Genomic DNA, 66701 nt, shown 5'->3' with positions numbered 1-66701 from the left:
CTCAGGGGGAGTTGGGATATGCAATAATCACATTTCCAATTCACACATGTATATAAAACACACTTGTGTGAAACTGGACAAATATATGCACCCATCTAATTATTATCAGGCACCGCACCACCTGAGGAAGAATGTGTGTCATTCAGAATGCATTTTGTGCTTCTGCTCTTGGAGTTTATTGAATATTTTTACTTCGTTGTGTAAATGAATATTGAAATATTATGTTAATCTTGATTGTTTAATTTGTACAATCTGTTTAAGCAGTTGCTTCAATGATATACTGAAGGTGGCAGCTGTTGTATGGATGATGAATGATAAACGTGCCAGTGAAATATTTAAAACTGGAGCCAAAAAGCTTGCAAAAAAAAGTTGATCTGAAAATCTAACAGAAAAATATCCCAAAATATGCAGTATCTTCTCCCCATTCATCTGCCATCAATCATGACATCGTGGTGACCCCCTCCATGTTATACAGGCCATTGAAAAATTAGAAAACTCTAAACAAACAACAACACGAAGAGTTATCTATCTAAAACAGAGATGTATCGATATCCACTTCTCCAATATTTTTGGCTCTATAACAAAGAACAAACAATAAAAACATATACACGATCAAATATAAATATTAGAATCAACTATTAAAGACTACCATAACTCACTGGATTCTCCAATTACATTGAGTGAACCACAGGACAAAATACAAACCCTCCAACCTAAAAAGGCCTGTGGGGTTCATGGTATCCTAAATTAAATGATAAAATATACAGACCACAAATATCAGTTGGCTATACTTAAACTCTTTAACATCATCCTCAGCTCTGGTATCTTATCCAATATTCGGAACCAAAGACTGATCACCCCAATCCACAAAAGTGGAGCCAAATTTGACCCCAATAACTACCGGGGGTCAACAGCAACCTTGGGAAAATCATCTGCATTATCATTAACAGACTCGTACATTTCCTCAGTGAAAACAATGTACTAAGAATTTTTTTAATTTGCTTTTTACCAAATTACCGTACAACAGACCACGTAGTCACCCTGCACGCCCTAATTGACAAACAAACAAACCAAAACAAAGGCAAAGTCTTCTCATGCTTTGTTGATTTCAAAAGCTTTTGACTCAATTTGGCATGAGGGTCTGCTATATGGAAAGTGGTGTTGTGTGACAAACATACAACATTATAAAATCCATGTACACAAACAACAAATGTGCGGTTAAAATTGGCAAAAAAACACACATTTCTTTCCACAGGGCAGCTTAAGCCCCACCTTCTTCAACATATATATCAACGAATTGGCGAGGGCATTAGAACAGTCTGCAGCACCCGGCCTCACCCTACTAGAATCTGAAGTCAAATGTCTACTGTTTGCAGATGATCTGGTGCTTCTGTCCCCAACCAAGGAGGGCCTACAGCAGCACCTAAATATAAAGCACAGATTCTGTTAGACCTGGGCCCTGACAGTAAATCCCAGTAAGACAAAAATAATGGTGTTCCAAAAAAGGTCCAGTTGCCAGGACCACAAATATAAATTCCATCTAGACACTGTTGCCCTAGAGCACACACAAAAACGATACATACTTCGTCCTAAACATCAGTACCACAGGTAACTTCCACAAAGCTGTGAACAATCTGAGAGACAAAAGGAACATAAAGGAACATAAAAGGAACATAACATTTCACATACCAATTAGGATCTGGCTAAAAAAATACTTGAATCAGGTATCAAACCCATTGCCCTTTATGGTTGTGAGGTCTGGGGTCCGCTCACCAAACAAGAATTCACAAAATGGGACAAACACTGAATTGAGACTCTGCATGCAGAATTCTGCAAAAATATCCTCTGTGTACAACGTAAAACACCAAATAATGCATGCAGAGCAGAATTAGGCCAATACCAGCTAATTATCAAAATCCAGGAAAGAGCTGTTAAATTCTACAACCACCAAAAAGGAAGCAATTCCCAAACCTTCCATAACAAAGCCATCACCTACAGAGACATTAACCTGGAGAACTCCCTAAGCAAGCTGGTCCTTGGGCTTTGTTCACAAACACAAACAGACACTACAGAGCCCCAGGACAGCAACAGTTAGGCCCAACCAAATCATGAGAAAACATTGATAATTACTAGACACATTGGAAAGTTTTACAAGAAGACTGAGAGAACTAGAATGCTATTTGGCCCTAAACAGAGAGTACACAGTAGCAGAATACCTGACCACTGTGACTGACCCAAAATTAAGGAAATCTTTGACTTGCTATTGAGAAAGGCTGCCGAAGGCAGACCTGGGGCTCAAGAGAATACAGGCTATGTGCACATTGCCCATAAAATGAGGTGGAAACTGAGCTGCACTTCCTAACCTCCTGACACATTTATGACCATATTAGAGACTCATATTTCCCTCAGATTACACAGACCCACAAAGAATTTGAAAACAAATCAAATTTTTAAAAACTCCCATATCTATTGGGTGAAATACCACAGTGTGCCATCACAACAGCAAGATTTGTGACCTGTTGCCACAAGAAAAGGGCAACCAGTGAAGAATAAACACCACTGTAAACACAACCTATATTTATATTTATTTATATTCCCTTTTGAAAACTCTAAACAAACAACAACACGAAGAGCTGTTTAAAAACACAGTCAACTTAGAGTATGTAAACTTCTGACCCACTGTAATTATGATACAGTGAATTACAAATGAAATAATCTGTCTGTAAACAATTGTTGGAAAAACGACTTGTGCCATGCACAAAGTCGATGTCCTAACCGACACTAAAGAAATTGTCCTAACCGAAACTAAAAAAATGGTGGAGTGGTTGAAAAACGAGTTTTAATGACTCCAACCTAAGTGTATGTAAACTTCCGACTTCAACTGTATATGCTGTATTGGGTAAAGAAATGACACAAACTCCAGTAGGCTAATCTTTCTGAGTGTGAACTGTATTATTGTAGGCCTAGTGTATTGTTTTATACTGTATTATATGGACTGGAATTACGCTCCTCGTCCAAACCATGATCAAGTGAGAGAACATGCATTTTCTGGTGCAGCACATGCGAATTTGATTTAAATGTTGAAATATAATAGGGCCTATTTCTATAATTAGTAGGCTTGCATATATATATATATATATGCAAGCCTACTAATTATAGAAATAGGCCCTATTATATTTCAACATTTAAATCAAATTCGCATGTATATATATATATATACACATTTTACAATATGTCCCCTAATATTATAGCCTACGTCCTCTTTCTCTCTCTATTGTTGCTTCATTCGTTCCTTGCTTTCAACGGTTCAATTAAATACGTTTCGTTATCCTTATCATCACAATTCTAATGACATGCTTGCATAATATAAGACTAGAATTAGATGCAGACAGCTTATACTTCTCTTCACGAAGATTGAATAGTTATGGGGTCTGAATAAATAAATGCTATAGCCTACGGGCCATATCGCGTTCCCACTGCTTTCAAACTACCCGTGAGTTCTATTGGCTGCTTTATTTAACATTCAGCAAACATGAGCTTGCATCCCTCTTTGAATAGTCTATTGGTATAATACATGCACACAAAAAATGACCAGCAAGCTATTATAGTCTATCTTTTCTTGCATGGGACTCAAAGAACTAAGGAGCTTTTTTTAGGAGAGAGGCCAGCGGAGCACAGGTGGTGTGCCTATTGCGCAAGATACAGAGGCTATAAATTAGAAGCTTATTATGCATAGCCCATCATTCATTAGCTAAATATAAGGCTAAATCGGCATTGAATGTATTTCCTGAAAGTGGTAGGCTTGGACATCTATATGCAGTATATGCCTATATGCATCTTAAACGGGATAATCTATTTTGGATGATTGACCATACAGGCAGCAGAGATTATTATTATTTTATTATTTTTTATTATTGGAGATACATACATACAATAACTATTTTTTTTAAACAGACTGTCACGCCTGCTCCCGCTCTCCCTCTCTGGCACTCAAGGGCTGCCCTTCATCATGCACACCTGTCACCATCATTACGCGCAGGAAAGCTCATTGGACTCACCTGGACTACTTCCCTTTTTTTGATTGCCTCGTGTATAACTGTCTGCTCCCACGTTTGTTCACTGTGTCTGCATTAATGTTGTTATATGTTTACGTCCAGGCGCTGTCCTGTCCCGTCCCATGTCCGTCACCATTAAATGTTCCCTTCATGTACCTGCTACCTGTCTCTACCAGCGTCGACACTTACACAGACAATGATAACATGTGCTAAGGGGTACAACAAATTACAGATTATACAAAGAACTTAAAAGATACACACATATTGACTGTTTTAACAGCTTTCTTATTAAAGTACTGTAGAATGGTCTTCATGTACTGCTCAATTACTGAATTTACCACAATTAGATTTATGTTTTTTTTTTAATTGTTTTTCTTTATCCTTATTATAGTTAAGGAAACCGACCAGCACGTTCTCCCATAATAAGCAAAAGTCATCAACAATATTAACAATGATAAAACTATAATTATCTTGCCATAATTTCTTTACATGTAGATAATGCCAAAATAAATGCAAACCATTTCTGGATGCTCAACACAAAAAGTACTGTTAATGTTAATGTATATTTTGAATTTCTTCAGGTAATGATTTGCAGGGTAATACTTATGGATCATTCTGAAAGAAACCTCTTTAACCAAGCAGGTATTTGTATGGTAATAACCATACATTTTTCCAACAGATATTATCAAATCAAAATCAAATCAAACTTTATTTGCCACATGCGCCGAATACAACAAGTGTAGACTATACCGTGAAATGCTTACTGACGTGTCCTTAACCAACAGTACAGTTCAAGAAGAAGAAATATTTACCAAGTAGGCTAAAATAAAAAGTATTAATAAAAAGTAAAACAATAAGAATAACAATAACGAGGCTATATACAGGGGGCACCGGTACTGAGTCAGTGTGCAGTCTCCGACAATTTTCTGGGCTTTCCTCTGACACAGCCTGTTATATAGGTCCTGGATGGCAGGAAGCATGGCCCCAGTGATGTACTGGGCCGTTCCCACTACCCTCTGTAGCGCCTTACGGTCAGATAGCGAGCAGTTACCGTACCAGGTGGTGATGCAACCGGTCAGGATGCTCTCGATGGTGTAGCTGTAGAACCTTTTAAAAATCTGGGGACCCATGCCAAATCTTTTCAGTCTCCTGAGGGGGAAAAGGTTTGGCATGCCCTCTTCACGACTGTCTTGGTATATTTGGACAATCATAGTTCGTTGGTGATGTGGACACCAAAGATCTTGAATCTCTCGACCCGCTCCACTACAGTCCCGTCGATGTTAATGGGGGCCTGTTTGGCCCACCTTTTCCTGTAGTCCACGATCAGCTCCTTTGCCTTGCTCACATTGAGGGAGAGGTTGTTGTCCTGGCACCACACTGGCAGTTCTCTGACCTCCTCCCAATAGGCCGTCTCATCATTGTCGGTGATCAGGCCTACCACTGTTGTGTCGCCAGCAAACTTAATGATGGTGTCGGAGTCGTGTTTGGCCACGCAGTCGTGGGTGAACAGGGAATATAGGAAGGGACCAAGTACACACCCCGGAGGGGCCCCAGTGTTAAGGATCAGCGTGGCAGACGTGTTGTTGCCGACTCTTACCACCTGGGGTTGGCCCGTCAGGAAATCCAGGATTCAGTTGCGGAGGGAGGCCCAGAGTCCTTAGCTTACTGATGAGCTTCGTGGGCACTATGGTGTTGAACACTGAGCTGTAGTCAATTAACAGCATTCTCACATAGGTGTTCCTTTTGAATTGGCGAGAAAGGGCAGTGTGGAGTGCAATTGAGATTGCGTCATCTGTGGATCTGTTGGGGCGGTATGCGAATTGGAGGGGGTCTAGGGTGTCTAGGAGGATGCTGTTGATGTGATCCATGACCAGCCTTTCAAAGCACTTCATGGCTACCGACATGAGTGCCACAGGGCGGTAATCATTTAGGCAGGTTACCTTCGCTTCCTTGGGCACAGGGACAATGGTGATCTGCTTGAGACATGTAGGTATTGCAGACTCGGTCAGGGAGAGGTTGAAAATGTCAGTGAAGACACTTGACAGTTGGTCCACACATGCTTTGAGTACCCATCCTGGTAATCCGTCTGGCCCAGCGGCTTTGTGAATGTTGACCTGTTTAAAGGTTTTGTTCACATCGGCTACCGAGAGCGTTATCACACAGTCCCCCAGAGCAGCTGGTGCTCACATGCATGCTTCAGTGTTGCTTGCCTCGAAACGATCATAAAAGGCATTAAGCTTGTCTGGTAGGCTCATGTCACTGGGCAGCTCATGGCTGGGTTTCCCTTTGCAGTCTGTAACGAGATACAAAATTCCTCATAATTGAGTAGCAATCCTTCTGCATTAAAAAGTTGACTGACCAGTAGGATATGATTATTGAACCAGTTCTTAAAAAAGAAAGACTTGATTCTATACAAAATATCTTTACTGTTCCAAATGAAATACCTATGCGGGGAAAAATGATGTTCAAATATTAATGACCACGCTAAGAATACTTGTCTATGAAAAGCAGATCATTTTGTAGGAATCTTATCAATGTTATAGCTACAAAATAACATAAATTTGAAGCCACCAAAACGGAAGAAGATATAATGAGGGATGAAATTCCGACTTTAAGTTGGATTCTTTAAGAAATGTTTAGCCCAATTTATCTCAAAAGTCTTATTCAATGTAGAAAATGTTAAAAAAAATTGAGACCACTATTTCCATGTGTTCATAACGACATATTTCCTAATATTATGTGTACGATTCCTCCAGATGATGTTGAAAAGCATCTGGTCAACGAGAATCCAGATTTAGGCATCACATATAATTGAACAGTTACATTTCACGTCATGCTGTTCATATGAATAATTAATGATAATTTACCGGTTTCTCGCAGTTATTTATATTGGGAAAAGGGAGTGGTTTTAGGTGATAAATCTTGGTAACTGGGTTCCTGCCCTTCAACCCTAATCGGGATTGCACACCATTGAAACCATCCATCTTGATAAAGTGGAAGAGAGTGAAAAAAATGAAAAAATAACCCAAACAATCTCATACTCCAAGTTTTTTTATTAAAACAAAAGTAAAATGTCAATAGACTCGCGAATAGGCATTTGTGCACAATGGTCTTTTTGAATAGACTATAATGACAAACTTCAACATGTGAGGAACAAATAATGCAGAATAAGGAATCATTTGGAACAGTGCTTGGATCGCCTTTATATACTGTATATCCCACATCAGATTGCCCTACCTTGTTTGCCTTGCTACAGTGTTTTTCCGTACTGAGAAAAAGATACTGAACCAACACTGCTATCTGCTGCACAGGAGTAGTAGGACATGCAAAACTACACAAGTTATCCCCTAAAAACGAATATTATTATAATCAAGGTCATATTTGTACTCCAAAATTAATATTAAGAAAAACTACAGCTTAACCTTATTGATAAGATTCTTAATATTTGATTGGATTTGTTATGGAAACCATATAGCCACAGCGGAAGCTATGGTTATTATTAGCAACTATTTAAATATGTATTTTTTATAAATGCATGACAACTTTCAACATGAATAAAAGTCAGAGAGCTCCATCGATAGAGTACATGTAGATTGAATATGATTGGAGATAAATATCAATAGTTATTTGCTCAATAAAAAGACTATTGACTCATGGAGGGACCGATGTTACCCTGTTGTAACTGAACCGGTTCAGTCTAGGCATCTTCTATGTTAATGCAAATGTTTGTGTTTTTAACCTTGGTTTCCTTTCAAGATGGAATATGATACCTTACTGTAGTATTGGTTCATCCCATGTTTACACAACATATCCAGACTGCTGTTATACTGTTCTACACCGTGTGTACATGAGGCGTGATGGTGTGTTGAGGAAATACATCAAAGCTTCCTATCATCTACAAATTGTAACAACATGGAGGGAAGGGATGATTGGGATCAAGAAATAGACTGGACACATCATTGGATTTCACATTTCTGGAAACAAATGTGTCAATTATCATTGGAGAAAAGGTGAGTAAATCAATTTACCAGTGTGATATTTACACATTTAGAAGTAACCCACTCAATCACCATTACAGAAAAAATATTGTAAACCATAATACACAGTTTATTGAGCTGTTTAATACTAGTAAAAAGCATCGGTAACATAATTTACTCAAACATTTTATTGTAAATGAAAGTGTGATACTGCAGGACAATATTGAAGGCTACGCCCTAACTGAGATGACCTTTCTTTGCTTAGCAATGAACTATGTGAAATGCATGTATTGGTCTAAGCAGAAGAATAGCTATTTATCTTCCACATGAGACCACTTCTTGATCAAACACTTTATACAGAATGTTTATGGGCCGATCCAGCCACTTTCAGGCTTTCAGGGCCAAGTGACTTCCTTCCCCTCATTTGTTATAATCCCTCCCTGTTGCTGGAGAACTGCATGGGTGAATGATAAAGCAATACAGTCTTCAAGTAGGCTACAGTAATAAGGTTACAGACTACGCTGGTACTGAAACAGTGAGTACTACTTTAGTTTTTACTTGTACGTTTCCCTATATTGTAAGTAAAACCTGATTCTCTCAGAATATAGGTATCTATTAATAAAAAATGTTTTTTGCTGTTGTATGGTTGTTGGTTGTGTTCATGTGAACAAAGACTCAAGCTCTTGTGATACAAGCTCTTGTGGTACTCTGTTTTTTAATTACCTTTGTTCTGACACTCAAATTCTGTGTCTTCGAACTAGCAGCTACAGTATAAAACACCTTGTATTGGGTTTTAGGGATAATGTCCATTGGGTGTGAATTTCTTTGTATTGACTGTTCCTTACCTTTGACACATTCCAATTGGAAAGCACCTGTATGAATGTATTTACGTCATGTAAAGCAAAGAAAAGTAATCCGCCGTGCTGTGGTCATTTAGAAAGGGATGTTATCAGAGAGTGCAGCACACCCTGTTTTAAGTTGCCTGTGTGGAGCTGTCAGCACTCAACCATGCAGTTGTTTAACAATGGTGGTGGCTAAGTATTCACTCTCCTCTGTCATTGCAACCAAGTTTTTGGGAGCGGAGGCACAATATTTTGTGTGTAAGAAAGAATGGGTGTTGGCTACAACTTGAGTTTAAACCAGTGGTGTAAAGTACTTAAGTAAAAATACTTTCAAGTACTACTTAAGTTGTTCTTTAGGTATCTGTACTTTACTATACAAAAGTTTTACTTTTCCTCCACTACATTCCTGAAGTAAATAATGTACATTTTACTCCATACATTTTCTCTGACATCCAAAAGTACTCGTTACATGTTTAATGCTTAGCAGGACAGAAAATGGTCCAATTCACACACTTATCAAGAGAACATCCCTGGTCATCCCGGCTGCCTCTGATCTGGCGGACTCACTAAATACAATTGCTTAATTTGTAAATTATGTCTGAGTGTTGGAGTGAGCCCCTGGCTATCCGTAAATTTAAAAAAAACAAGAAAATCATTTAATCTGGTTTGCTGAATATAAAGAATGTGAAATGATTTATACTTTTAATATACTTAAGTATATTTAAAACCAAATACTTTTAGACTTTTACTCAAGTAGTATTTTGCTCGGTGACTCAATTTTACTTGAGTAATTTTCTATTAAGGTATCTTTATTTTTACTCAAGTATGACAATTTGTTACGTTTTCCACCACTGGTTTAAGTTTTGATCTCCAAACAGTTATCTGTTAACCTAACAAAAATGGTTTGAGGCAAAGAAAATGATTAGTGCTTTATCTTACCAGAGGAGACTGATGAGGATCAACAGTACAGTAACTGTGTTAAAGTAGAAGTTGGGGTCAATAAACACAGTAGCAACCTGAGCTATGAACTAACCACATTGCTTTTCCTCATTGTCTGTGTTTTCTGTTTGTGCTCGATTCTAGGCCACCGCGACACCATGTTTCCTACACTCCCATTAGCTAAGGGCACCGTAACCCCTAACACTACAGCCAGCCACACCACCGCCGCTCCCGGGTTTATAGACCAGCTACTGAACAAGATTCCCTGTGAGTAACCCCTAAATCCCCCCGCCTCTCACTCTACCCCCCCTCCTCTGCCCCCCACCCCTCCTGAGTGGGCACCCCTATGCTGCCCCCCTTCTGTCCCACTTTCAACAGACATGGCAGGGGAGAGCTGCCTGCCTGGACACCTGTCTTCATGTGTCATATCTAATTCCACTCCCAACACACATTTCTTAGCTCTCCATTTTCACTTATTATACAAGTTTATATCTCCTGAATCTTGCTGACTGTGCTCTTGCTGCATGCTTCAGATGTGTGTCATAGTGAGACAAGTTGACTACACTGACTCTCTCAAGACTCGGCAGCTAGGGGCTGCTACTCTCACATAAATACAAGGCGTATGTCTTTTCGAATAGCTCTCCATTTCTACTTGTTACAAGTTCATCTCTCCTTAATCCTGCTGGCTGTGCTCTTGCCTCATGCTTCAGATGTGTGTCACAATGAGACAAACTGCTGTCTTTTTTTTTGTCTCACTCAGTGCCAAGATGGGCCATTTACACCATCTTTGCTGTCATTGTCTTGGTGTTTTTGGTGTGTATTATATGCATCTGTGCGAAATGCTGCTGCAAGAGCAAGAAAAAGATCAAAAAGAAGCCGGACAATCAAATCAATCTACAAGGGGTGATTGGTTCCTCGACTACATCGCTAGTAAGTACTGGGAGTAGTAGTCGTCAAAGCTAGATCTTGGTGGGATAGCGCAGAGCGTCTGCTCCAGCGTCTGCTCCATTCCATTTATTTTTGTTTAGACTGGTCGCCGTTGTGAAGAAGGAGTGAGGTAGAGGTGCAGCTTTAGCTCCTCATGTCTGTTAGGATGGGCCGCTGATTGAGGGATTGGTTGGCTGGCCGATGAATGTGATTGGCTGGTTCAAGGTATGACAGTGTTCTTGATGGGCAGGTCCAACATGGCTCGGATGATGCAGGCTACGGCTCAGCTAAAAACCGGGGGAGACTACTCTATTCTCTGGAATACAAGGCACAAGAGGTTAGAATTAACTTGATTAGTCTTTTGAACTTGTAACTTGATCAAACTACTGTAGCCACCACAAGCCATAGATCCAGAGTTCCCCTTTGATCACAGATTAAACAAGATATTAATTATCACACATATAAAGAGAAATGTCTTCTTTTTCAAAATATCACTGAAGTAGAATTCAGTGTGTATTTATTTTTCTACCATACAGTGATATCTTGTTTTTCTGGCACCCTTATCTTCCCCTACTATCTTTGACTATCCTGCCATCTCTCATACCCTGCAGCTGACAGTGGGGCTCAAAGAGGCTGCAGCTCTGACAGCCATGGACCGGAGTGGCACCTCTGACCCCTATGTTAAAGTCTACATCACTCCCAACAAGTCAAAGACATTCGAGACTAAGGTCTACAGGAAAACCCTCAACCCTGTGTTCAATGAACACTTCACATTTAAGGTATTTGAAGGGTATTATACACATGTTATTATAGCAGTATTACCAGACAGTATACCAATTTGAGAGGTTTTTAAACTGTTTTACATACCATACACAGTGTGAGTCTGTGTTTCTGCACCACTCTTGACCCGTGCCTGACTGTCTTGTGTCCAGATTGACAAGGCTGAGCTCAATGAGTCCACCATAGTCATGAAAGTGTTCGACTTCGATAGATTCTCCAAACACGACATCATCGGGGAGCTGAGGCTGCAGCTCGGAATCATCGACTGGAACCATGTGATTGAAGAGTGGGAAGACCTGAGAGAACCCTCCAAGTTTGAGGTCAGGAGATTTACTTGATTTCTGGAACCAAATAGTGCAGGTCAAAAGTTTTTTTTCAAACAGCATTTGAATATCACAAAGTTGTTAAATCTAGCCATAGGCCTACTTTGCCTTGACATCTATAGGCCCACATACTGAATTTCCACGTGTGATTACAGGATGAAATTCTGGGGGAGATCTGCTTCTCGTTGCGCTACGTCCCCACCACTAACAAGTTGACTGTTGTCATCCTGGAAGCCAAGAACTTAAAGAGTATGGACAAAGGGGGCTCATCAGGTAGGTGGAAGCCTGGCTCTCTGAGAGGAAGACTGAGTGGTTGTTTAGCTGAAGAGGCTAGTTATGATTAGCCTGGAATCCAGACCTGTTTTGTGCTGACATTCCACTCCTTGTTCTCAGTCAGTGTCATGCAACAAACATGTAACACGGAGAAACAAAGAGTGGAATGTTACCACAAAACAGGTCTGGATTCCAGCCTAAGTTATTAATTAAACAAATAATATTCTGTTATTATTGAGGCCAGTTTCGATTATCACAAATAATACTGCATTATTTGTGAGGCAGTGGATGCTCAAAATACTCTCTACTGTACTCATGTACACTGTAGATCCCTATGTAAAAGTGCAGCTTGCTCTGGACAAGAAGAAGTGGAAGAGAAAGAAGACGTCTGTTAAAAAGTCCACACTGAATCCCTACTTCAACGAATCCTTTACGTTTGATGTGTCGTTTGAACAAATTCAAGTAAGTATGATCTTATCTCAGAATATGGCTAAGATGAGGCCAGTTACAAGCTCAACAGCCTGCATGCTATGGAGCCCCAGAAAAGAGGCCATCTCTTTACATTATAATGTTATTTTGTTGGCAAAATCATTTAAACAAAAAGATTATGGGACATTCTCTGTAGAAGCACAGTTTTCAGTGACTGTTCTCTGCTGTCGCTCCCTCTAGAGGGTTCACCTGATGATTTCCGTGTGGGACCATGACAAGTTGAGCAGGAACGACGCCATAGGGAAGATTTTCCTGGGTTGTGATGCTGCAGGGAACCAGCTGAGGCACTGGGCAGACATGCTGTCCAATCCCCGTAGGCCTGTGGCTCAGTGGCACAACCTGCTTTCCAACGAACAAGTGGACTCCACCCTCGACCTCAAACACAGAGTTAGGATCCCCTTCATCAATAAGAACTTTTGAGAAATCTTAGACTCGCTTGCCAGACTCATGGCACTCAAGTGGCTATGGGAAGAGGTTGGAGAAAATCCTCCTCCATGGCCCGGCATAACCAGATTCCTCCTTCTACTTCACTCAGCTAATAGCAGCTTGGAGGCCCTAGCACTTTTAAACAAAATACAGAGCCTTCAGAAAGTATTCACACCCCTTGATTTTTTCAACATTTTGTTGTGTTACAGCCTGAATTTAAAATGGATTATATTGAGATTTGTACGTCACTGTCCTACACACAATACCCTATAATTTCAAAGTGGAATTATGTTTTTAGAAATATTTACAAAAAATATTTTTATGAAAAGCTGAAATGTTTTGAGTCAATAAGTATTGGACCCCTTTGTTATGGCGAGCCTAAATAAGTTCAGGAGTAAAAATGTGCTTAACAAGTCACATAATAAGTTGCATGGACTCTGTGTGCAATTATTGTGTTTAACATGATTTTTGAATGGCTACCTCATCTCTGTACCCCGCACATACAATTATCTGTAAGTTCCCTGAGTCCATTAGTGAATTTCAAACACAGATTTAATCACAAAGACCGGGGAGGTTTTCCAATGCTTCTCAAAGAAGGGCACCTATTTGTACATGAGTAAAAAAATAAAAAGCAGACATTGAATATCCCTTTGAGCATGGTGAAATTACACTTTGGATGCTATATTAATACACCCAGTCACTTCAAAGATACAGGTGTCCTTCCTAACTAAGGAAGAAAACCGCTCAAGGATTTCACCATGAGGCCAATGGTGATTTTAAAACAGTTCCAGAGTTTAATGACTGTGATAGGAGAAAACTGAGGATGGATCAACAACATTGTAGTTACTCCACAATACTAACCTTATTGACAGAGTGAAAAGAAGCAAACCTGTACAAAATAAGGCAATAAGGCACTAAAGTAAAACTGCAAAAAATGTGGCAAAGAAATTAACTGAATGTCATGAATACAAAGCATTACGTTTTAGGGCAAATCCAACATAACACATCACTGAGTACCACCCTTCATATTTTCAAGCATGGTGGTGGCTGCATCATGTTGTGGGTATGCTTGTCATCGGCAAGGACTAGGGAGTTTTTTGGGGGATAAAAATAAGTGGAATAGAGCTAAGCACAGGCAAAAGCCTAGACGAAAACCTGGTTCAGTCTGCTTTCCAACAGACACTGGGAGACAAATTCACCTTTCAGCAGGGCAATAACCTAAAGCACAGTTGCTTACCAAGCCAACAATGAATGTTCCTGAGTGGTCTTGTTACAGTTTAGACTTAAATCAGGCTTGAAAATCTAAGTAATGGCCGTCTAGCAATGATCAACAACAAACTTGACAAAGCTTGAAACATTTTAAAAAGAATAATGTGCAAATATCGTACAATCCAGGTGTGAAAAGCTCTTAGATATTTTCCCAGAAAGACTCACATTTGTAATCTCAGCCAAATGTGATTATAACATGTATTGACTCAGGGGTGTGAATACTTATGTAAATGAAATATTTCTTCATTTCATTTTCAATAAATTTGCTAAAAACATGTTTTCACTTTGTTATTTTGAGGTTTTTGTGTAGATGGTTGCGAAAAAAAATCTATGTAATCCATTTTGAATTTAGGCTATAACACAACAAACTGTCGAATAAGTGAAGGGGTATGAATACTTTCTGAAGGCACTGTAAATGCTGCCATTTTTATAGACATTTCATGATAAACACATGATAATATAGGAATAATAGAATTATAGAAGCTCAACTATTTTCTATGTAGTCCATTGTTTATTGGTTTTATCCTCAGTTTGAATAGCCTTACAGGCAAACTTGAACGCTGCACATATGACTGGCATGTTCATAAAAAAGTAATTACAATTTGTCTCAGTTGTAGAACAATTGTCATAGTGTCTACCTCAAGTTATTCAACAAACACTGCCCCTATATGGAAATATTCTAAAACTCTTACTTGATGGTAATATGCAATACATCCATGTATGGCTTGTAATTTCCCCAAAGCATCTGATTGAATGTGTCTGATTGAATCTCAGATGATGTGCCCTACCTTGAGTCAATTAACCTGAGTTCAGCAGGCTCGTCTCTCCCAGTTGGCACAGGGTTGGTACAGTGGGAAATCAGGGAGCCACAGCAGTGTCAGCCTATAATACCTTTAGATTAACATAGATCCCTATGGGAGGGATAAAACAACAGAAGCAGAGCTTGGAGTCTGAGCCAGCGTTGTCAGCACCTACTGTGCACATGCTCATTATACAGCTACCTAATTAGGAGCTATGTTTTGGACAGAGCACTGGAAGCACTGTGGCCACGACAAGACGGGATGTTGCTTACTGCTCTCACAGGTGGTTAGGTGTAACATATTGAATGGTATGAAATAAGTAAAGGGTTTTTTTCATGGCTTGAGTGCATGTTGTCAAACTTACCCTTAATACAATAGTATTACAACACATTTAGCAATATTGCAACAAATATGGATGTTTGAGTATAACTTACAAAGGTTTAGACTTTAAATCATGATACTTTGATTGAACTGGGTTCTAACCATGCTAGGTCAGTTATCATAGAGGGAAATTCAAAGAAAGGGCTATGCTTATAAGAGGAAATTAGAAGGATTCAAGGAAAATGTCTTCAATCTCCAATTAAATTGGGTTTTTATGGTTGTATTGGAAATTAAATAGACCTTCCCTCATTTCCAATTATAATTTTTAAATGGAAATCAAATAGATTTTCTCAGAATCCTCTCCATTATTCCGGTGAATTGTTACTTCCTGGAAAGAGATGAATGGATGACCAGTGTGTGTGAGAGCAGAACTGCACGTGTTTCCAGAACATAAGGATCTGAGTGATGATCCAACAGCAGAGCCAAACCAAAGGTCATCGCTCACGCTGCTGTGTTTTTCGCCCACTCTGTCCTGTGACACAGGCTCTCCCGCTGGGTGACCTGGCCTGTGGTGAGCCTCCCAACGCTGGGCACAGTAACATCAAAGAGCCCCTGGGAACCATGGAATATGCCTGTTCTGATCCTGACTACAGGCCTGATCAATAAACCATGGATAGCATACTCCCTGGTAGAGTTATTAATCCCACTCCCTGGTAGAGTTAGTAAGCCCACTCCCTGGTAGAGTTAGTAAGCCCACTCCCTGGTAGAGTTAGTAAGCCCACTCCCTGGTAGAGTTATTAAGCCCACTCCCTGGTAGAGTTAGTAAGCCCACTCCCTGGTAGAGTTATTAAGCCCACTCCCTGGTAGAGTTAGTAAGCCCACTCCCTGGTAGAGTTAGTAAGCCCACTCCCTGGTAGAGTTAGTAAGCCCACTCCCTGGTAGAGTTAGTAAGCCCACTCCCTGGTAGAGTTAGTAAGCCCACTCCCTGGTAGAGTTAGTAAGCCCACTCCCTGGTAGAGTTATTAAGCCCACTCCCTGGTAGAGTTAGTAAGCCCACTCCCTGGTAGAGTTAGTAAGCCCACTCCCTGGTAGAGTTATTAAGCCCACTCCCTGGTAGAGTTATTAAGCCCACTCCCTGGTAGAGTTAGTAAGCCCACTCCCTGGTAGAGTTAGTAAGCCCACTCCCTGGTAGAGTTAGTAAGCCCACTCCCTGGTAGAGTTAGTAAGCCCACTCCCTGGTAGAGTTAGTAAGCCCACTCCCTGGTAGAGTTAGTAAGCCCACTCCCTGGTAGAGTTAGTAAGCCCACTCCCTGGTAGAGTTAGTAAGCCCACTCCCTGGTAGAGTTAGTAAGCCCACTCCCTGGTAGAGTTAGTAAGCCCACTCCCTGGTAGAGTTAGTAAGCACACTCCATGGTACCAGACACATCACATGACACCAAGAGTCATTTAGCATGAGGCAAACGGGCAGAAAACAAGCAGATGATCTGTCAATGGGACTCCATCTAATTTATAATGTGGTTGTTCGTTCTCTCTAAGCATATTGTTTGAAGTGCTTCTGGAGTCATTGTTTGCGTAAAGACCCAAGCGTCACAAGCAGGTGCTGAATAATAGGTACAGAGGAGAGAGAAAGGCCTCGGCGAGGCAGGTGTCTTGGCAACAGGCAGGCAGGGCTTTCCCTTGCCGTCTCGCAGGGTTCTTATCGACACATATCTTGCACCTGAAAATTAAGAGCTGAGAAGCTTGAGGGGTTCTTTGAAATGTAAATGGGGCCCACCCACCTACACATCTACCCCCCCCCCCCCCACCCACCTACACACCTACCCACCCACTCTCTGGACGTTGTGTGCCTGTATATCAATGCATTTGTACTACAACAACACTTCATTCACACCGACACCACAAATGCCCTGGACATTTCACAATGGCACCTCAGTCATGACGTTTGTCAGTAAATGTGCAGTATGACACACTGCTGGACTGACTCCTCTGTCATCATGACTATGAGATATTCACCTTAAATTAGAAACCTTTTGATGTTACCTATTGCATGATGCATATTAAATAGAAAGAGGTGTGTGCAGCTTACAATGCTGATATAGAAATTGCTATTGTAACGTTTTCAAGGACACAGTTACAACATCTGGCCTACTATCTCCCTATGCACCACCCTATCTAGTGAGTTCCCTATGTCCTCCATAGTCAGATGGGCTATGTCATTGAGATTCAACTATTCTATCACTATAGGCCTATGTCATAGAGATACAACTATTCTATCACTATGGGCCTATGACACAGAGAGAAAACTATTCTATCTCTATGGGTCTATGTCATAGAGAAAAAAGTATTCTATCACTATGGGTCTATGTCACAGAGATAAAACTATTCTATCTCTATGGGTCTATGTCATAGAGAAAAAAGTATTATATCTCTATGGGTCTATGTCATGGAGATAACACTATTCCATCTCTATGGGTCTATGTCACAGAGAAAAAAGTATTATCTCACTATGGGTCTATGTCACAGAGATAAAAGTATTCTATCTCTATGGACTATGTGCTCAGCTGCTCTGTATGCAGCAGGGTGACATCATGTGACTAGCGTTTCCAGGATACCTGGAGTGCGGCTAAGCTGCCCAATTAAAGCTCGCCTTGAAAACCATTGCCTCATACAGTTTAAGTGATTGCTCTCAATGAGGGTTTGCTTCATGCAGATTGCAACCAGGGTATGACAAGAAGGATTATTTGTCAATTGAGAGGCGACGAGAGAAAATCCAATAAAATCATAGGCTATCACTACACAAGGTGAGTGTTTAAACCTTTTTGAATGTGAATTAGGCATAGGCATCTTTGTATCCCAGATTGTTAGCCTACAAATGATTAAGGAACAATGTGGGATAATATGATGTTCTATGGTAATTTAATATAATGATATAACCATTTAATTATTGAAGAATATAATAATTATATGAGCCTACTCTATTTTTACACAACATTTAAGGTTGTTTTCTACTTTTTCTTTTCGTTATCTGAATTCTTTTTTAAAAAATGTCATGGACTGTCAGTCCCTTGAATCGATTGCCCAGACGATTTTGAGAGTTGCATTTCTCCAGCCCATTTATACCAAACCAATGGGACTGGATCACTATCAGACCAAGATGTCAAGATTTATATTTTAATATTCCATCAAATCAATTGATGACATTTGATACGTCTAATGCAGGAAATATTTGTTCAATTTTGTTTTTTGTATATTCAATACAATTTTTCCTTGACAGAGTTGTCAACACAGGGGCCACAACCGACCCCATTTACTGGGGGTGTATTTATTACGGAAACCGTTTACCGTTTAACAACCAAACGGAAGCAAACAGAGAAAATTGAACGAAATGGGGCGGGACCTATTTGATTTTGTCCAATAGGAACTCTCGTTGGCCTTTTCCTCTTGGAATGGACGGTTTTTGCAAAAAAAATAACAGACGAAACGTTTTGCAACAGAATCGGCATAATGATTACACCTCAGTAGAATTCCTAATCTCGTTATTGAGGTGATTTGTCTACGTGAGCTTCCGTACTGTTCATTCAGCTGAGAGCTGCAAAGAGCGAGTGGATGGGGGGTTTGTGCTATCTGGAATTTCTATCCATTTCATTATTGTTGTATGGACATCTATGCAATAGTGTACTGTTTGTCTACATTATTTAGAATGCGCATTTATTGTGTGTGTGTCTTTTGCTGATTGGCAAACATTCATTAAACAGCGACACTGCACCAACCTGTTCTAGCTAGCTAAATTTGCTAACAGTAGCTAGCTAACTAACGTTAGCAAGCTGTGTGCATACGGCATACCATAGCAGGCAGCAATATTATAATGCAATACATTAATTTAGCAGAAATATGCTATGCTAAAAATGATTTGATTAGGCTCGTTTAGTCAATGCACGGCTTGGCACACGTCCCCAGGAATCCTACCGCTAGCTGATTAACTGGCTGGTAAAAACAGCAGCGAGCCGACGGCCACCACCACAACATGAGTCAGACTAACGTTAGATGTCGGACTCTTTGAATGCTCTCTCTGCTGCTACTCCTCATCATTCATTTCAGTTCTCCGGCGGCAGAGGGAGATTCTCTACTATGACAATTGATATATTTAGTTACCTAGGCTGTGTTGATTGATGGTTACAGATTGTCAGCAGCCATTATCAATACAGATATCGGATAGTTTTGGAAAATGTTGAAACCCATGTTGATCATCAGAATCCTCAATTAATCTGTCTGTCTTGTTCATCAGGAGGCAGAAAATGGAAACCGTGGAAAAATGGAACAAATGCCTAATATCACCTAAATTGTTGGATAGAAAAGTATTTCCCAAACAAAATGGCAAGACAGGTACTTGTTCTTCATGGGTTGCACTTTTAGTAATGTACACAAAAAACAATGTTGCTTAACAAGTCATCATGTATGAATGAATGGTAAATGAAAATACAGAACTGAAAATATAAATGTTCTTTCATTCACAGGCATGATTGTGAAGCATCTTCACAACACATTCAGACTTCAACATAGTTTACAGATACAGTCCATCAGTCGCTCAGAATGTGCCACTGGTAAGAAAATATTTGTCCTGAAACATAGTGCCCTTTTTTATCCTGGTAATATTTCAATGTTGACTATTTTTTTGAGCACTGCATCCTAAATGTTGGGGTTGGGTTTTTGCTAATCTGTTTTAGCACTATGCATTAGCTACAACATATACAGAGGGTTCATTCTTATCATAACTAATTACATTGTAACACAGGTAAATATTCACACTGCCTTTGTCAGTCAGGGATATCTCAGTGTTAATGTTTAGCCCCTCCGCAAGCAACAATTGGTCTAATATGAAAGGCTCCATTTTCTAGTACAAGGTTTCCCAAACTCGGTCCTGGCACCCTCCCCGGGTAAACAGTTTGGTTTTTGCCCGAGCGCTACACAGCTGCTTCAAATAATTAAAGCTTGATGATGAGTTGGTTATTTGAATCAGCTGTGCAGTGCTAGGGCAAAAGCCAAACTGTTTACCTGGAGAGGGGACCAGGACCGAGTTTGGGAATCCCTGTACTAGTAGAACAGAAATGGCAACATTCACAGAGTGGTTGAGCTATTTATAAAACCACAGATGTGGTACTGACTATCCTTTTGCTTGTATGAGGCACTATGCTGTTGAGGCCTTTCTTGTAGTTCTAATTAAAATTGTAAATGAGAACTTGTTCTCAACTTGCCTACCTGGTTAAATAAAGGTGGAAAAAAAATACAAGTTCAAGAAACATTATAACCGCAAAGTTACAGAACTTGGCAAGGCGTAATCTCTGGATGTTTTCCTACCTGTATATGTAATTCAGGCTCCTGTCCAAATTTGATGATGAGTAGGAATGAGCACCACGAGCCTCGGCCTGTCCCTGTTGCCCTCACCCCCCAGCTTGTCCCAAGGGCCCACCGGCCCCTCTGCCTCTCCGTCTCCTCAGATAGCAATGGCCGCTTCAAAGCTCTGGAGACCCAAGAGTGGAAGAACAATCTCAAAGCCCAGGTATGTCTGTCTACTAGGCCTATACTGGTGGGTTTCCCCATCAGTGACTACTGTTAGCCATGTGGGTGACTGTAGTACTTGCATTGTAACCAGGGGATGGAACCAAAATTCTTTGCCCAGAACCACAATTTCTTTCTTTCTGTTCCACTGTTTCGACTAGCAAAATAAAGTTCTGAACCAGTTCGAACACCAAAAAATAAACTGTTTATCGTTCCTTTTTGTTCCCTTTTAAACCGCTGAAATCAAATTACTTCACCAATGAATAGAGCTGCTTGCTATGGAGCTGGCAAGCTATGTACGTTCATGCATTGGACAGACAAGTGTAGCGAAGGGTATGACATGTGACTGACATTGGAATGTCTTTGAACTTCAGAGTTGGCTTAACTAACGTTGGACCAGAGCTAGCCCTTGATTATGAGTTTTTTGAGAGCTAGACCAGAGCTAGCTAAAAAGCTAGCTATAGTGCAATCGGGAAGTATTCAGACCCCTTGACTTTTTCCGTATTTTGTTATGTTACAGCCTTATTCTAAAAATGTGTGAATTGTTTTTCCCCTTATCAATCTATACACAATACCCCATAATGACAAAGCAAAATAGTTTTTTATACATTTTTGCAATTTAATATAAACAATGAAAATATTATCACATTTACGTAAGTATTCAGACCCTTTAGTCAGTACTTTGTTGAAGCACCTTTAGCAGCGATTACAGTCTTGAGTCTTCTTGGGTATGATGCTGCAAGCTTCGCACGCCTGTATTTGGTGAGTTACTTCCATTCTTCTCTGCAGATCCTCACCTCTTGAAACTCCCCATCCCGGATCCGGGATTGTGACTAAGCCTCAGGCTCATTAGCATAACGCAACGTTAACGATTTCTGAAAATCGCAAATAAAATTAAAATAATGCGTTTGCTCTCAAGCTTAGCCTTTTCTTAACAACACTGTCATCTCAGATTTTCAAAATATGCTTTTGAACCATAGAAATTGACTAATTTGTGTAAGAGTATGCAAAGCTAGCATAGCATTTTGTGTAGCATGTAGCACGCAACATTTTCACAAAAACCAGATAACCAAATAAATAAAATCATTTACCTTTGAAGAGCTTCTGATGTTTTCAATGAGGAGACTCCCAGCCACATACCAAATGCGCAGTGTTTCCTGAAAGCGTCTGTGTGTAGGAGAAATCATTCCGTTTTCTACATTGCGCCTGGCTACCGAAACGAACCGAAAATGCAGTCACCTACAACGTGAAACTTTTTCCGGATTAACTACATAATATCGACCGAAACATGGCAAACGTTGTTTGGAATCAATCCTCAAGGTGTTTTTTCACATATCTCTTCATTGACATGCAGTTCATGGAAGCTTGCTTCTCTCTCTGTGCCCCATGGAAAAATACTGGCAGGTGACTTTTGCGCACCAATTTCGGCGCAGGACACCGGGCGGACACGTGGTAAATGTGGTCTCTTATGGTCAATCTTCCAACGATCTGCCTACAAATACGTCACAATGCTGCAGACACCTTGGGGAAACGACAGAAAGGGCAGACTCATTCCTCTTGAGTTCACAGCCATATAAGGAGATCATGAAAGACAGAGCCTCAAAAATCCTTGTCATTTCCTGGATGCCAAGTCATCTTGGTTTTGCCTGAAGCTCACGTTAAAGGGCACGCACAGAGAAGATATTTGTATTTCTGGACACGTCAGAGTGTTTTCTTTCGAACAGTAGCAATTATATGCATAGTCGAGCATCTTTTTGTGACAAAATATCTTGTTTAAAACGGGAACGTTTTTCTTCCAAAAATGAAATAGCGCCACCATAAGTGTAAGAGGTTAAGCTATGTCAGGTTAGATGGAGAGCGTCGCTGCACAGCTATTTTCAGTTCTCTGTTGGATCGGGTTAATTCCGGGCTCTGGCTGGGCCACTCAAAGACATTTAGAGACTTGTCCCGAAGCCACTCCAGCATTGTCTTGGCTGTGTGCTTAGGGTAGTTGTCCTGTTGGAAGGTGAACCTTCACCTCAGTCTGAGGTCCTGAGCACTCTGGGGCAGGTTTTCATCAAGGATCTACCTGTGCTTTGCTCTGTTCATCTTTCCCTCGATCATGACTAGTCTCCCAGTTCCTGCCACTGAAAAACAACCCCACAGCATGATGCTGCCACCACCATGCTTCACTGCAGGGAGTGTGAAAGGTTTCCTCCAGACGTGACGCTTGGCATTCAGGCCAAAGAGTTCCATCTTGGACCAGAGCATCTTGAGTCATTTCTTTGCCTTTTGACAAACTGCAAGAGGACTGTCCTGCCTTTTGCTGAGGAGTGTCTTCTGTCTGGCGACTCTACGATAAAGGCCTGATTGGTGGAATGCTGCAGAGGTGGGAGAACCTTTTCAGAAGGACATCCATCTCCACAGAGTAACTCTAGAGCTCTGTCAGTGACAATTGGGTTGTTGGTCACCTCCCTGACAAAGGCCCTTCTCCCCCGATTGCTCAGTTTGGCGGCCAGCTCTAAGAAGAGTCTTGGTGGTTCCAAACTTCTTCCATTTCAGAATGATGGAGGACACTGTGTTCTTGGGGACTTTCAATGCTGCAGACATGTTTTGGTACACTTCCCCAGATCTGTGCCTCGACACAATCCTGTCTCTGATCTCTACGGACAATTCCTTCGACCTCATGGCTTGGTTTTTGCTCTGACAATTGATGGACCTTATATAGACAGGTGTGTGCCTATCCAAATGATATCCAATCAATTGAATTTACCTCAGGTGGACTCCAAGTTGTAGAAACATCTCAAGGATGATCAGTAGAAACAGGATGGACCTGAGCTCAATTTTTAGTCTCATGGCAAAGGGTCTGAATACTTATGTAAATAAGTTATTTCTGTTTTATATTTGTAATACATTTACAAAAATTTCCACAAACCTGTTTTCGCTTTGAATTTATGGTGTATTGTGTGTAGATTGAGGAGGAAAAACTATTATTTAATCAATTTTAGAGCAAGGCTGTAATGTAACAAGATGTGGAAAAAGTCAATGGGTCTGAATACTTCCCGAATGCACTGTACCAGAAATAAAATAACACGTCTTACATTTTCGTAGATAATAAATCCAATGTGAAACATGAAATCTATAGTGTCCTTAACTAGCATTAAAAAAGTAATGCATTGTTCTCTACACTAAACAAAAATATAAATCCAACATGAAAAGTGTTGGTCCCATGTTTCATGGGCTGAAATAAGATACCAGAACATTTCCATACACACAGTGCTTATTTCTCTCAAATTTTGTCCACATATGTTTACATCCATGTTAGTGAGCATTTCTCCGTTGCCAAGGTAATCCATCCACCTGGCAGGTGTGGCATATCAAGAAGCTGACTAAACAGCATGATCATTACGCAGGTGCACCTTGTGCTGGGGACAATAAAAGACCACTCTAAAATGTGCTGTTTTGTCAGACAACACAATGCCACAGATGTCTCATGTTTTGAGGGAGTGTGTAATTGGGATGCTGACTGCAGGAATGTCCACCAGAGCTGTTGCCAGAGAATACAGTTTTAATTTCTCTACCATAATGTTGTTTTAGAGAATTTGTCAGTACGTCCAACTGGCCTCACAACCCACGTGTAACCATGCCAGCCATGGACCTCCACATCAGGCTTCTTCACCTGCAGGATCGTCTGAAACCAGCCATCCAGACAGCTGATGAAACTGTGACCTGACTGCAGTTGGGTGTCGTAACCGACTTCAGTGGGCAAATGCTCACCTTCGATGGCCACTGGCATACTAAAGAAGTGTGCTCTTCACAGATAAATTCTGGTTTCAACTGTACTGGGAAGATGGCAGACAGCGTCTATATAGCATTGTGTTGGCGAGCGGTTGGTGATGACATAGTGAACAGAGTGCCCCATGGTGGCAGAGTGCCTGTATTCCAGCCATGTGAAATCCATAGATCAGGGCCTAATGCATTTATTTAAATTGACTGATTTCCTTGTGTACTGTAACTCAGTAAAATCTTTGAAATGGTTGCGTTTGATGTTTTTGTTCAGTGTAAAATCTCTCCCTACCTTCTGAATGATGCCTGTAACATCAGTAGCTACAGTAGACTATGCTTCGGGGGAAGGGTCAGATACCCTACACATGGGGCGGCAGGGTAGCCTAGTGGTTAGAGCGTTGGACTAGTGCCCGGAAGGTTGCAAGTTCAAACCCCCGAGCTGACAAGGTACAAATCTGTCGTTCTGCCCCTGAACAGGCAGTTAACCCACAGTTCCTAGGCCGTCATTGAAAATAAGAATTTGTTCTTTACTGACTTGCCTGGTTAAATAAAGGTAAAATAAAAAAATTAAAAAAACACACACTGGCAAAGATCTCCAGCTGGCAGGCAGACACTGGAATTAGTTTCTGAGTTGACAGTGAGGGCTTTGCATAGGCGCTTTTTTTTTTTTTTGTGGGACTGGAAAAAAATGTCCGGAATGTTAAATAACGTTAACCGGTTCCCATGCTTTAAAAAAATAATGGCTCTGTTCCAGAACAATGTAGATCACATTTGTTGTCAGTTCTGGTTCTGTTCCTCTAAAATAAATTACCTTTTCGTTTCCAACCCCTCATTGTTACTAGTATTTTAATGTATTGCTGACATCCCAAAATGAATTTCTTTGAAAAAATTTCTCTCCTATCTTTAGGTATGGTGCCCTACTTCAGTATGCTTTGTGTGTGTTTTATGTTGTTTGTGTCTCACTTCAGATGGAGCAGGCCCACAGTGCAGGAGCAGCCAGCAGCACAGGCTCCCTGGAGAGGGCCTCATTGTTTTGTGCCTCTGGTTCCACCACGGCCTCCAGCTCTGGCCTATCCAGCCCTGTGGAGAACCTCACCAAGAGCAAGTCCTCCAGCCGCTTCTCCCTATTTTCCCCTCCCTGGAACAGTAGCTCAGAGTCCGACTCCAACCCTCCCTCCCGCTCCGGCTCCAAGAAGCTGCGTAACTACAGCATGAGAGCTGCCACAGGTCCGGCCGGGGTGGGGTCAGTGGGCAGGGCGGGTCCACCAGATACCCCAGACACGCCCAAACAGAACGTCCCGGAACACTTCCAGTACTCTGAGCCCGTCATCTCCAAAGTGACGGACTACATCTTCGTGGGCAACCTGAACGCAGCGTACAATGGGCGCACGCTGTGTCGCAACAACATTGACAGCATCATCGACATGAGCAGCATGCCAGGGGACTCCGGCCCAAGTCTCAGCCTTATCCCCTGCACCTGCTCCCGAGGAGCCCGCCACAGCTGGTCCCGCCTCAAGGTGGACATCTGTGATGTCCCAGACGCACTGGGCGAGGGAAGCCCCGCCCTGAAGCAGCACTGCTTCGAGGACATCAACGAGTGCATCGAGGCTTCCACGGAAAAAAGGAAACGAGTGCTGGTCCACTGCCGTGACGGATACTCCCTGGCTCCGACCTGTATCATCCAGTACCTCATGGTGAAGCAGAATATGCGGCTGATCTCGGCTTATGAACTGCTGAGGGCCAAGTACCCCGTTAACATCAGGGAGTGTCACCAGAATGTGCTGGTGAGCCTGGAGAGAGCTCTGCGGCCTGGAGGCAATGTGGACCCAGAGTGCTTCAAGCAGGCTATCTCAAGGAAAGTGGCCTGGACCTGACCTGGCTCCTCCCCCTCCACTCCCCTTTCCCTGTAGTTTGGCCCTCTTTATTTTTCTAATCTAACCGTGGCATTCAATGGATATTTTTCTATGGACAATTTTTGAAAGGCAGCTTTACTTTCTGTCATAGTCAACTGGATATGGAGATGTTGCCACTAACAGTGAGCTTCAAAAGTATTGGGACAGTGACACATTTCTTTATGTTTTGGCTCTGTACTTCAGCACTTTGGATTTGAAATGAAACGATGACTGAGGTTAAAGTGCAGACGGTGAGCTTAAATTTTAGGGTATTTTCACCCATATCTGGTGAACCATTGTAGAAGTGTTTAGAAACCATATTATATTCTTATTTACAATAAAAGTGACACCAAAATGACACTACACATTATTTACCATTAATTTCTATTGAGCACAAAATAATCTGAAACACACCAAAGCAAATGCCTCTAACAAGTTTGTAGAGTCTCACAAGCTTGATGTAATCTTTGCGTGCTAGGAATATGGGACCAAATACTACACTTTTGACCAGTTTAATACAAATATAAGTGAATTTGTCCCAATACTTTAGTACAGCACTTTTTGCACATACCTTCTTAACGGTTCACCTGATATGGATGAAAATACCCTAAAATTAAAGCTGACAATCTGCACTTTAACCTCAGTCATCGTTTCATTTCAAATCCAAAGTGCTGAAGTACAGAGCCAAAACGACAACAAATGTCAGTCCCAACACTTTTGAAGCTCAATGTACTTGCGACACATCAAAATGCTTGTGAAAATGTAAATGCAAGTTGATGTATTTGTCCTCTTCTGAGCCCGTGAATTTGACTTTGATGTTTCTCCATAAGCGATTAGATGTTTTACTCTTTACGTCTGCTAGACATGGAAAATGTTTCATTCTAGATGGTGACTTCAGGCTGAATAAGCCCTGTGCTACCTTGGTTTTATTGTGGTTGTGTTTTTATTTCAGGGGAATTTGAATGGGAGTTCTCAGGAGAACTAATGATGATGTCATTCCAATATAGCTGCAAACACTGCTGATCTAATCTGAAAGCTCTGTGTGAATAATGGAGGATGTCACTGCTCTCTTGGATCTACATTGGTCAACCACAGGAGCAGATCATTACTGTACTTTATCAGCGACATGCAGGGGACTTTGCACATGGATGCCGATTTGTTGTTGTTGTAAATCCTTCCCTCACACCTCAATTGGTCTGTGACCCTCCTGCCACAGACAGACATAACAATGTGGTAGCCTCCTCAAGACATTTTCTATTATGGTTCAGAAGACCAGGTGGAAGACAATGATTTATCATAGATCATCCTCTATGAGGAAAACTAACTTACATGACGTTCCCTATCACTTTAACTCACCGTTGTAAACATTTGCTGTGCTACTTCTTGGAAACTGTGGCTTTGTAATTTCAGCTGTTGTGTATGCAATGAAAATGGATGGTCAGTATCTATCTCTCTGGAATGTCAGTATTAGTATATTATAAATCAGACTGAATGGTGATTCAGTGTTGTACTGCGGGAAATTCTATTGCACTACCTAAAAAGGTTCTCCAGAAATGCACAGTTTGATGGGGTATTAGTAAGCTGACATGAATTTAAACACCAGTTAACTTTTTATTGTCATTGTTCTGTGGTATGGAAATGTATTTTTAAAATTATTGTTTTGAAGACTTTGTGCTCTCGTGTTCGATTCAGTTAATTTGGTCCCAATATTCTTCCCTTAAAAGGGACAGTTTGTTCAAAAGTAATATTTCAATTATTTTACTTATCTTGGAAGTAGTCATAGACCAGTAGTGACTACGTCTAGGATTAGGGTTTCATTATTTTGCTTCAGCCACAACAGGCTAAATGTTAGCATTCTCTACCTCAACACAAGGGTTGAATGTTGCCCACCTTTAGAACTGTCTGAATTGCAAAATCAACTCAAATTAACATAACATTGGAAAGCAAAACTTTATCTCCAGGGAGTTGTGTAGAGGCTCATATGATTTATAAAATAGTTAAATTTCTGTTAAAAAAAGAAAAAAAAGATGGCTTGTTACAGTAATTTATCATATTCCTAAAATGCCACTGATCCAATGTTATTGTAGTATGATTATGATCATTAACCACTTTTATCTGACAGATTTAATATTAGAAATGCTTATTTTTGTCAGCAGTGGTTGTAGTACATGTTTGTTGTTCTGTGACCAGTATGGGTGGAATGGAAGCTTCAGTACATGAGTATGGTGCCTTTGCTTGAATTTGTCTTGTGCGACTGTACAGTGACACTTGCACACTTTGTATGCAGTTGTTGGGCGTTGATAAACATTTTTCTACTTTAAAATGTTGCCTTTTGATGCTGTCAATGTTTTTAATTGGAATACATGACGTAAGGATCTTATGAAAGAATACAGTTATGTGAATTGGTTATTGCTGTAACATGTTTTGGTGGTCAGTGAGTGCACAGTCTTATGTACTATGCGAAATGTGGCTGTGACCATTCATCCATGATGTGATCAGGGTTACAGAATGACCCTAACTTTCCCAAAATTTCCAGGTGTTCCAGAAATCCTTTTTGGGGGATTCAGGATTTCCTGTGTATTCCCACCTGATTCCTGGAATCTACCAACTGGGATTTCTGGAAAACCTGGGAATTTATAAACCCTAGATGTGATGATTCAACATTTTGTGCACTTCTGCACGCCATACAATTTAGGCCATAGACAGATGTTTTAACAATTTCATGGTGAATATACTATATTTAAAAATAAACGGTTATAGAAGGTTTAGTTGACCCTTGTGATGGTGTCTTTGGGTCGTCTCTCAACTGGTTTGGTTTTAAAACTTGTTCTCAGGTGAACTGTATAATGGCCCAGAATGTTTTGACTGAACTGTATATGAAACCAGAATATGTGAAGCTACGCATTTCCTGTCGAGTTTTCGGTAGGTGTACATATTAAAAAAGACGTTACATCATTGCCATATGTATATTGTTTGACCGGATTATTCTGTATAGAAACGTAAACAAAGTTGAGTCTTTGTGTTCTCAGGGTTCTATTCATTAGTGTATACCATAGCAAATGTTGCAAAACTTTTTGCAACAAAAATAAGTTTCTTATCAGCTCAGGTTCAGGTAGTCCATCCCCATTTCTGTCCGTTTTCTTCCGTTTGATGTCTAGTGAATTTACACAAGGCTAATCTTAGATTCCCCACATCAATATCATTCGTGATATGAACAAGTGCACTCGGGGAGGGCGGAAAGGGTAGAAAATCATAGGAAAATGGGGGCTTCAAGGTTTGATTTCGAGCATCAGAAAACTATTATTCTGAAGAAATTACATCTTGAAGAAATTACATCTTGACAACATCAGAAATTCCTGCAGAGGGTGAGGGGGGGCTTGCTGACCCTGACCCCATCACAGTATTATTAGCCTTATTCCACACACAGCGCTAACACACTGCTGCTGTGGCCTGTCTGTCACCAGCCTCCATGACTTCTATGACCTGCACGACTTCAGCTTTCCCTTCCTTTATTCCATCGCCCCTCTTCTGGCTCTCACTGGTCCTTAAGTACTACATATCCCCACAGTTTGCCTCTCCCCTCCCATCTCCCCCATTCCCAGGCTGCTGTATTCACTTACCCACCTGTCCAACCCATTAGTGATGTGACGTCTGCAAAGAGCCTTTTTCATGCGATCGGGCATTTGATATCATTCCAGCCCTTTGCCCATTGTAACACAGTGTTAGATTTAATGTAGTCTGGCTGTCTGGAAGAAACAGCTCTTCAGCTAACGTCATACAATGAATCATACCATACTGTAAATGGCACTAAATTAAGCATTCATATTCAGTGGCAGATATTACATATAATATTATTACTAAAACAAACATTCTTCTGTTTAGTATAAACACTTTTTCTCAGTGCTATGGTGACCGCCACTTCAACCTGATATGTTCTGGAAGAAATGCCAAAGCATGATGCTGGTATATATTGATTCTCCTCTAACACGTCACCATTAACTGCTCACTGATTCTCTAAAGTAGCTTGCGCTGTGCTGTTGTTACTTCTGGTTAATTATACAAGTCCATTGGTCATTTCATGTACAGCTTCCTGAATAGTCTTCAGTGTGCAGCCAAAACAAATTCCCTGGACCGTTCCCTCCATTCCCTCCTTCTTTTCTTCAGCCTGCTCAAACTGGTGGTGGTGGTATCACACTGCCACTTCTCTGTAGAACTCTTTCTGAATGGTCATCTCCCTATCAAACGCACTAACAACCCTAGCCGTCTCTCAGTTCTTCACACTTTCTGAATGGTCATCTCCCTATCAAACGCACTAACAACCCTAGCCCTGTCTCTCAGTTCTTCACACTTTCTGAATGGTCATCTCCCTATCAAACGCACTAACAACCCTAGCCCTGTCTCTCAGTTCTTCACACTTTCTGAATGGTCATCTCCCTATCAAACGCACTAACAACCCTAGCCCTGTCTCTCAGTTCTTCACACTTTCTGAATGGTCATCTCCCTATCAAACGCACTAACAACCCTAGCCCTGTCTCTCAGTTCTTCACACTTTCTGAATGGTCATCTCCCTATCAAACGCACTAACAACCCTAGCCCTGTCTCTCAGTTCTTCACACTTTCTGAATGGTCATCTCCCTATCAAACGCACTAACAACCCTAGCCCTGTCTCTCAGTTCTTCACACTTTCTGAATGGTCATCTCCCTATCAAACGCACTAACAACCCTAGCCCTGTCTCTCAGTTCTTCACACTTTCTGAATGGTCATCTCCCTATCAAACGCACTAACAACCCTAGCCCTGTCTCTCAGTTCTTCACACTTTCTGAATGGTCAACTCCCTATCAAACGCACTAACAACCCTAGCCCTGTCTCTCAGTTCTTCACACTTTCTGAATGGTCATCTCCCTATCAAACGCACTAACAACCCTAGCCCTGTCTCTCAGTTCTTCACACTTTCTGAATGGTCATCTCCCTATCAAACGCACTAACAACCCTAGCCCTGTCTCTCAGTTCTTCACACTTTCTGAATGGTCATCTCCCTATCAAACGCACTAACAACCCTAGCCCTGTCTCTCAGTTCTTCACACTTTCTGAATGGTCATCTCCCTATCAAACGCACTAACAACCCTAGCCCTGTCTCTCAGTTCTTCACACATTCTGAAGCTAAAGTGGCAATCCGACTCACAGCAGTAAACTAAGCTACCCACAACTCATCAGAAAGGAAGCATCAGACCACCACTTTCTTCTGTACTAAATAAGGCTGTTGTCTAAAGGAATTATCACATAACAATCACAATATCATCAGAGTAAGGTTATTTATAACGGAGTAGGTGGGAGTCAGATATAGTATTTCAGGTGCTTGCCTATTGGTCTGTGGATGAATCTACTTCCATAAACAGAAAGATGGGATTTCCTTGGCCATTGGGAATTGCAATATATACCATCTTGTGAATCCATCTGCTGCTGTAGCCACTAGCCGGTCTCACCCATCCCTCCAAAATCTGTCACGCTCCTCTTCCTGCTCAGCTCCTAGGTGAGAACTGCTCTTCTTTCAGCCGGCTCTAGCTTGACTGCTCTGTGCTACTGGTGAATTGTTTGGATTTATTCAGTGGTCCATCTAGTTTCAAATGACTTTGTGCTGGTTTATATACGGGTTCTATTTTAAGGATTTGGGACTTATTGCTTCTTTGTTTGGATGTGTTGGTTTCTGTGGTGGGTGTTGCCTATTAAAGCATTTTGCCTGGTTTTATGCAGTTTCAATGAGATATTGTCAATCTGTTGATGATTAGTGTAGGTTTTTATGGAAGTACAATGCAAACATTTGTGAAGGAGACATTATCCAGCACTTTCTACATTATACAAGGACAATGTAGGTTGTTCTAGACCTAGATGCTGTTCATGTGGGCTGTTTGACATTACTAGACACCTTTAACTGATGGATGTGAAATGCGATACCCCCAGTGTTTATCTTGGTGTCAATGCAAACACTTTTTCACTATATAACACAGATGAGGATTTGGCTGGTTGGTTGTGGAGATGGGAAGGCATAAAGAAGCTAACGCAGGTTGCCGAATTGGATAATAAAGTAGATCATAGAGGATTATACCAGGCTATCACTGAGGTAATATCAGTTGTTCGTCCTGCAAGGGTAATGTGATGAAGTGATTGTCAGGTTTTCTAAATGTGTCTTTCTTTGTAATCCTACATTTTATATCAATGTTTAATGAAGTGTGGCATTACACATCACATTTTAGATCAGAATTTAACACCCACAGTGTTAAATGTAACACGTATAAATGATATATGACCCACCAAAATAGTGTAAAACTAACACTTGGTTCCCTAACACCATTTATTAGAGTTGATGCTGTTATACTTTCTCCGTGTTAGGGAATTACACATGTAGTGTTACAGTATTTAGGGGAGGGGTTGTTTTAACTCTGTAGGATGTGATGCCATGTTTGCATATTTTTCAGCATGCCTTTCAAATCAAATGTATTTATAAAGCCCTTCTTACTTTGATATCTCAAAGTGCTGTACAGAAACCCAGCCTAAAACCCCAAACAGCAGGCAATGCTGGTGTAGAAGCAAGGGGGCTAGGAAAATCTCCCTAGAAAGGCCAGAACCTAGAACCTAGAGAGGAACCAAGCTATGAGGGGTGGCCAGTCCTCTTCTGGCTGTGCCGGGTGGAGATTATAACATGACATGGCCAAGATGTTAAAATGTTCATAGATGACCAGCAGGGTCAAATAATAATAATCACAGTAGTTGTCGAGGGTGCAACAGGTCAGCACCTCAGGAGTAAATGTCAGCTGGCTTTTCATAGCCGATCATTCAGAGTATCTCTACCGCTCCTGCTGTCTCTAGAGAGTGGAAAACAGCAGGTCTTGGACAGGTAGCACGTCCGGTGAACAGGTTAGGGTTCCATAGCCACAGACAGAACAGTTGAAACTGGAGCAGTAGCACGGCCAGGTGGACTGGGGACAGCAAGGAGTCATCAGGCCAGGTAGTCCTGAGGCATGGTCCTAGGGATCAGGTCCTCCGAGAGAGAAAGAAAGAATTATAGAGAGCATACTTAAATTCACACAGGACACCGGGAAAAGACAGGAGAAGTACTCCAGATATAGCAGACTGACCCTAGCCCCCGACACATAAACTACTGTTTTCAATTTAATGTAAGCGATACCTACCCATGACTGTATTTGTAAGTGACAGATTCATGGTAGTTGCATTCAATAACATTTAGCACTGAAATGACCTCATAAGTGAATGTGTTTACGTTTAAAGTAAACCCTTTATGACCATATATTATACATCTCATAAGGCCTTTAGTTATGGCCTAGTTATCCTCGACATTGTGGTATGAAAATCCTTGCACATCAGACCTGCAAGTCACAATACACTGCTTTGTGAAGTGATTAGTAATTCCTATCGGAATCCAGCCAGATGGAGGAAATCCAACAATTTGAATATTTTATCACTCACAACCTGCATTCAGATTGCTATGGTGAAGGACTTGACAAACAACACTACCTAAACCATGTAAACTGGAATAACCATCTCAGTAATGGGTGCAATAAATCCAACCCTTTACAGATTGGATTAGTTTAGAAAATGTAAGTCATTTATCTTTGATATAGTTTAAGATAAATCAATCAATGTGCATGCAGACACAGATATTAAAACAAACTATTGCTAACAATCAATCTGGAACAAAGCTTGTTAGGAATTATGATAATGAATACCCCTCCCACTTGCTTTTCAATCAGAGATTGAAGCAAACATAGTCATGGGTGGTACCTCTAAAAGTCACTCGAAAGGCACCCTGGGAAACACATATGCAAATAAGACTTTACACCCTGCCTACAGTGTTAAAACAACACCCCAAAACCAGTTACTGTAACACCATAAGTGCTAATTCCCTAACGCTGAGAAAGCATCAACTGTAATAAAGTGATAATTTAAGTTGGAATTTGCAATACCCATAGTGTTAGGGACCCTAAACTCTTGAGGTGTTAGTTTATCAACACTTTGAAAAGTGTTAGTTTAACACCATTTTGGTAGGCCACGTATAATGACTAAGAAGATGTTCAATTTAACACTGTGTTAAACACACACAATTTAACACAGTGTCCATGGTACTATCTGCCAAAGATAAAGATTCAAAGCCACATCTCACATCTGAAAGCACTGGGATTATCAATTTACAATACATTTTGTACAAGAGATATAGGTTCAAAAGATTTATCCAGAGGCTTTTATTTTGGTGTTTGACAGGTCTTCTAACCATAAAAGGGAAATCTGTGATTGGTACATCCATTTTTTTTACTTTTAAATTAAAGATATATAGCTATTTTTGAATTTGAAAGTGATTACATTTCTCCAGCCCCATCCCACCGCTGTTTACCAAAACAGTGTTAGGGTGGCCACTTTATTAATGTTTGAATCCCCGATTGCCCCTTTAAACAGTCAAAGCTCTATTGAAGTGCTGGATCAAGTGGACTTTTCCAGGCAGATGAGCCCTTATTTCAGATGTGATGGTGTAACTTCTCTGCCATCTCAGGGATATTCTAGAGGGTAGGCTGGGCATCAACAGAGGTGGTATCAGGTTGTTGATAATCTCCCAGCCTTCCATTATGGAGCTACTCAAGGACAACAGCTGGCCTTCATATTCTTAGACTCATTTAGACCCTGCTGCTTTTCCAGGGCCAAATGGCCCTCACTTGTGTTGGGAGGCTATAGTGTTTCCCCTCGGCCCTCACGTGTGTTGGTAGGCTATAGTGTTCCCCCTCAGTGGAACAATTATGCATGACTGCCCTGTATGATGAACTTACATGGTGATTAAACTCAGCATGACTTCTAATTGATCCTCTTTGAGAGATTCCTGGAGAGATTAATTGGTACATCTGTTTAGATTAGGTGAACAAAATAATCTAATTATCTCCACCTAAATTTCATCAATGTTCGTCTGAAAAATAAATAGAAAATACATCAACAATTTGATAGTTTGATAATCAACATACTCAACATTAGAACATGTCAAAAGTTCTGACATTTGACCATTGTAGTTACAGTATATATCACATAAATTTACATAGTTGTGAATTGTATTCTTATTCTTTGCCACTGTAAAACAAAGCCATGCAGTTCATAACAGAAAGTACACATAAAAATAAATATGTTTACCACTTGCATTTTGTAAATCTGACAAATTTTTGCAGCCTTAAGAACATATTTAACTGACATGACAGGCGATTGCCAAACAGCAGTAAATGTATTTCTTTTAATTAGTTTGAAATGTATATGAAATAATGACCTCTTTTTTTCACAGTGTGAAATCAAACAAACGCCAAGATGTCGGAGTGAGTAACTTATACATTGATCACATCTCATATTTTTGGATGTCGGTGTGTAATACATGAAAATGAACATGATTTTTTCTCTCACCTTTTCATAATTTTATCTCTTCAGGAAAAAGATGTCTTCGAGTCGGAGGCATTACCTGAAGGTAAACACTTTCAAATATCTGATCTTAATTTGTCAACAACTATCAATACAAGGAGAACAGAGGGGAACACAAGTATACAATATCTCAAGGTTCATGTTTTACACAAAATGTCCTAATTCTGTTATAGCTGGGCTTTTCACACGTGTAACCTGCATGCCTCATTGTCTCCAGAGCTTGATGCTCTCCATTGCTAAAGGCTTACTGGAAGACGAGGCAAAGGAGAACGAGCAAGAGAGAATAAGATGGATGGAGGAGAACTGCCCTCCCCTGTCCCTGCCAGGGGGTACTCAACAGTTACAGGTAAACCAAACAAACAATCAATCAAAGCATTACTATATAATCCCACAATTTAAAGTGGTAGTTCACTCAACAATCAACATTTGGTCTAACCCCAAATCAATGTAACATTTATGCCTTCATACAGTGCCTTGCGAAAGTATTCGGCCCCCTTGAACTTTGCAACCTTTTGCCACATTTCAGGCTTCAAACATAAAGATATAAAACTGTATTTTACAGTTTTATATCTGTAAAATACAGTTTTCTATTTACTGTATTCAAATGTATTGAATAAAGTGTTCACTATTGTTATTGTGATTATTGTTATGAATAGTAGTAGTAGTACTAGTTGTAGTAGTCATAGTAACAGTAGCAGCAGTAGTAGCAGAAGCAGTAGTAGCGGTAGTAGTAGCAGTAGTAGCAGTAGTAGTAGAAGTAGTAGTAGTAGTAGCAGTAATACTAGCAGTAGTAGCAATAGTAGTTGTAGTAGTAGTAGTAGCAGTGGTAGTAGTAGTAGTAGTAATAGTAGTAGTACCAGCAGCAGCAGCAGTAGCCGAAGCAGTAGTAGCAGTAGTAGCAGCAGTAGTAGCAGCAGTAGTAGCAGTAGTAGTAGAAGTAGTAGTAGTAGTAGCAGTAATACTAGCAGTAGTAGCAATAATAGTTGCAATAGTAGTAGCAGCAGTAGTAGTGATGGTAGTATATATTTGTTTTATTGGTATAATGATGATGATGATGATTATTATTAATGCTTGATTTTTGTTGATATCACCTCAGGAGTTCTTGAAAGAGCTGCATCATAAGATTGACGTGATAGACGAGGAGAGATATGACCTGGAGAGCAAAGTGAACAAAGCCACTAAGGAGGTATACTGTATTCACTTTACCTCACACCTACTAAAACTTGGAATGCATTCCATGAGTAATTATGTGGTGCCAGTTAGATCAATGTTGTTGTTCTCCTCTTCTTCCATTGGTCAGATTGAAGATTTGAACATTAAAGTTATTGACTTGAAGGGCAAGTTCAAGAAGCCAACTTTGAGGAAAGTGCGCATGTCTGCTGATGCTATGCTCCAGGCTCTGCTGGGCTCCAAGCACAAGGTGTCTATGGATCTGAGATCCAACCTGAAACAAGTAAAGAAGGAGGTCAAAGAGGAGGTGGGTAACTGTTCAGTAAAATAGAATATTGTAGAGATGTCACTTTGGGTAATCTCTCGTGGATAGATGCACGTAACATAAATGGTGGTAGTATCTGGTGACAGACTGTGCGATGCGACGACTAACAACTTTGTTGCAAGACTCAGATTTTTCATCACTGATCATTTGAATAAATCACAATTTCGCAGGTGCTTGCATATTTCAAATTTCAGAAGGGGAGGGGACATTTGGCCCATAGACTTGTACAAAACTGGCTGAGAGTTTCTGTTTAGAGGGGTAGATACTTCACAAGTCTCCTTAGTACAAAGTACATTTTATAACACGTCTCCCCCCAGGACTTAATCGAGCATCAATTTCACAAGATTTGTTCTGAGTGTCCGAGATTAGCCATTGGCAGACATTGTTATTGTCCTACCTGAGGCCTTGTTAATCTACTCTGAGAGGCGAAATGAATTCACACATAGATAAGCTCAGCAGAGCGCACCCATGTTAAAAGGCTGTTCGATTTGATGTTGTATAGAGTGGCCAAACCACTGCTACAGGGTCAGATATATTTTCATAGCTTTGGGTTCTTGGGTCATCTACAGTTATACAACTTCTGCCAATCAACTGCTCCACTCCGACATGACAACATGTTGTTTGGCTTCAGCACTGAAATATCTCAAGGTTATAATTGACTGAATTTTTAACCCTGAACCTTTGACTATGTTGCTATTGCAGGATAAGGAACTGCGTAATGTTGGAGACTGGCGTCAGAACATTGAAGACAAGTCCGGAATGGACGGGAGGAAGAAGATGTTTGAGTCCGAGGGTTAATTTAGTCTATCATTTCCCTGTATAGATCCCGCTAAGCAACACAAAACTCTCACTTTTTTGAACATTTCTCTTATTGAGCACTATGGTATAATTTGAACCAGTGTATGTGTGTAAAACGAAAGGACAATTAAATGTTTCGAGTGGAACAGAAACGTGCGTTAATAAATGCTTTTCAGATTGCCACAATTTCTTGTACCTGTGTGATCAGATCTATGTTTTGTCTCTGTCTTGTCTAAATGTACCTCTAGTCTAGAACATGTGTTATGTTTGCTAGTTCAAATATATATGACAAACATATTTTCTGCCAGTTTTTGTCTTCTTTTGTTTTCCTGATGTAACATCTATTGTATCAATAGACACAATTGCCTTATTGTAACGATCGTCGTCTTCTTCTGATGAGGAGTAAGAGAGGTCGGACCAAATTGCAGCGTGGTAAGTGTCCATTTTAATAAGACAAACTGAACACTACAAAAGTACAAAATAACAAAGTGAAACAAACTAAACGGTCCCGTGTGGTAACAAACACTAACACGGAAAATAATCACACACCACTCAAAAGTGAAACCAGGCTACCTAAATATGGTTCTCAATCAGGGACAACGATAACAGCTGCCTCTGATTGAGAACCATATTTAGGTAGCCTGGTTTCACTTTTGAGTTGTGGTTGATTATTTTCCGTGTTAGTGTTTGTTACCACACGAGACCGTTTCATTTGTTTCACTTTGTTATTTTGTACTTTTGTAGTGTTCAGTTTGTCTTATTAAAATGGACACTTACCACGCTGCAATTTGGTCCGACCTCTCTTACTCCTCATCAGAAGAAGACAACGATTGTTACAGAATCACTCACCACCAAAGGACCAAGCAGCGTGGTAAGGAGCAGCGCTATCAGGAGGAGGTTACAACATGGGACGAAATAGAGAGGTGGTCGGTCGACTCAGGGAGAGTGCCGGAGCCCGGCTGGGATTCTCTGGAACAATGTGAGGAGGGATACCGGAGAATGGAGTTGGCACGGGGGTCAAGGAAGCCCGAGAGGCAACCCCAAAAATGTCTTGGGAGGGGGCACACGGGGAGTGTGGCTAAGTCAGGTTGGAGACCTGAGCCAACTCCCCGTGCTTACCGTGGAGAGAGGTGGACCGGGCGGTACATAGCAGCGCCTCGTATTGGCCGGACTAGAGTGGGCATCGAGCCAGGTGCCATGAAGCCGGCTCAGCGCATCTGGTCTCCAGTGCGTCTCCTCGGGCCGGGGTACATGGCACCAGCCCTATGCATGGTGTCCCTGGTTCGCTAGCACAGCCCAGTTCGGGCTATTCCACCTCGCCGCACTGGCGTGGCTACGGGGCGCATTCAGCCAGGTAGGGTTGGGCAGGCTCGGTGCTCGAGAGCTCCAGTGCGTCTTCACGGTCCGGTCTATCCGGTGCCCCCTCTACGCTCCAGCCTTCCGGTGGCAGCCCCCCACACCGGGCTGTCTCTCCGTCTCCTCCCTACAGGTGCTCCCGCCTGTCCAGTGCTGCCAGAGTCTTCCTCATGCCCAGCGCTGCCAGAGTCTCCCATCTGTCCTGAGCTGCCAGAACCGTCCGTCTGTCCTGAGCTGCCAGAGTCACCCGTCTGTCCTGAGCTGCCAGAGTCGCCCATCAGTCAGGAGCTGCCAGAATCGCCCGTCAGTCAGGAGTTGCCAGAGCCGTCCGTCAGCCAGGAGCTGCCAGAGTCGCCCGTCAGTCAGGAGCCGCCAGAGTCGCTCGTCAGTCAGGAGCTGCCCTAGTCGCCCGTCAGTCAGGAGCTGCCCTAGTCGCCCGTCAGTCAGGAGCTGCCAGAACCGCCCGTCAGTCAGGAGCTGCCAGAGCCGCCCGTCAGTCAGGAGCTGCCAGAACCGCCCGTCAGTCAGGAGCTGCCAGAGCCGTCCGTCAGTCAGGAGCTGCCAGAGCCGTCCGTCAGCCAGGAGCTGCCAGATGCGGACAAGGACTATGGTGGAGTGGGGTCCACGTCCCGTACCAGAGCCGCCACCGCGGACAGACACCCACCCAGACCCTCCCCTATAGGTTCAGGTTTTGCGGCCGGAGTCCGCACCTTTGGGGGGGGGTACTGTCACGTTCTGACCTTAGTTCTTCTGTTATGTCTTTGTTTTAGTATGGTCAGGGCGTGAGTTGGGTGGGTTGTCTATGTTAGTTTTTCTATGATTTGCTATTTCTGTGTTTGGCCTGGTATGGTTCTCAATCAGAGGCAGCTGTCAATCGTTGTCCCTGATTGAGAACCATATTTAGGGAGCCTGTTTTCTATTGTGTTTCGTGGGTGATTGTTTTCTGTTGTGTGTCTGCACCAGCCAGAACTGTTTTAGGTCATTTATCTTTGTTATTTTTGTTATTTCCGTGTTCATTTTAATAAATATGGACACGCTGCAATACCACGCTGCACCTTGGTCCTCACCTTCTTCCAACAACAAGGGTCGTTACACTTACAGTACATGTAAGCCTGACTAGACTGTGCAGTATGATAGGCACAGTGGTATCACGTGATATGGAGTGAAGTGCCACCAATGTCTATCACTCTAGAATCATATTCACAGGTCCTCTAGAGGAATTGCCAGCCAGTGATTTACAACCTGACTGACAGATATAATGTGACCTGACCACATTAAATCCTCAGTAATAGCACATTCTGACCTTACCCACTGGGCATGGACGTCAATTCAACGTCTATTCCACGTTGGTTCCACGTAATTTAATTGAAACATTGTTGATTCAACCAGTGTGTGCCCAGTGGGTAGAGGTTTGGCTAATTGTATGTTTTGGTTTGCTAGAGGTACAGTATCAGTTGATAGTTGTTAACAGTATTTAAGAAACAAGCAGAGCACTATTGGTTGTTGCCTGGGTAACCACTTATTGGATATAAGAGATGTTGTCAGGTGGTGCAGCTGTGGAGGGTGTGAGTGAAGAGGAGAAGAACTCTTCTTGGGAAGTGGGGTAAGTGAGGCGAGCCGCAAGGCAGGCCTACTGCCTGGCCATGGCTCTGTTAATTGATTAAATATGTGAGAACTGATTACAAATGTTAGTAATTAGGTAGCATTGATGGATGGTTTCAAGTAGCACTCAAGATGTTTCCAGTTTCATTCTTTCATCCACAGTGAAAAATTGAGTTAGTAGAGAAAAAGATATCCATGAACCATCCTTGTCCATCTTACTTGTCTTTCAGTGGGAGATCTGACAGTGACAGAACTGTCATCAGGTCCTTTGGGCGCCTCAGAAGCCACGGACATAAATCTCAGACACATGATGCCTCCGAGGTACTACCAGTTCAATAGTTTGCCATCCTTTTACGATAAACATCATGGGTGCCAGTTGCATGTCTGGCCTTCTGAAAATGTGTGAATTATAGCATTCTCTATTGCTGTTGGTGTGAGTGGCCTTTAAAGTTCTGACTACTAGCCATGCATGCTCCTTATGGGTGATGGCATATGCTAAATAAAAGATGATGAAATAAGAACAACCATCTTGAAGGACGTGTTATTTATACTAGAGCCGCTGGGGGGAGGGGAGGGAACAGGGAAACACCGTACTGTATTTCATGACCTTGTCAGCCCATTGGTTTGGTCTGTAATCCGCTTCCATAAAGAGAAATGGAGGATTATAGCGAGGGATCAGAAAATGCAATATATACCTTCTTAACACTTGAGCTGCCTGCGATCAGTCAGTCAGTTGGGGATCTCTTAACAAGCCTGTGCTGCTCTCTTTAGTCCCGAGGTGAGAACCAACGTTTACAGTATGTCCCTCTCTGTCTGTCCTGTACTTCTAACTAGTTAGTCTCTGAAGGAGAGCAGATTTATTAACATTTTACTCAGGTTTTAGTTTTCGGAGAAACTACATTTTTTCTAGCTATGATATACAGAAGCAGTGTGGTCTTTGCGCTAACTTATTCATGAGAAATTGCAGAATTATAGTGATATGCCTATTTAATGTCAATACTTGGCTGTTGATTGAGGAAAAGAGGACAGTTTTATGAAGATTTCAGCATGTGAGATGCAGTTTAGTTTGTGAAATGAATGTGAATTGTATTGTGTATTGCAACTGTATTGCACTGTAGCTAATTATTCATTTGTATTTGGTTGGTATTGTTGGCTCTAGTCCAAGAGTGTTAAATGTCTTTCCTGTAGTCATAAACTGATGTGTTTGGATTGTTGCTTTATGTAGTAATGCTCTTTTTATTTGACATCTTATCCTTATTCAAATATATTTAATGTCTGTCACTAATGTTTAAATTACTGAAATTATATATAATTTGAAAAATATTAACATCAAAGTTTAAAAAATCATAACTCAATTATTTGGTTTATTTCAATACATTTTATAGATATTTTATTTGTTTTCATGATTTATTTTGTCGGTGTATCTTAATTTGTAAACTTTCAATAGTGGTATTTGCATAAGAAAATGTTCTCAGGTACCAGTAGTGTTTTGAATGTGTTTAGTGAGCATCTATGGGGTGGTAAATGATAGATCTAAATGGACTCATGATGTGACATGCAGAAGGGTACACCACCACAAGACATAAATCTGAAAGCGATCGTCAAATGTTTTCCTTCCTCTCAACACCATATTTTAAACATACCTACACAGCCTGTTACAACGTTATAGACAGCTCTGATACATCACCTAATTGGCAATCTGGACAAATATATATATATATATATATATATATATATATATATATATATATATATATATATATATATATATATATATATATATATACAGAACCAGTGAAGAGTTCGGACACACCTATACATTCAATTGTTTTTTTTTGTTTTTTTTACTATTTACATTGTATAATAATAGTGAAGACATCAAAACTATGAAATAACACATATGGAATCATGTAGTAACCAAAAAAGTGTTTAACATATCAAAATGTATGTTATATTTTGGATTCTTCAAAGTAGCCACCCTTTGCCTTGATGACAGCTTTGCACACTCTTGGCATTCTCTCAACCAGCTTCACCTGGAATGCTTTTCCAACAGTCTTGAAGGAGGTCCCACATGCTGAGCACTTGTTGGCAGCTTATCCTTCACTCTGCGGTCCAGCTCATCCCAAACCATCACAATTAGGTTGAGGTGGGGTGACTGTGGAGGCCAGGTCATCTGATGCAGCACTCCATCACTCTCATTCTTGGCCAAATAGCCCTTACACAGCCTGGATGTGTGTTAGGTCATTGTCCTATTGAAAACAAATGATAGTCCCACTGCAGAATGCCGTGGTTGCCATGCTGGTTAAATGTGCCTTGAATTCTAAATAAGTGTCACCAGCAAAGCACACCCACAACATCACACCTCCTCCTCCATGCTTCACAGTGGGAGCCACACAGATCATCCGTTCACCTACTCTGCGTCTCACAAAGACACGGCGGTTGCAGGCAAAACTCTCAAATTTGGACTGATCAGACCAAAGGACAGATTTCCACCGGTCTAATGGCCATTGCGCGTGTTTCTTGGCCCAAGCAAGTCTCTTCTTATTATTGGTGTCCTTTAGTAGTGGTTTCTTTGCAGCAATTTGACCATGAATGCCTGATTCACACAGTCTCCTTTGAACAGTTGATGTTGAGATGTGTCTGTTACTTGAACTCTGTGAAGCATTTATTTGGGATGCAATCTGAGGTGTAGTTAACTCTCATGAACGTCTATGCAACAGAGGTAACTCTGGGTCTTCCTTTCCCGTGGTGGTCCTCATGAGTACTAGTTTCATCATAGAGCTTGAAGGTTTTGAAACTGCACTTGAAGAAACTTTCAAAGTTCTTGAAATGTTCAGTATTGACTGACCTTAAAGTCTTAAAGTAATGATGGACTGTCGTTTCTCTTTGCTTATTTGAGCTGTTCTTGCCATAATATGGGCTTGGTCTTTTAACAAATAGGCTATATCACCTATATCTATTCACAACACAACTGTTTGGTTCAAATGCATTAAGAAGGAAATAAATTCCACAATTTAACTTTCAACTAGGCACACCTGTTAATTGAAATGCATTCCAGGTGACTACCTCATGAAGCTGGTTGAGAGAATGCCAAGAGTATGCAAAGCTGTCATCAAGGCAAAGCGTGGCTACTTTGAAGAATCTCAAATATAAAATATATTTTCATTTGTTTAACACTTTTTTTGTTACTGCATGATTCCATATGTGTTATTTCATAGCTTTGATGTCTTCACTACTATTCTACAGTGTAGAAAATAGTAACAATTATTTGTACTATTTTCTACATCTACAATACATACATACATACATACATACATACATACATACATACATACATACATACATACATACATACATACATACATACATACACTATTGTTCTAAGGTTTGGGGTCACTTAGAAATGTCCTTGTTTTTGAAAGAAAAGATGTGTACTACTCCCTTCACAGTACAGCGCAAACTGGCTCTGAGCAGAATGGAAAGTGCACCGGAGCCTCCCACTCCTCTTTCTATTCTTGTTAGGGCCAGTTTGCACTGTTCTGTGAAGGGAGTAGTACACAGTGTTGTACGAGATCTTCAGCTTCTTGGCAATTTCTCACATGGAATAGCCTTCATTTCTCAGAACAAGAATAGACTGACGAGTTTCAGAAGAAAGTGCTTTGTTTCTGGCCACTTTGAGCCTGTAATCGAACCCACAAATGCCGATGCTCCAGATACTCAACTAGTCTAAAGAAGGCCAGTTTGATTGCTTCTTTAATCAGAACAACAGTTTTCAGCTGTGCTGGCATAATTGCAAAAGGGTTTTCCAATGATCAATTATAATTTTAAAATGATAAACTTGGATTAGCTAACACAATGTGCCATTTGATGGTTGCTGATAATGGGCCTCTGTACGCCTATGTAGATATTCCATTAAAAAATCTGCCGTTTCCAGCTACAATAGTCATTTACAACATTATCAATGTCTACACAGTATTTCAGATTAATTTGATGTTATTTTAATGGAAATTGGATTTTCTTTCAAAAACAAGGACATTTCCAAGTGACCCCAAACTTTTGAACGGTGGTGTATATTCAGTGTAGTTAATCATGGAAAATGGAGACAGTTGAGTGAGTACAATGAACTGACCAGATGGAGCAGCAGCAGGTATTTTTGAGACAAGGCCTAATGTCTTGGTCATCTAAGGGATGTTCTGGAAGGCAATGGCAGGGCTGGTGGCAGGGCAGCCACCACCAGCTGCGGTGTTGGGTTACTGTGACCTCTCTGAGACAAGCCTACAATAACACAGAGCCACTTTAGACAAGATCTGGGCCCAATTTAGATCTCCTCAACACAAGATAACTTCCCCATCTCCAGGGAAACGATACCCAGAGCCCAGACCAAAGATTTGGAGTCGACTGAGTTTAAGGAATTCGGAATGTATTCTTATCACTTGTCTCAATTACAAGAGCAAGTAAGAAGACCGTTGTAAATCATAGCTGCATGCCATGGCCCCCGTTGGAAGTAGGGCAGAACAGGGATAATTGTAAAAGGGGACAGATTCAATAACACAAATACGAAATAGCCCAGAGTACTCTTATTCAATGTGCTTAAAAAATATATACTTTTTTCAGACTTTGACTACTTTTTTGTATTGACTGGTCTAGCATTCTCCATGTACCTTATCCTATATAATAGTATCAGTAATCTTACTGGTGTAGTTTTGTAATTGGTATAGTTGAGGATATACCAGTATTGTTGGTAAAATGTTAGCTGTTATGCGTACATAATTCATGATTACTATTGTTTTGCATTTCTAGGAAGTGAAGACACAAAACAGCCAAGATGGCTGAGTAAGTATAGGCCAATACATTGTCTACATGTTGTGTTTCAAGTGTTTAGGTAGTTGTACTTAACCTGACTTTCTTTCATCGGTCCAATAGCAAGAAAGGCAATGTGTCCTCAAGCCGTAAGCACACTCTGAAGGTAAGGAATCCCACACAGCCATTCCTTTAATGTTTTACGTAGAATAAAACATGTAATAATGTATAAAAATCACAATATAACATACTTTTAAAAAGTAGTAAAACAAAGGGAGTTAAAGGTCAATTATCTGTCAACTGTCATCATTTGTCTCCAGAGTTGTATGCTGGCACTTGCTAAGGATTGGCTTGAAGCTGAAGCATTAGAGAAAGTTAAAGAGAGGGAGAGATACATGGAAGAGAACTGCCCTCCTCTGGAGATGTCCCACTCCAAGGATGATTTGATGGTATGATATTCAGATATTCAAAGACAGACATTATGAAAACATATCATACCTGCTTGATACAGTGTGTTGTATGAATTGAGCTTCTATCCGGTTCAGCTGTACTAAGTTCAAGCATAAAATAGGTATTATATGAAGACAGTTACATTTTCCTTTGTTGCATTCTTTCATTAGGAGCTTTGCAAAAAGATGTACGACAAAATTAATGTGATTGATGAGGAGAGATACAACTTAGAATATAAAGTGATCATGGTTTGCAATGAGGTAAGCAATTGTCTTGTCCATTTTTTAATGTTTCAATATGAATATACAGTGCCTTCAGAGAGACTTATTCCACATTTAGTTGTGTTACAGCTTGAATTCAAAATGGATGAAATAGATTTGGATTCTCACCCATCTACACACAATACCTCACAATGACAAATTGAAAACGTGTTTTTAGACATTTTTTCAAATGTATTGAAAATGAATTACAGAGACATATCTGAGTAAAATCACATTTGTCTGTGATGACAGCTGTGAGTGTTTCTGGGTAATTCTCTAAGAGCTTTTCCACACCTGGATTGTGAAACATTTGCCTATTATTCTTTTCAAAATTCTTCATTCTCTGTCAAATTGGTTGATCATTGCTAGACAACCATTTTCAGGTCTTGCCATTGATTTTAAAGTAGATTTAAATCTAAACTGTAACTCGACCACTCAGTAATATTCACTGTCTTCTTGGTAAGCAACTCCAGTATTGATTTGGCTTTGTGTTTTAGGTTATTGTCCTGCTGAAAGGTGAATCAATCTCACAGTGTCTGGTGGAAAGCACACTGAACCAGATTTTCCTCTAGGTTTTTGCCTGTGCTTAGCTCCATTTCGTTCCATTTTTATCCTGAAAATTTGCCCAGTCCTTGCATTGGAAAACCTCCCTGGACTTTGTGGCTGAATCTGTGTTTGAAATTCACTGCTCGACAGAGGGACCTTACAGATAATCGTATGTGTGGGCTATAGAGATGAGGTAGTCGTTCACAAATCATATTAAACACTATTACTGCACACAGAGTGAGTCCATGCAACTTATTATGTGACTTGTTAAGGCTTGCCATAACCAAGGGGTTGAATACTTTTTGACTCGAGACATTTTAGCTTTTAATTTTCTAATTGACTTGAAAAAATGTTGAAAAATAATTCCACTTTGAAAGGATGGGGTATGGTGTGTAGAAAAATGTTTATGAATGTTAAATTCAGGCTGTAACAAAATAACATTTTGAAAAAGTCAAGGGGTGTGAATACTTTCTGAAGGCACTGTATGTACAATATATATATATATATATATATATATATATATATATATATATATATATATATATATATATATATATAAATATAACAGCATTGTTGGTATATATGGAATATGATAAATATATTTTATGTATATACAGTTCCTCTGTTGAGCCCACCTGAATCACTGATTTTCCTGTTCCAAAATTACATCCACTAGGTTTTAGACCTAAACATCAAAATAGTTGACCTGAGAGGCAAGTTTAAGAAGCCAGCTCTGAAGAAAGTGCGCATGTCTGCTGACGCTATGCTCCAGGCTTTGCTGGGCTCCAAGCACAAGGTGACAATGGATCTGAGATCCAACCTGAAACAAGTGAAGAAAGATGAGAAGAAAGAGGTGGGTCCATTAGGTTGGATATCGCATCGGGAGATATTGTCAATGTTGAAAGAACTTTAGGCCTTGATATTCTACACTTCATTGTCTTCTCACCCTTTCTACCATCACAGGATAAGGAATTGCGTGACGTTGGTGACTGGCGTAAGAACATTGATGACAAGGCCGGTATGGATGGCAGGAAGAAGATGTTTCAGGGAGATAATTAGATCATTGGGCTGTGTTTGTATGATGTGACTGACTCATGTCCTGTAATGTCTTACTGTCAACCACATACTGATTGATACCCATTACAACCAGTATTGTAACTATATGACACGTCTTTGTTTCTTTTGAAGACACAAAATAAATAGAAGGAAACAGAAACAGAGAGTAAGAAAGTCTAAGGAAGATGTGTGTAATGGTCTGTATGTTGGTTTACTGCTTTACTCCCTGTAGTAGAGTAGCCCACTGTACAGTGACAAACTTTTCAAATAAATTGTCTTAAGGAAATCATTCAAAATTTCTATTATTTCTATTTTGTCATTCTGATACACTAAGAGAACTAAAATGCTAAATCTTGCAACCACTAAATAGAGTTCCAATAGAGTGGTTCCCTGGTAATGTTCTAGACTGGAGTGCTGAGTTGCCCATATCTCTTTCATTTCAAAAGTCACATATGCAGATCACTCCTGTAGTTAAAGATGCGTTATAAAGTTTTTCATTCATTAATTTCAGACAGTAGTTTTGAAAATAGTGCTCAAAAGTCCAAACGGGCTACTGAAAATTGTGCACAATTGTGTGCAACGTCACCCATTTTGTATGATACGTTACATCCTCCAAATTTAAAAATAATAATCTTAAAACCAGTTGCGACGAGCAAACCCGTATCCGGAACGTAAACATAGCCCCAAGTACATTAGCATAACGCAACTTTTCCTATTCATGAAAATCGCAAATGAAATGAAATAAATATATTCAAACACAAGCTTAGCCTTTTGTTAACAACACTGTCATCTCAGATTTTCAAAATATGCGTTACAGCCAACGCTAGACAAGCATTTGTGTAAGTTTATCATGGCATAATGCTGTGCTAGGCTCTGCTGGCAGCAGGCAACTTTTTCACGAAAATAAGAAAAGCAACCAAATTAAATAATTTACCTTTGAAGAACTTCGGATGCTTTCACTCAGGAGACTCACAGTTAGATAGCAAATGTTCCTTTTTTCCAACAATATTATTTTTGTAGGTGAAAAAGCTCCCGTTTCTTCACCATGCTTGGCTGAGAAATCGACCGAAAAATGCTACAACTATAACGCCAAACTTTTTTTCAAAATTAGCTACATAATATCGACAGAAACACGGCAAAGTTGTTTAGGATCCATCCTCAAGGTGTTTTTAACAAATATATTTGATAATATATCCGTCGAGGCAGTTGGTTTCTCATAAGAAGCGATTGGAAAAATGGCTACCTCAGTATTTTACGCAAGGTTTTCTGCGGGAGACACCATGTGACCACATGCCATATATGGTCCCTTACAGCAATTCTTCAAGGCAAATGCCTAAAAAGACATCACAATGCTGTAGACACCTTGGGGAAAACATGGAAAATGTAAGCTCATTCGTAGCTCATTCACAGCCATATAAGGAGTCATTGGCATGAGGCGATTTTAAAAAATGCGGCACTTCCTGGTTGGATATTTATCTGGGTTTCGCCTGTAACATCAGTTCTGTGGCACTCACAGACAATATCTTTGCAGTTTTGGAAATGTCAGAGTGTCTTCTTTCCAAATCTGTCGAGCATCTTTTCGTGACAAAATATCTTGTTTAAAACGGGAACGTTTTTCACCCAAAAATTAAAATAGCGCCCCCTAAATCCAAATCCCATTCAATCTCTTTAATACTCGTCTCCGATTTTTTAGTCTAATTTGTGCAGCATGTACAGTAACACGTTTCTAGAGGTTTTGAAATCAATGCTTTCTGTCATGTACCACATTATCTGGAACATTATTCAGTTATTGTTGGATAAAGAAAACTTAATGTTAAGTAAAATCATGAGATCTGTTTTATTTTTATTATTCAACAGTTCAGGCTAATGTGAGAAAAAAAACCTGTCAACAATTGGGCTCAGCAATGTTTTCTTCAGTCTTTTTGAGGTCTTTGTCATTGTCACTGAAATTAAGGTGAGTTACTTCATTATTTAGCATTTTTCCCTTCTGTATTACAAAGTAAAAGCAAGTATATTATTTCATTTTTCACTCTTACAATTGAAACAAATTGATTAAGCCATTTTATGTTTTCAAAACTGTAGTTAAATGTTTCCTGTCTACAATTTGCATTTACTGTAATTTATTACTTTCCTACTCTCAACAGATAAATACTCACTTAAACATCAGATGGAATCTTATTGATGCATCAGTGGTAAGTGTCTTTACAGTACATTTGGAAAGCATTCAGACCCCTTGACTTTTTCCATATTTTGTTATGTTACAGCCTTATTCTAAAATGGATGAAATATATATTTTTCCCTCATCAATCTACACACAATTCCCCATAATGACAAAACGAAAACAGATTTTTTTTTGCGCAAATCTACAAAAAAAAACAAAAAACAGAAATACCTTATTTACATAAGTATTCAAACCCTTAGTTATGAGATTCAAAATCTCAGGTTCATCCTGTTTCCTTTGATTGGACACGATTTGGAAAGGCACACTCCTGTCTATATAAGGTCCCACAGTTGACAGTCAATGTCAGAGCAAAAACCAAGCCATGAGGTCAAAGGAATTGACCATAGAGCTCGAGACAGGATTGTGTCAAGTCAAAGATCTGGGGAAGGGTACCAAAAAATGTTTGCACCATTGAAGGTCCCGAAGAACACAGTCGCCTCCATCATTCTTAAATGGAAGAAGTTTGAATCCACCAAGACTCTTCCTAGAGCTGGCAGCGCGGACAAACTAAGCAATCGGGGGGAGAAGGGCCTTGGTCAGGGAGGTGACCAAGAACCCGATGGTCACTCTGACAGACTCCAGAATTCCTCTGTGGAGGTGGGAGAACCTTCTAGAAGGACAACCATCTCTGCAGCACTCCACCATCAGGCCTTTATGGTAGAGTGGCCAGACGGGAGCCACTCTTCAGTAAGAGGCACATGACAGCCCAATTGGAGGTTGCCAAACTGCTCCTAAAGGACTCTCAGACCATGAGAAACAAGATTCTCTGGTCTGATGAAACAGAGATTGAACTCTTTGGCCTGAATGCCAAGCGTCACGTCTGGACGAAACCTAGCACCATCCCTACGGTGAAGCATGGTGGTGGCAGCATCATGCTGTGGGGATGTTTTTCAGCAGCGGGGACTGGGAGACTAGTTAGGATCGAGGGAAAGATGAGCAAAGTAGAGAGAGATCATTGATGAAAACCTGCTTCAGAGCGCTCAGGACCTCAGACTGGGGTGAAGGTTCACCTTCCAACAAGAAAACGACTCTAAGCACACAGCCAAGATAACGCAGGATTGGCTTCGGGACAAGTCTCTGAATGTCCTTGAGTGACCCAGCCGGAGCCCAGACTTGAACCCGATCTAACATTTCTGGAGAGACCTGAAAATAGCTGGTCAGCAACCCATCCAAACTGACAGAGCTTGAGAGGATCTGCAGAGAAGAATGGGAGAAACTTCCCAAATACAGATGCCAAGCTTGTAGCATCAATCCCAAGAAGACTCAAGGCTGTAATCGCTGCCAAATGTGCTTCAACAAAGTACTGAGTAAAGGGTCTGAATACTTATCTAAATAAGATATTTCTAATTATTTTTTGCAAACATTTGCAAACATTTGAAAAAAATGTGTTTTTGCTTTGTCATTATAGGGTAATGGGTGTAGATTGATGAGGGGAAAAAACGATTTTACAATTTTAGAATAAGGCTATAAGGTAACAATGTGGAAAAAGTCAAGGGCTCTGAATACTTTCCGAATGTACTGTATATTGAGGATTTGTATTCATTCTTCTCGTAGCACAGTTTACATGAATATTATATTCTGACTGATGTAACAAGTTATTTTAAGACACAGTGGCCGTGAAAGGGGGTGTTGGGATATGCAAAAAAAACAGCAGCGGGATATGAGAATGAGAAACCCAGCAGCATTGTCGTTCTTGACACAAACCGATCTGCCTGGCACCTACTAACATACCTCTTTCTAAGGCACGTAAATATTTTGTCTTGCCGATTCACCCTCTGAATGGCACACATACACAATCACATTTACATTACATTTAAGTCATTTGGCAGACGCTCTTATCCAGAGCGACTTACAAATTGGACTTACAATCCATGTCTCAATTGTCTCAAGGCTTAAAAATCTTTATTTAACCTGTCTCCTCCCCTTCATCTACACTGATTGAAGTGGATTTAACAAGTGACATCAATAAGGGATCAAAGCCTTCACCTGGATTCACCTGGTCAGTCTGTGTCATGGACATAGCAAGTGTCCTAAATGTTTTGTACACTATAGGACAAATATAAGCACCCACCAAATTATTCCTATTATATAGAAAGCATTTTGTCCAGATGTGTCCCCCGGGTAATAAAGGAATTTGCAGAGGATCTAGCTAGTTTCAGTTTAGTTTCAAGTTTCATTAGTCGTATGTAAAGAACACGTAGTATACAAAGTCCAACAAAATGCTTACTTGCAGGTTCCTTCTCAACATTGCAAAACAATAAGAAATAATAAAAGATAAGAACATAAAGTAAATGGCATTTGAGCACACATATAATACAGGAAGGCACAATTTATAGTCCAATGTGTACACGTGCATCAGGGAGGATTGGGGGGGGGGGCAATCTCTGGTGGTCACACACTTAGTAAACACCTATTGGGTTATGTACCTTAAGTGTGGTCCCCAGTCCTGGAAAGAAAAGTGACTGGAGACCAATATCTCCTCCATCCTGTCTGGGCAAACTCCAGGAAAGGTTCATTGTGAAGAGCTTCTACCTACAGTAGTTGTTCTTCAGGAATGCAAAAGTCAGTATGCATACTTGGCTAAACACAGCACAACAAATGAGCTGGTCAGAGTCACACACACCTGGCTTACAGAGACAGACTTAAAGCAAACCACGGTGGTCCAGGTTCTGGTCGCTGACATGTCACAAGCTTTTGATCGTGTCAACCATGCTAAACTCCTCCAGCATCTGGCCAGTCTGGTTCTGTGTCCAAGGTTACTCACCTGGCTTCACAGCTACACAACAGGGAGAACACAGAGGGGGATGGCACATGGAATGTACAGCTCATGGACAGAGGTAACATCTGGGGTCCCACAGGGTGGGGTTGTTTCGTCTTAACTCTTTCTTCTCCACATGTGCACTCGGAGAGTCATCTTTGATTTGTCCTGTTCTTTAAGGCTAGGAAACATTGAAAATGACACCTCAATGGAAGAGGAGGTGAAGTAACTGGATGAATGGGCAGCAGACAACAACATACTTCTGTCCAACTAAGAATTTGTTTCTCTAAAAATCCCCCCCAGCAGGCTCCAATGAACCTGGGTAGACAAGCTGTTCCAGTTGGAACAAAATACCTTGGCTTCCACTTGGACAACCAACTCAGTGGTAACCAACATATCGACCAGGCAGTGAAAAGGGCTTCAAAGCATCTACCCTTCCTGACTGTGATGGCAAGAAACAGTCTTCACACTGAGGACCTTCTGGAAATCTACACCACACTGATCCCACCATGCCTTGAGTATGTCAGTATGTTGCTGGTGGGCGGCACAAATAAGCAGCAAGCTGCACTGGACAGGGTACAGAAAAGGACAAGCAAGATAATAACAAAGAATAGAGACATCCCACTGACTCTTCACCCTGTTGCAGGAGAACTTTCCTGTAATGCAGGAAATGTAAAACCTGTAGTGTATTTGAGGTTTAAAAAGGCTTCTGAAGCTTGTAATTCCCACTTTGAAATTTCAGACTTGATTTTCCCTTACGAAAAATGTATCAACCCCTACAAATATGTCCATTAATTATAATACACAAAATACTACACCTTTCCTGTTGCTTGCTGCAAGATTATTTTCCTGCTGTAGCAAACAGATTAAGATCCTACATCTCTACATAATCTCCTACCACAGAGAAGGGTAGACAGTACTTGCAGAGTCCTCCGAAACCAGAACTAATTGTCCAGCATCAACGCAAGGACAAATAGGCTGAATAATTCTGCTATACAATCTTGGTCTTCACTGTACGTTTGTAACTCATCTTGCAAGTGACAGGCGGTTACATAAATAAGCAACACAACTACAATAACAATCTTGAAGGGTTGCTTATGTATATGAAGGCAGCAGGGAGGTTGGATTGTGACTAGAGCTACAGCAGGTTGATGAACCATTGGTCTGGAGCGGGACTTCAATCGAATTCCATAAAGAGAAATGCAGAGTTTTTCTGACCTGTCACAGAATCCCATTAAAACCCTCATAACATTTCAGTTGCCTGTCACAGTCCCAGACGTGTGTACTGCTCGGTCGCCAGCATTCTCTAACAGGTGAGAACCTCTCACCTGTCTATCCTGACTCTCTATCTGCTCCCTGTTTTCAGCTTGGTTAAGCATCACAGGATTTCAGCAACTCCACTGGCTTTACTGCTCTGGATTAGCACTGGAAACCCTGCAATCAACTGTACACGTGAGATCAGACTGATCAGACTGATTGGTTAAAAGCGCAAACACCGGCTTCTCGAGCATTATCACTTTTTTAACAACTTTGCTCACTTGTCTTTTAGTCATAAAATTGTCATAAAATGAATCTCACAAGAAATAAGAATGTGCAGGGTTAACATGTTTATCTTATTTAATACGTTTGTTTGAGTTCAATATAGTCTGGAATGTAGTGTTAAATATATCTAATTGTGTAACTGACCTAACTGAATCAGACGTGGCAAATTCTGGCGAACATCGCTGTTCAGTGAGGTGTAGCAAATTCTTGGGAACATTGCCAGATACTTGATATTTTTAAACCATACTCCTACATGAGAAAGTAATTTAGAAAGCTATACTCACTCGCCAGTCTCCTTTGACGTCAGTGGACATACATTTAATTTGATTTTGTCAGTTGTCATGTATTTATGTCATGTGCATCATGCCAAAGTACATTTGGTTTTGTTTGCAAATTGAATGATTTAATGTTTTTTTGTAAGTTTATAATTACTAGCATTTCCAATTTGATTGTTGTTGGATCTTCAAAGATTATGTCTTGGGTCGTCACATACATCACAGATAATTACCTCTGTCCTTCAAGACCACATCCTCAGTCACTGGCAGATGTTTACAAATATTGTAGTACATGTAGCATGTTTCATCATTTTGTTCAATCATTATTTTTTAGGGGGCGAAGGCTGCGTGGTTGTAAATCTATTGATTATTCTGTATGTTGGGGATGAAGCTACTTCAAATCGTCGTCCTTGGCTGTCTCAGTGGTGTACTGTGTTACAGTACGATTTGGAGGCACATGAGAAAGTGTTAGGTTATAATTGACCTGCTGATGACAACTGACAGTATCAGAAGAGAATCCCAAGAAGACAGCTGGCTCCTTCCTTAGACACAATTTTAGAAATGAGCTCCTTTCCCTGAACACAGCAGGGAAATAACTATCCTCACCCTCTTGCGTGAAACTAGCGTCAGTGTGCTGCTAACAGTGCTGTCCCTTGTTCCTTTCTGGGCTTGAACTACTGGTCCTCTGGTCGCAAACACACGTGACCGCCAAAACCAGTTGTGCTGTAGAAAAGGATCCAATTTGATAGCACCATTGGCGACATTTCAAGCTAGCTGTGGAGTGAGTTTACGGCACGTTCTTAACTGTTACATGAGGAAGCACAATGTTACCTCTCATTCATCGAAGTCAATTCTGTTTGGTAAAGTATTGCTATTGGTATTCAAATGCTATTCAAATGAAAAAAAAAGTTGTCAAGAGTGCATAAATATTTGCAAGTTAGGGTTAGGGTTAGGGTTAGGGTTAGGGTTAGGGTTAGGGTTAGGGTTAGGGTTAGGGTTAGGGTTAGTGTTGAGTTTATTACATTGTTTTATTGTCGTTTCTTTCCAAAGGGGTCTGAAGCAAACAAGAGGCCAAGATGTCTGAGTAAGTTCCAATATGTTCTTATGATATCAGTGACTATATTTGTCTGCCCTGTGTGAATAATATTAACTTCACTATTATATTGGTGTTCATCAATGGAACAGCCTCCCATTAGGGGCAAGTGGGGTAAGATGGGATATTTTATATATGCTCAATGTGGGAAAATAAATACAACATTCACTCTATGATGTATACTTCATGATCTTGGACATCCATGTATACAGTATCAATAAATTGCCTTTTTTTATTAATGGTTGGAAACTCATCTTTACCTCTCCAGTGCCCCATGTCCCATTTAAAAAAAAATCAGAAATGTAAACATTTCTAGAAAATTCTCACATAATTTGATCAACTCTTTTAGGAAAATAATGGCATCGAGTCACAAGCATCATCTGAAGGTAATTTGTCACAAGTAAAATTGAATTCAATTTTTTGTAATTAAACTTTATCTTGAGCACAATATGTTATAATGTTACATTATAATGAAAGTCTTTGTGTGTTGTGATGTGTATTCCACTGTTAACCTTCATCCAGTTGTGTCACTATTCCTGCTTCTCTCTCCTTCTCCAGAGCTTGATGCTCCAGATTGCTAAGGGCTTGCTAGATGCAGAGGCCATAGAGGCAGTGGGAGAGAAAAACATGTAAATGGATGAGAACTGCGCTGCATTGGACCTGCCTGGGTCATTGGCAGAACTGCGCTGCATTGGACCTGCCTAGGTCATTGGCAGAACTGCGCTGCATTGGACCTGCCTGGGTCATTGGCAGAACTGCGCTGCATTGGACATGCCTGGGTCATTGGTAGAACTGCGCTGCATTGGACATGCCTAGGTCATTGGCAGAACTGCGCTGCATTGGACCTGCCTAGGTCATTGGCAGAACTGCGCTGCATTGGACCTGCCTGGGTCATTGGCAGAACTGCGCTGCATTGGACATGCCTGGGTCATTGGCAGAACTGCGCTGCATTGGACATGCCTGGGTCATTGGCAGAACTGCGCTGCATTGGACATGCCTGGGTCATTGGCAGAACTGCGCTGCATTGGACATGCCTGGGTCATTGGCAGAACTGCAGGAACAGTATCAAATGCTTAAACTACATTTTCAATCGACACTGTTAGGAAATTCACTTTCGTTGCGCCACAGTGCAGGTGGGTTGTTTTTATTACATTCAGTTCTTAATTTCAATCTTTAGTTGTTCAAGGTTCCTTTTGTTAATAACCTCCTGCAGGAACTGTGCAAGACAATTCATCACCAGATTGATAAAGTGGATGAGGAGAGATATGACCTGGCAGGCAAAGGGGGCAAGTGTGACAAAGAGGTACAGAAACCAAAGTTAATCTGTCAAATGAAATCCTATTGTAGCCATTTGAGGTTGATTATGTTTGTTGATTTTCTCTCTTGTTAAGAGTGTAGATCTAGTCTTTTTCCCGACTTCCTCTCTTCACAGATTGAGGATTTGAGGATTAAAGTGATTGAGTTCCAAGGCTTGTCTGCTGACTCCATGCTCCAGGCACTGCTGGGCTCCAAGCACAAGGTGTCTATGGATTTCAGAGCCAACCTGAAAGAAGTGAAGAAGGAAGTCAAAGAGGAGGTGGGTATTTGTGTGGAAATCTACAAAGCAGAGAATTGGTATAATACTATGGAAGGATATCAGTGAATACCCATGGGAAGATGTAAAATGTTTTGAGTTGGGGGGGTCACCTTTATAATAAAGCGTTGCCTGTCTCTATCATCGAATTTGCGTATAGTGGTGCAGAAGACAGAAGCAGAAGACATTCTATAATTTAGCAAAAAGCATTTCATGCAATTCCACATAATCTTACATTTTAATACCAAACAAATAACCATAATGACAGGGTCCTCTGACTCTGAAATAACCGTAACTACAGGGTACTCTGACCCTGAAACAACCGTAATGACAGGGTCCTCTGACTCTGAAATAACCGTAACTACAGGGCACTCTGACCCTGAAACAACCGTAATGACAGGGTACTCTGACCCTGAAACAACCGTAATGACAGGATACTCTGACCCTGAAACAACCGTAATGACAGGGTACTCTGACCCCGAAACAACCGTAATGACAGGGTACTCTGACCCCGAAACAACCGTAATGACAGGATACTCTGACCCTGAAACAACCGTAATGACAGGGTACTCTGACCCTGAAACAACCGTAATGACAGGATACTCTGACCCTGAAACAACCGTAATGACAGGGTACTCTGACCCTGAAACAACCGTAATGACAGGATACTCTGACCCTGAAACAACCGTAATGACAGGGTACTCTGACCCTGAAACAACCGTAATGACAGGGTACTCTGACCCTGAAACAACCGTAATGACAGGATACTCTGACCCTGAAACAACCGTAATGACAGGGTACTCTGACCCCGAAACAACCGTAATGACAGGGTACTCTGACCCCGAAACAACCGTAATGACAGGATACTCTGACCCTGAAACAACCGTAATGACAGGGTACTCTGACCCTGAAACAACCGTAATGACAGGATACTCTGACCCTGAAACAACCGTAATGACAGGGTACTCTGACCCTGAAACAACCGTAATGACAGGATACTCTGACCCTGAAACAACCGTAATGACAGGGTACTCTGACCCTGAAACAACCGTAATGACAGGGTACTCTGACCCTGAAACAACCGTAATGACAGGATACTCTGACCCTGAAACAACCGTAATGACAGGATACTCTGACCCTGAAAAACTGAGATCAATAGAAACAACTTAGTCTTGAATGCAACCAATAGCCTAGGCCAAGTATTCCCAAACTTGGGTACGCGAAATGCCGTTGAGGGTAGGTCAAATAAAACATTTATATATTTTTTTCCCTTCACATTTTCAAAAAGTCCTTTTATATTTTCCAACGGGGCTATACATTTTTTTTTTTTGCCTGAGTAGCCTAGTTTCACTGGCAAAAATTAAATGAAACCATCTAGTGTTCAGAGTAATAACAACACAATGTCAAATACAGGTAGCCTAGTCAAATAATTAACATCCAATCACATTAACCGTTACTCTCTTGCGGGAATTCCACTAACGGTCCGTATGTAGTCAAATGTAGCTGCTGCTCATTCCGTTTGCTCGAAAATTGATAAATGGTTAAAAAAAAGTAAGGCCTGTGTCCATAGAGACACATACCAGTTCTCCTGGTAGTACTGCTACAACCAGCAGTACTACACCTACACCTGTCGATGACACAAGTTGTTCAATTCATCCAATGCTAGCATCAGTAATTCTACATTTGTTGTTAGCCCAGCTAGCATGGACACTGACAGTTGTGAATCTGATGCAGCAGAAGAGCTACTGCCCCCTTACCTGGGAAAGCACCGAACAACAGACAGGGACGTTGGACCATCGAAGAGGAGCAAATATGATGGGAACTACATTTATTTGGGGTTCACTTATATTGGGAGTAGTGCCTTTCCTCAGCCACAGTGTGGTATATGTGCAAAAGTACTATCTCACAACTTGATGAATCCTTCACTCTTGTGCAGACATTTAGAAACAAAACATGCCAATTTGAAAAATAAGCCACAGGAGTTTTTTGAGTGAGAATTAAGACGACTTTCGAGTAGTAAGACATGTATAAAAGCAATAGTTCCATTAATAAGAAGGGGCTAGAAGTGTCTTATATGATGAGCTACCGAGTGACTAGAACAGGCAAGCCCCATGCTATTGTGGATGACTTAATTCTTCCTGCTGCCACGGATATGGCTGGGACAGTGCTGGGGGAAAAGGCCAAAAAAACTATACAGACAATGTCTTCATCAAACAACACTGTTTCATGACGCATCAGTGACATGGCAGGAGATGTTTTGAAAAAATCACTGCTTCGCATACAAGCCAATGAATTCTGTGCGTTACAGCCGGAGGAGTCAACAGACGTGGCGGACCTGGCACAGCTCCTGATAAATATCAGTTACATTTATGGGGGTCATTAAGGAAGACATCCTCTTCTGGAAACCAGGACAACAGGAGAGGATATTTTTAAAGTACTGGACAGCTTTGTGATATCAAATGGACTTTGGTGGTCAAGATGTGTTGGCATCTGTACTGATTGGTGCAAGAGCCATGACAGGGAGACATAGTGGTAATGTGAGTGCAAGCAGTTGCTCCTGACCCCACTTGGGTATTTTCTGCACTATGCAATGATATGGGCAGTGACCATGTAACGCTTTTGCAACATACAAAAGTGAGCTGGTTATCAAGGGGCAAAGTACTGACACGTTTCTTGAATTGAGAGACGATCTTAAAGTTTTCTTCACTGACCATAATTTTCATTTGTCTGATTGCTTGTATGGTGACGAGTTTCTCACATGACTGGCCTATCTGGGTGATGTTGTTTCTCGCCTGAATGATCTGAATCTAGGATTACTGGGACTCTCCGCAACTATATTCAATGTACGGGACAAAATTGAGGCTATAATTAAGAAGTTGGAGCTCATCTCTGTCTGCATTAACAAGGACAACACACAGGTCTTTCCAACATTCTATTTTTGTGTGCATATTAACTCAAGCTTATGACAAATGTGATATAGCGAAGCACCTGAGTGAGTTGGGTGCGCAATTCCTCAGGCACTTTCTCGAAACATATGACACAAACAACTGGTTTCGTTGTCCCTTTCTTGCCCTGCCTCCAGTCCACTTACTGATGATATGTGAACATGAGGGTCTCATCGAAATTGCAACAAGCGGTTCTGTGAAAATGTAATTTAATCAGAAGCCACTGACAGATTTTGGATTGGGCTGCGCTCAGAGTATCCTGCCTTGGCAAATCGCCCTGTTATGACACTGATGCCCTTTGCAACCACGTACCTATGTGAGAGTGTATTCTTTGTCCCACTATCATGAAAACTAAATACAGGCACAGACTGACTGTGTGTGGAAAAAGACTGAGACTCTCTCTCTCCCTGGTCCTATAAGAGCTCTTTGTCACTTCCCATGAGACGGGTTGTGACAAATGTTTCAGAAATATTGTATAGTGTGTGTGGCAGGCATACAACGATGCCAAAACATTTGAGAGTGTGCAAACCCTGGTGCTAGAGGGGGTACGCAGCTGGAGGTTGAATGTTTAAAGGGGTACGGGACTATAAAAAGTCTCTCAGTACCTGCCGCTTAAAAATATCCCCACAGCAGGATTCTGCCACCACCATGCTTCACTGTAGAGTTGGTGCCAGATTTACTCCAAACTTGACGCTTGGCATTCAGGCCAAAGAGTTCAATCTTGGTTTCTTCTGACCAGAGAATCTTGTTTCTCATGTTTCGAGAGTCTTTAGGTGCCTTTTGGCAAACTTCAAGTGGTGAAAAGTGCCTTTTACTGAAGAGTGGCTTCCGTCTGGCCACTCTACAATAAAGGCCTGATTGGTGGAGTGCTGCAGAGATGGTTGTCCTTCTGGAAGGTTCTCCCATCTCCACAGAGGAACTCTAGAGCTCTGTCAGAGAGACAATCTGGTTTTTGGTCACCTTCCTGACCAAGGCCCTTCTCCCCTGATTGCTCAGTTTGGCCGGGCAGCCAGCTCAACAAAGAGTCTTGGTGGTTATGAATTTCTTCCATTTAAGAATGATGGAGGCCACTGTGTTATTGGGGACCTTCAATGCTGCAGACATTTTTTGGTACCTTTCCCCAGATCTTTGCCTGGACACAATCCTGTCTCGGAGCACTATGGACAATTCCTTCGACCTCATGGCTTGGTTTTTGCTCTGACATTCACTGTCAACTGATGGACCTTTTATAGACAGGTGTGCTTTTCCAAATCATGTCCAATCAATTGAATTTACCACAGGTGGACTCCAATAAAGTTGTTGCAACATCTCAAGGATGATCAATGGAAACAGGATGCACCTGAGCCCAATTTTGAGACTCATAGCAAAGGGTCTGAATACTTATGTAAATAAGGTATTTCTGTTTGTTTATTTTTAATACATTTAAAAAGATCAAAAAAATCTGTTTTCGCTTTGTCATTATGGGCTATTGTGTGTAGATTGCTGAGGATTTTATTTTGTTTAATCTATTTTAGAATAAGGCTGTAATGTAACAAAATGTGGAAGAAGTCAAAGGGTCTGAATACTTTCCAAAGGCACTGTATGTGTGCTCAGCGGTGATGGCAGATGCACTCGTGCCAATAACCTATCCCTCAAAGATACTTTGTAAAACAATGCTGTTCGCTCAATATTGGGAGTTGATCAAATATCAGTAGTGGAAAAAGTACCCAATTGTCAAACTTGAGTAAAAGTAAAGATACCTTAATAGAAAATGACTCAAGTAAAAGTGAAAGTCACCCAGTAAAATTGTACTTGAGTAAAAGTCTAAAAGTATTTGGTTTAAAATATACTTAAGTATCAAAAGTAAAAATCTAAGTATGAATAATTAAAGATCCTCATATATTTACAAAATAAACGGCAAAATGTTCTTGTTTTTTTTAAATTTACGGATATCCTGGGGCACACTTCAACACTCAGACATATTTTACAATGAATCTTTTGTATTTAGTGAGTCCGACAGATCAGAGGCAGTAGGGATAACCAGGGATGTTAATAATGATAAGTGTGTGAATTGAAACATTTTCTGTCCTGCTAAGCATTCCAAATGTAACGAGTACTTTTGGGTGTCAGCGAAAATGTATGGAGTAAAAAGTACATTATTTTCTTCAGGAATGTAGTGAAGTAAAAGTTGTCACAAATATAGATAGTGGAGTAATGTACAGAAACCCCCCAAAACTACTGAGGTAGTTCTTCAAAGTATTTCTAGGGGTTTTAGGCTGGGTTTCTGTAGAGCACTTTGAGATATCAGCTGATGTAAGAAGGGCTTTATGAAAAAATTTGATTTGATACTTCACGAGGCTATGTATCAGTGCCTACATACAGTCGTGGCCAAAAGTTTTGAGAATGACACCAATATTAATTTCCACAACGTTTGCTGCTTCAGTGTCTTTAGATATTTTTTGCCAGATGTTACTATGGAATACTGAAGTACAATTACAAGCATTTCATAAGTGTTAAAGGCTTTTATTGACAATTACATGAAGTTGATGCAAAGAGTCAATATTTGCAGTGTTGACCCTTCTTTTTCAAGACCTCTCCAATCCGCTCTGGCATGCTGTCAATTAACTTCTGGCCACATCCTGACTGATGGCAGCCCATTCTGGCATAATCAATGCTTGGAGTTTGTCAGAATTTGTGGGTTTTTGTTTGTCCGCCTGCCTCGAGGATTGACCACAAGTTCTCAATGGGATTAAGGTCTGGGAAGTTTCCTGGCCATGGACCCTAAATATCGATGTTTTGTTCCCTGAGCCACTTAGTTATCACTTTTGCCTTACGGCAAGGTGCTCCTTCATGCTGGAAAAGGCATTGTTCGTCACCAAACTGTTCCTGGATGGTTGTGAGAAGTTGCTCTCGGAGGATGTGTTGCTACCGTTCTTTATTCATGGCTGTGTTCTTAGGAAAAATTGTTTAGTGAGCCCACTCCCTTGGCTGAGAAGCAACCCCTACTGTTGGCATGACACAGGACTGATGGTCGCGCTCACCTTGTCTTCTCCGGACAAGCTTTTTTTCGGATGCCTCAATCGGAAAGGGGATTCATCAGAGAAAATTACTTTACCCCAGTCCTCAGCAGTCCAATCCCTGTACCTTTTGCAGAATATCAGTCTGTCCCTGATATTTTTCCTGGAGAGAAGGGGCTTCTTTGCTGCCCTTCTCGACACCAGGCCATCCTCCAAAAGTCTTTGCCTCAATGCATGCAGATGCACTCACACCTGCCTGCTGCCATTCCTGAGCAAGCTCTGTACTGGTGGTGGCCTGATCCTGCAGCTGAATCAACTTTAGGAAACGGTCCTGGCGCTTTCTGTACTTTCTTGGGCACCCTGAAGCCTTCTTCGCAACAATTGAACCGCTCTCCTTGAAGTTCTTGATGATCCGATAAATAATTGATTTAGGTGCAATCATACTGGCAGCAATATCCTTGCCTGTGAAGCCCTTTTTGTGCAATGTAATGATGATGACGGCACTTGTTTCCTTGCAGGTAACCATGGTTGACAGAGGAAGAACAATGATTCCAAGTACCACCCTCCTTTTTAAGCTTCCAGTCTGTTATTCGAACTCAATCAGCACTCATACCTGTGTTAACGAGAGAATCACTGACAGGATGTCAGCTGGTCCTTTTGTTGCAGGGCTGAAATGCAGTGGAAATGTTTTTTTTGGGACAAAGAGGGACTTTGCAATTAATTGCAATTCATCTGATCACTCTTCATAACATTCTGGAGTATATCCATATTGACTAATATCACTATGAATGTACTTTCTTTCCTTTTTACAAAACCCTTAAAGCTCAAATTTTAAATAACCTAAACAAATAGCTTAGATTCTCTCTTGACCTTATCTCTCTGCTCTAACACCCACTCTACCCTTACAGGACAAAGATGCAGTTGGTGACTGGCGTAAGAACATTGATGACAAGGCAGGCATGGACGGCAGAAAGAAGATGTTTGAGGCCGTATAATAGCTGTGGCACGACTCAGTCCCATTTCACCTGCCTTTCTCTATGTCCTAATAATAAGTCAGTTGTTGTCAGCCATGGCTGTATTTTGTATTTAGATGTTAGATATATAAAGTAGTTTTGTGGTTAAGTCAGATATGGATTTGTATGACCATGTTGTCAACTGAGATCATTTCCCTTTTCACAGCAACTTGAACATATTTTGAAGAACACTTGCTGTATGAAGAAATGTACTTAAGTGTATATGACTGAATATTAAATAAATATTTGAACCTTTACAACTGGAATAGCATTTTTATTTTGCTTGCATGTCTTTAAGGGTTTTGTGATGAATAAAAAGAGAACACGACTTATGCAGTTGCCTACTTGATTTGGGTATGAGTAGCACACTGTTCAATGTTATTCAATAGCAGATGGCAATTAGAAGCTAGTTGTAAAAAAAAAAATGTAACGACTGAAGGACTTTAATCTTAGGACATAATTTCTTAGAACATGTCACACAAACCAAAAGGTGTATGCTCTGTGCATGTTCTCTCTCCCTCTCTCTTTTTCTCTCTGCCGAATCCTGCTGTAATTATGACTCCTAGAATTGGTAGCATCTCTTTATTGTTTGGCCATCTTATGCATGGAAACTGATACAAACATATTTAGGCTAGGATTTAATCAACTGTTCAATACTAATACTAATACAAAAATATAAACAGTAATTTTATATGAAAAATGAAGAATGAATATAGTGTAACATGTTATAACAACTTTCATGACCAGGCATTAATAAACTATTTATAATCTATTAGTAAATAAGTATTTAATTATTTGTAAACATTTATAAACATGTATACGCTTTTATAAGCATAGAAACTATTACATTTCATAAGCATTAGAAACATGTATTTTAACTTTGGCCTATAATGGCTAATTTGTGAATTACCGAATATTGGATTGTTAGTATTTCTCACACAAAAATCAGCATGCATAGTGTGTTGACCAGGGTAGTTGAGTATTCATGATGTTTTCTTGTATTTATGATGAAAAAGCTATGTTTTCTTGTATTCATGATGAAAAACCTATGTTTTCTTGTGTCTTATGACACCATAGGTTGGTGTTGTATCTTGTGACATCTCCGCTGTAGCGAGAGTAAGACAGCGGTGGACTAGCATGGATATGACGCCCTCTACTGCCTCACCGTAGCACACACAACTGCAGGTATGGGAGAAATAAGAAACCTGTTAGCTGACCATGGTAATCAATTCAGATATGGATCATCTGTGTAATAGATCTTCTTTGCGTTTTTGCCTACTACAGCTTTGATGTGATTTATTGACAAGTGGTTTTATTGTCAATTACAGTGTATAATTCAATCTGGGTAGATGAAAAATTGAGAAATCTGGATAGATATATATATTGAATGGAAAAAGGATATTAGGTGAGTGATGTAACGATTGTTCTTGGATCATGGTGCTTTATGAGATGTAAAATAAATGGTTGTGGTTGTGATTGTATTGTTAAAGCCTATTGGAGAAATAACTCTGTGTGAACAATGCATGACAATATCTTCTATAACTGATCAACCAGAGGATGCATGATTCCCATGTCTGTATCTTCTTCTTCTTGCACATTTGCAAAACCGTTTCCCTTACTTTCAAGGTGACACTTTTCATTGGGTATCATACTTAACAATCTGTGTCTTTAAAGGACAAATTAGATGATGCTTACACTATGTCCTCTGTGGTTCATTTGGTACTGCTTGGTGCTTGCAATGCCAGGATTTTGGGTTCGTTTCCCAAGTGGGACCTGTGCGAAAAAATATTAAAATGTAGGTACTCACGACTAAGTCACTCTGGATAAG

General features: G+C 40.7%; 5 protein-coding genes across 9 annotated transcripts; all 5 read left to right on the top strand.

Annotated features, from left to right (window-relative positions):
- The first annotated feature begins 7920 nt into the window (after window positions 1-7920).
- LOC135556601 (synaptotagmin-1-like) lies at window positions 7921-14905 on the top strand. 2 transcript variants are annotated; one of them, XM_064989926.1, is made up of 9 exons: window positions 7921-8065; window positions 9958-10080; window positions 10574-10743; window positions 10991-11077; window positions 11352-11519; window positions 11673-11840; window positions 11999-12116; window positions 12445-12578; window positions 12786-14905. In XM_064989926.1, the coding sequence occupies exons 2-9, from the start codon at window positions 9972-9974 to the stop codon at window positions 13023-13025; spliced, it is 1194 nt and encodes a 397-aa protein (XP_064845998.1). In that variant the 5' UTR covers window positions 7921-8065; window positions 9958-9971; the 3' UTR covers window positions 13026-14905. The 2 variants fall into 2 exon arrangements, with proteins under 2 accessions (XP_064845998.1, XP_064845997.1); XM_064989925.1 differs by lacking the exon at window positions 7921-8065 and adding an exon at window positions 8289-8567.
- Window positions 14906-18836: 3931 nt separating this feature from the next.
- LOC135556600 (uncharacterized) lies at window positions 18837-29591 on the top strand. 2 transcript variants are annotated; one of them, XM_064989923.1, is made up of 5 exons: window positions 18837-19034; window positions 19707-19804; window positions 19936-20022; window positions 20794-20978; window positions 25711-29591. In XM_064989923.1, the coding sequence occupies exons 2-5, from the start codon at window positions 19717-19719 to the stop codon at window positions 26614-26616; spliced, it is 1266 nt and encodes a 421-aa protein (XP_064845995.1). In that variant the 5' UTR covers window positions 18837-19034; window positions 19707-19716; the 3' UTR covers window positions 26617-29591. The 2 variants fall into 2 exon arrangements, with proteins under 2 accessions (XP_064845995.1, XP_064845996.1); XM_064989924.1 differs by having other exon boundaries at window positions 18837-19804.
- Window positions 29592-32078: 2487 nt separating this feature from the next.
- LOC135556596 (troponin I, fast skeletal muscle-like) lies at window positions 32079-38694 on the top strand. 2 transcript variants are annotated; one of them, XM_064989919.1, is made up of 7 exons: window positions 32079-32165; window positions 35964-35994; window positions 36104-36140; window positions 36312-36440; window positions 37191-37280; window positions 37395-37571; window positions 38292-38694. In XM_064989919.1, exons 2-7 carry the CDS (start codon window positions 35987-35989, stop codon window positions 38385-38387), a joined length of 537 nt encoding a protein of 178 aa, XP_064845991.1. In that variant the 5' UTR covers window positions 32079-32165; window positions 35964-35986; the 3' UTR covers window positions 38388-38694. The 2 variants fall into 2 exon arrangements, with proteins under 2 accessions (XP_064845991.1, XP_064845992.1); XM_064989920.1 differs by lacking the exon at window positions 32079-32165 and adding an exon at window positions 32645-32753.
- A 3328-nt stretch (window positions 38695-42022) lies between these two features.
- Window positions 42023-48743, top strand: LOC135556595 (troponin I, fast skeletal muscle-like). Of its 2 annotated transcripts, none has more exons than XM_064989917.1 (7): window positions 42023-42123; window positions 46146-46178; window positions 46269-46311; window positions 46466-46594; window positions 46766-46855; window positions 48078-48254; window positions 48365-48743. In XM_064989917.1, exons 2-7 carry the CDS (start codon window positions 46171-46173, stop codon window positions 48458-48460), a joined length of 543 nt encoding a protein of 180 aa, XP_064845989.1. In that variant the 5' UTR covers window positions 42023-42123; window positions 46146-46170; the 3' UTR covers window positions 48461-48743. The 2 variants fall into 2 exon arrangements, with proteins under 2 accessions (XP_064845989.1, XP_064845990.1); XM_064989918.1 differs by having other exon boundaries at window positions 42044-42142.
- An 8596-nt stretch (window positions 48744-57339) lies between these two features.
- Window positions 57340-64944, top strand: LOC135556895 (troponin I, fast skeletal muscle-like). The gene is made up of 4 exons (XM_064990304.1): window positions 57340-57408; window positions 57524-57649; window positions 57779-57922; window positions 64769-64944. Exons 1-4 carry the CDS (start codon window positions 57340-57342, stop codon window positions 64853-64855), a joined length of 426 nt encoding a protein of 141 aa, XP_064846376.1. The 3' UTR covers window positions 64856-64944.
- The last annotated feature ends 1757 nt before the right edge of the window (window positions 64945-66701 follow it).

This window comes from Oncorhynchus masou, chromosome 15 (assembly GCF_036934945.1).
Source record: "Oncorhynchus masou masou isolate Uvic2021 chromosome 15, UVic_Omas_1.1, whole genome shotgun sequence".
Classification (NCBI taxonomy): Eukaryota; Metazoa; Chordata; class Actinopteri; order Salmoniformes; family Salmonidae; genus Oncorhynchus; species Oncorhynchus masou.
This window is presented reverse-complemented; position numbering and strand designations above follow the sequence as displayed.

Bases quoted from the DNA above. Each gene is read 5' to 3' on its own strand.
- LOC135556895 (XM_064990304.1), top strand. From the start codon at position 57,340: ATGCCTGGGTCATTGGCAGAACTGCGCTGCATTGGACATGCCTGGGTC. The intron at 57,409-57,523 runs GTATCAAATGCT...TTCAATCTTTAG, and splicing joins TTGGCAGAACTGCAGGAACA to TTGTTCAAGGTTCCTTTTGT. The intron at 57,923-64,768 runs GTGGGTATTTGT...CTACCCTTACAG, and splicing joins AGAAGGAAGTCAAAGAGGAG to GACAAAGATGCAGTTGGTGA.
- LOC135556601 (XM_064989926.1), top strand. From the start codon at position 9,972: ATGTTTCCTACACTCCCATTAGCTAAGGGCACCGTAACCCCTAACACT. The intron at 11,841-11,998 runs GTCAGGAGATTT...GTGTGATTACAG, and splicing joins GAGAACCCTCCAAGTTTGAG to GATGAAATTCTGGGGGAGAT. The intron at 12,579-12,785 runs GTAAGTATGATC...CGCTCCCTCTAG, and splicing joins TGTCGTTTGAACAAATTCAA to AGGGTTCACCTGATGATTTC.
- LOC135556596 (XM_064989919.1), top strand. The intron at 36,141-36,311 runs GTAAACACTTTC...CATTGTCTCCAG, and splicing joins GTCGGAGGCATTACCTGAAG to AGCTTGATGCTCTCCATTGC. The intron at 37,572-38,291 runs GTGGGTAACTGT...TTGCTATTGCAG, and splicing joins AGAAGGAGGTCAAAGAGGAG to GATAAGGAACTGCGTAATGT.
- LOC135556600 (XM_064989923.1), top strand. From the start codon at position 19,717: ATGGAAACCGTGGAAAAATGGAACAAATGCCTAATATCACCTAAATTG. The intron at 20,023-20,793 runs GTAAGAAAATAT...TATGTAATTCAG, and splicing joins TCGCTCAGAATGTGCCACTG to GCTCCTGTCCAAATTTGATG. The intron at 20,979-25,710 runs GTATGTCTGTCT...GTCTCACTTCAG, and splicing joins AGAACAATCTCAAAGCCCAG to ATGGAGCAGGCCCACAGTGC.
- LOC135556595 (XM_064989917.1), top strand. The intron at 46,312-46,465 runs GTAAGGAATCCC...ATTTGTCTCCAG, and splicing joins GCCGTAAGCACACTCTGAAG to AGTTGTATGCTGGCACTTGC. The intron at 46,856-48,077 runs GTAAGCAATTGT...TACATCCACTAG, and splicing joins TGATCATGGTTTGCAATGAG to GTTTTAGACCTAAACATCAA.